Source organism: Zea mays, chromosome 6, assembly GCF_902167145.1.
Source record: "Zea mays cultivar B73 chromosome 6, Zm-B73-REFERENCE-NAM-5.0, whole genome shotgun sequence".
Taxonomy (NCBI): domain Eukaryota; kingdom Viridiplantae; phylum Streptophyta; class Magnoliopsida; order Poales; family Poaceae; genus Zea; species Zea mays.
This window is the reverse complement of record NC_050101.1, coordinates 32,704,706-32,776,794: the sequence shown is the minus strand read 5'-3', so window position 1 is coordinate 32,776,794 and position 72,089 is coordinate 32,704,706. Positions and strand designations below refer to the sequence as shown.

Genomic DNA, 72,089 nt, shown 5'->3' with positions numbered 1-72,089 from the left:
CCTACAGTCAACATTTCCTCTGATACCACTTCTGTCACACCCGGCTTTAAGGAACAAAGCCAGGTGCATCTCATACATGCGCCAAGAAGACAACATATATAATAACAGAGTGTATAGAGATAAATGTCATAAAACATCAGAGTATTTATTACATAGCGGAAGACTTATTACAAAATAAAAGAATAAACATATAACGAACTAAGGATCGTCGGCGCCAATGTCAACTGAGAAACGCCACCTAGATCAGATCATACTCCTCGCCTTGTGGCTCCTCCTGAACCACCTGCTCTTCTCCTGTGGGGGGGGTGTGAGACAGCAAGAGTGAGCTCACATACGTTCATCGCTCAACAAGTCGTGGGGAATAATGTGACATGAACTCACCAAAGGTGGGAGCTCATGGAGTGTAAGGCTTATCAAAGAGAATGGTTAAATCTGAGCATTGCTTTTAATGTTGGTCAAACTTTTATTAGCAATTACTAAGTATAAGTAAATACCAAACCATAAGTAAAGTAATAGAACAAAATTAATAATAAACCCATGCAATGCAAATGACAAAATTGAATTTAAGTTCCATAATTTAAATATCAGAGAGTCCTGAGCTGCTCATGACCGTGAGCTCGGCTAGTATACCAGTTTTACACTCTGCAGAGGTTGTACCCTTTACCCACAAGTCATGCTACCCATCTGCCAAGGGGTCGCGAATCCCATACACCTCTACCTAGGAAGCGCGGCAGGGCAACACTACGAGGCCTTTACAAAGTTCCACTAGCTTCCGAAAACCCGCTACAGTTTATAGGAAGTTCCAATGCAAGGTTCCTGGCTGACCGCCATCGCAGCAAAAATCAACCAGGGACCTCCCTACACTGACCACCCCCCTACTGCCCTTGCCCCTTTCGGGTAAGGTAGTCTTCCACTAGCTTTCCTAATTAGTCAGCCAAGGGCGTCCCATTAAACCCTTGTGGTGGCACGTGGTTCTCAAGTTAAGCTCTATGTTCCAATTAACATTAATGATCTCAACATGAACATAAATAGAATAACAAAAAGAATTGGAACATAGAGGTAATAAATGATTATCCCAAAACCATGTAAAGCAATAGCAAACTACCCAGTGATTCAGGGGTAAACAAGGTAATGAGATAAACAAATCTAGGGTGACCTATTGGGTCCCATCAAAATTAACCTATGCATGGATAAATGATATTAAAGAACATTATTGGGTAAAATGTGGTCAAGGGCACAACTTGCCTGGCACTTGAGATTCCAGGTACCAACTTGCTTTTCAGATGACACGTATCCTTGCGCTAGTCGTAGCAATACAAACAAACATGGTATGGATAAAATTAACATCACACCAAGCATGTAAACAAAATACACAGTAATAATCTACATATTAAAATAAAATCCTAGGAACAGAAATCATAATTTTTGGAGTTATAGAATTTAAGTTATACCTTTTCAAAGGTTTTATGTGTTTTAAATAAGATTAAGTGTGAGATTAATTTTCTTACTGTTGTCATGATAAAACAGAGGCTCTAAGTGATAGACAACAAAATTACAAAATTTTAGGAACTGGAATGGGTTAATTTGGAGTTAGTATGAATTTTCTATGAATTATTGAAGTTCTAGCAATTATTTTTCTATTAAAAATCCTTTTATAAATTAATTTCTCTGATTTTATTATGTTCTGGACTGCGCCTCATTTACCGAAAAGTACAGGGGGCTCGGGGTAAAAATCCAGAGACACGGTGCACAGTAACTAATGGACGGCGGGTTCTATTTCAAAGGAACCTAGGGTCTCTTATGCTAAAAAGCCAGAGCGAAAGGGTATCTTGCGATCACAGCCATCCGATCAAGGGTGGACGCGTGAGATTAGATCCCCGAACCGGTACGCTCCGACGACGCTCGGATCCGGATCCAACGGTCTAGCACGTCAGTAGCCTAGAGTTCAGATGTGACCGCCCGATCGAAATCCTAGGGCGCGGGTTCATCCGATCAAGGGGTACGCACAGACCTATTCCTAGCCGTCCATCAAAGATCGAACGGCCACCAGCTTTCTCCCTCACCCAGCACAGGTCACGGCGGCGAGCCATCCGAACCGCGGTGGGAGCTCGCCGGCGCGCACGATTCTCCGCCCAAGCGCCCCCAATACTAAAATTGATCGCAACTACGCGACGAGGAGGGCGAGGCGAGTTGATTGAATGGGTTTCTTACCGACGGAACGAGGCGCAGGAGCGTGGCCACGGCGATGGGCGGAAGTTCGACGGTGGCGGCAAATTGGGCGCACACCGGTCACCCTCTGAGCCCACAATTGCCACCCAACCGGTCCAGGGGCTTGGGCGAAGCTCACTGTCCGCGCGCGAGGCCACAATTTGGCTTCGAGCACGACCGACGACGAGGGAGCAATCTCACAGCGGAAACGGCGATGGTTTGCAACGTCCAGAGCACTAGGGTTTTGGTGAATGGACGAGATTCAAGGCGGTCTAGGAGGGCTCCAATTTGTAGCTGCCGAGACCCAGGGCTCCTCAACCGATTCCATGATTTGCGTCAGGGACCCTTGGTCAAGCTTGTCCGAGCGGCGCGGCGAAGAAAGGGGAGGGATAGAGCTGACGTGCGGGACCCACGTGGAAGCAAGACTGCGTTGGCGTGCTGTGCGCGGTGAGTGGCTGACCCGCCGGGTCCACAGTCAGGGAGAAACCCGCGTAGCGTGCGCGTGGGAGGGATGCGCTGACACGCGGGCCCCACCCGTCGGTGGCGGGGTGAAAGAGATGGGCTGCGCGGTATGGAATTAGAAGTGGGCCGAAAACAGGTTTGTTGGCCCAGGTAAGCTCTTTTCCCCCTTTTCTATTTATTTTTCTTTTGTTTTTACTATTTCCTTGTTTTCTTTTCTTTTTCAAATCCAAACTTCATTCCAAATTCAAACTTTGTGGCACTTTATATACTGGCCAATCCTAACAACTGTGATGAAGTAATTTTAAATGCTAATTTTATTTGTATTGAATAATATTCCTTTCCCTTCTCTATTTTCAAGAATTTCTTTTAGGATTTAATTTTTCCCTTTTGGTCTTTATTATTTTCTTGTTACAAAATGCACACAAAAATAAAATATTCAGCATGATGCAAGGATTTAGTAGCATATCTTCTTATTAATTGTTTTTTTGGGCATGGTGTTCACATATGATGATGCACAAAGATCAAATTCACATAAAGAGAAAATGTTTTCTCTATTGGTATTTATATTTTTTTTCTCTAGCTATTTACAAGTAGGTGTTACAAATCCTACCCCCCTTAAAAATAATCTCGTCCTCGAGATTTTAAGAAGATCTAGGGAAAAGGTGGGGAAAATCTATACGAAGCTCTTCTTCTCTTTCCCAAGTTGCTTCATCTTCACCATGGTGACTCCATTGGACTTTGCACATCTTTATAACCTTATTCCTTGTAACTCGAGTCAAAGTGTCCAGAATCTTGATCGGGTACTCCGTGTAAGACAAATCACCTTGAACACTTAGCTCATCCATGGGTAACTGCTCCTCAGGAACACGGAGACACTTCTTAAGTTGAGACACGTGGAACACATTATGCACATCTGATAGACTAGCAGGTAACTCAAGTTGGTATGCCATCTCTCCAATTCTCCTAAAGATCAAGAATGGTCCAATGTAGCGAGGGGACAATTTGCCCTTAACTTTAAATCTCCTCATTCCACGCAGTGGTGACACCTTGAGATACACATAGTCTCCTTCTTCAAATTCCAGTGGCCTCCTTCTATTATCAGCATAGCTCTTTTGCCTGGTTTGAGCCACTCTCAAATTCTCTCGAATTATACAGACTTGTTCTTCTGCTTCTTGAATCAATTCAGGCCCAAAGAACTGTCTCTCTCCAGTCTGATCCCAATATAGAGGAGTCCTGCACTTCCTCCCGTATAAAGCATCAAAAGGTGACATTTTCAGACTGGCCTGGTAATTATTATACGAGAACTCAGCATAAGGCAGACTCTTATCCCAACTTCCTCCATGCTGAAGGGCACATGCTCTCAACATATCTTCCAACACTTGATTAGTCCTTTCAGTCTGTCCATCAGTCTGAGGGTGATAAGCTGTACTGAAATTCAACTTTGTACTCATATTCTCATGAAAGCTTCTCCAAAACCTTGAGGTGAACTGTGAACCTCGATCAGACACGATCTTCTTTGGTACTCCATGTAAACACACAATCCGAGCCATATATAACTCTGCTAGCTGAGAACCTTTATAAGTAGTCTTCACAGGAATAAAGTGAGCCACTTTAGTCAATCTATCCACAATCACCCATATAGCATCATATCCTTTCTGGGTGCGAGGCAATCCAGTAATAAAATCCATACCAATCTCTTCCCATTTCCACTCGGGTATCTTCAGTGGATGCAGTAGTCCAGCTGGCCTCTGGTGTTTAGCCTTAACTCTTTGACATACATCGCACATAGCCACATGTGCAGCTACATCTCTTTTCAATCCATACCACCAATACTTCCACTTCAAATCCTGATACATCTTGGTACTACCAGGATGAATAGAATAATCCGAGTCGTGGGCCTCTTTCAATATAGTCTCTCGAAGGCTTTCAATATCAGGAACACACATCCTGTCCTTGAACCATATAGTGCCTTGCTCATCTTCCGTGAATTCTGGACCTCGACCTTCAGTAATCAGATCCTTGATCTCTTTTATTTTAGCATCATCAAGTTGACCTCTGCGGATTTCTTGCTCCAAAGTAGGTTCCACATCAATAGTAACTCCTTCAGTATGAGCAACTATCCCCAGGTTAAGTCTCCTGAAATCCTCAACAATCTCATCGGGTAGCTAGGCAACAATAGCTGAATGAACATGCTCCTTGTGACTCAAGGCATCTGCAACCAAATTTGCCTTGCCCGGGTGATAGTGAATATCCAAATCATAATCCTTAATAAGCTCCAACCAACCACATTGCCTAAGGTTGAGATCCTTCTGAGTGAATATATATACTTCAAACTCTTATGATCCGTGTATACTTGACACTTGGTCCCCATGATATAATGTCTCCAAATCTTAAGCGCATGCACAACGGCTGCCAATTCCAAGTCATGAGTGGGGTAGTTCAATTCATGTTTGCGTAACTGACGAGAAGCATAGGCAATCACATGTCCTTCCTGCATGAGCACACATCCCAAGCCTTGGCCACATGCATCACAATAAATATCAAATCCTTTCTGTAGGTCTCGCATAACCAATACTGGTGGCGACATTAATCTCTTCTTCAATTGATCAAAGCTGTCTTGGCACTTCTCGTCCCACTTAAACTCTCTTCCCTTCTCCAGAAGTGAGGTCATAGGCTTAGCAACCTTAGAAAATCCTTTAATAAATCTCCGATAATATCCTGCAAGCCCTAAGAAACTCCGAACTTCGTAACTGTAGTGGGTACTCTCCTCTCCATTATCTCCTTGACTTTAGCAGGATCCACTGATATCCCTTCATTAGAAATGATATGTCCAAGGAATGACACCTCGTCAATCCAAAACTTGCATTTACTGTACTTGGTGTAGAGTTGATTATCTCGTAGCTTCTGTAGCACCCATCTCAGGTGTTCCTCATGATCACTATCACTCTTGGAATAGATAAGAATATCATCGATGAATATTACGACGAATCTGTCCAAATACTCCATAAACACCTTATTCTTCAGATCCATAAAGTAGCTGGTGCATTAGTTAGTCTAAATGACATAACGATGAACTCATATAAACCATATCGGGTCGAGAAATTCGTCTTGGGAATATCCGATGGCCTAATCTTCATTTGATGGTAACCGATCGGAGATCAATCTTCGAGAATACCCTAGCACCTCTCATCTAATCAAATAAATCCTTAATGCGGGGTAATGGATACTTGTTCTTCACGGTGACATCGTTAAGGGACCTATAATCCACGCACATCCTTTGTGATCCATCTTTCTTCTGTACAAACAAAACTGACGCTCTCTAAGGTGAAGAACTTGGACGAATGTACCCATCCTCTTGTAATTCCATTAATTGCTTCTTAAGTTCCTTTAGCTCTTCTATGGACATCATGTATGGCCGTTTAGAATTAGGAGCAGTCCCAGGTAAGAGATCCATGACAAACTCAACTTCCCTATTTGGTGGCATCTCTAGTAACTCCTCTGGAAAGACATCCGAAAAAAAAACTCTAACCGCACGGATGTTGACACCAACAAACTTCCCATCTACTAAGAATGTCGATAGTCTGATGACGGTAGTTACTGCAATTCCAACTTCAAATCCTTCTCCTTTGGAACTGGTGAATTCTACGGTTCCCTTAGCACAGTGTATATACTACCTTTGCCTTTCTTAACCATGACATACCAAGGATCAAGTCTATACTGCTCTCTTCTAACAGTATAGGGGTATCCAATCTGGGTTGGGAACACAGGGTAAGAAAGAAAGGATTATAGACAAGGCGAGTAATTACGAGGGATGTTACTGTGGGAGATTTATTAGCTAAGTAGATTAGTGTGTCACCTACTAACGCTAATACATTAGCTTATGGTGGTACATGCTAAGATGTCCATATATAATATATCAATCAATCAAAGAAGCAAATCAGACATTTAACATCAGAACAATCAAACAACATTTTTAAAGAAAATAGTTTTAAATTTTGTCTTGGGTTCCCTATCTCTTAAAAAGATCATAGTGGTAGGATTCCAAGGTGTGAAATCCATCTTGTCTTAGAGTAGAAAAGATAAGATTAATCAGAGTAGAGTAGCAAAAGGTGAGACAAGATCAAGATGAGATGAGTATAGAATGAATCAGAATAAGGTAAGTAGATAAGGGTTTTGTCCATTTCTATCTAGGTTTCGTCCTACAGTCAACATTTCCTCTGATACCACTTCTGTCACACCCGGCTTTAAGGAACAAAGCCAGGTGCATCTCATACATGCGCCAAGAAGACAACATATATAATAACAGAGTGTATAGAGATAAATGTCATAAAACATCAGAGTATTTATTACATAGCGGAAGACTTATTACAAAATAAAAGAATAAACATATAACGAACTAAGGATCGTCGGCGCCAATGTCAACTGAGAAACGCCACCTAGATCAGATCATACTCCTCGCCTTGTGGCTCCTCCTGAACCACCTGCTCTTCTCCTGTGGGGGGGGTGTGAGACAGCAAGAGTGAGCTCACATACGTTCATCGCTCAACAAGTCGTGGGGAATAATGTGACATGAACTCACCAAAGGTGGGAGCTCATGGAGTGTAAGGCTTATCAAAGAGAATGGTTAAAGCTGAGCATTGCTTTTAATGTTGGTCAAACTTTTATTAGCAATTACTAAGTATAAGTAAATACCAAACCATAAGTAAAGTAATAGAACAAAATTAATAATAAACCCATGCAATGCAAATGACAAAATTGAATTTAAGTTCCATAATTTAAACATCAGAGAGTCCTGAGCTGCTCATGACCGTGAGCTCGGCTAGTATACCAGTTTTACACTCTGCAGAGGTTGTACCCTTTACCCACAAGTCATGCTACCCATCTGCCAAGGGGTCGCGAATCCCATACACCTCTACCTAGGAAGCGCGGCAGGGCAACACTACGAGGCCTTTACAAAGTTCCACTAGCTTCCGAAAACCCGCTACAGTTTATAGGAAGTTCCAATGCAGGGTTCCTGGCTGACCGCCATCGCAGCAAAAATCAACCAGGGACCTCCCTACACTGACCACCCCCCTACTGCCCTTGCCCCTTTCGGGTAAGGTAGTCTTCCACTAGCTTTCCTAATTAGTCAGCCAAGGGCGTCCCATTAAACCCTTGTGGTGGCACGTGGTTCTCAAGTTAAGCTCTATGTTCCAATTAACATTAATGATCTCAACATGAACATAAATAGAATAACAAAAAGAATTGGAACATAGAGGTAATAAATGATTATCCCAAAACCATGTAAAGCAATAGCAAACTACCCAGTGATTCAGGGGTAAACAAGGTAATGAGATAAACAAATCTAGGGTGACCTATTGGGTCCCATCTGTTGGGGACTTGTTCTCAAATGCTTCGAATTAAGAACAAGGCAACACGGAAAATGTTAAGTATTAAGGTCCTTCGTCCTTCATAACGATATATCCCTTCGGGATATATAGCATCTCGGACGAAGGTTACAAAGAACATACCTTCGTAAGCACAACAACGAAGAATAAAGCATTCACATAAATCATGAAATAAACATGTAAATATTATCATAGAATTATCTCTACTTGTATTAATGAATATAAATGACTTTGAAGTACAAATGTACCTTCGGTCTTGCGGAAGGCAAAAAGTACGAATGTGATGCGAAGGCCAAAAGCAAGTTCGCGTGAACAGTACAGAGGTACTGTTCATCTATTTATAGACACAGGTCGCAGCCTGTGACAAATTACAATTATGCCCCTTGCGGAAGTTTACAACATTGACTCGGACATACATGTATAAAAAGGTCATTCTGCCTCTATGTCGGTTTAAAACGCCGAAGCTCCATGAAAAGGGACCTTCGGCCATCTCTTAGAAACGACTTTGGCCGAAGCTGCTTCTTCGTGTGAGACCTTCGGCATACCGAAGCACGACCCCAACAGTAGCCCCTTTCGCGGTGCTAGATCGTTCTTCGTAACGAGCTTGGCCCGTGAAAAAAAACCTCTTCAGCTTCGGGAAGCCGAAGGTCCAAAAAACACCTTCCCTGAGCTCGTTGCGGAGAAACGATCCGACTTCCGAGCGCGTGCCAAGCCCACTTTGTAGAGTTACTGTTTGGTCTTTGCGGTCCACTGCACAGCGGGTATGAGTTACTGCGCGCCTGGTGTAACAGTTCCACCGCTTCGCCTTCCTACCTGCAGCACTATATAAACAAACAGGTGGGTGTGAAGTTACCACAGCATTCATTGCTATTTGCACTGTTTCGCTGCCAAAATTTTTCACCATAGCCGAAGCTTAAGTCTCAGAATCGAACGAAGGTGCTTCTCAACGTCCGCTTCGTCAGAAAGAAGAGCTTCGGAGAAAAGAAAAAAGGAAAAAGTTTTTGACTTCCCAAACTTAGAATCAAATGGCGAGAATACGATCTACTGCCAAAGTTGTACGTGAGGGAGACGAAGCCGAAGGTTCAGACACTGTGCCCATCTCCGAAGCAATGCAGCGTTCCGGTCTACTGACTACAGAAGAAATGCCTGCTGCTGAAGCAGGCCCAACAACTGCCGAAGGAAAAGAAAACATTGAAGGGACTGACTCTGAAGATGACTATCACCTTGCTATGCCCAGCAAGCCCAGTCACCTGGATTTTGGGAAATCAACTGTTTCAAAAGCTGACCTTTCGAAGATGGTGAAAGCAGGTTATTTCAATGAGGACCAGAAGAAGCTACTCCGCTTCGGGGAAGAAGAAACCACCCCGAAGCCAAGGAAGGATGAGATTGTTATTTTCAAGAGTTTTTTAAAAGCCGGGCTTAGATTCCCTCTCCACGGTATTGTTGCGGAGATACTAAGGAGGTTTGGTATCTACTTTCATCAATTGACTCCTAACGCCATCGTTAGGCTCAATGTTTATATCTGGGCCCTCCGAAGCCAAGCTGTGGAACCATTTGCTGACAGCTTCTGCCGAGCTCACGAATTACATTACCAAACAAAGGCCAGAAAAGATGGGCTACATGATAATTTCGGTTGCTATAATTTTGCCTACCGGAAGACAACAAAGTGCCCTGTCATCAGCTACCGAAGCAAATGGCCAGCAGGTTGGAAATCTGAGTGGTTTTATGTAAAAGTCGATGAAGACAAAGAAAAATTGGTACAAAGCCCTCTGGAGTTAATCTTCGGAGAGACAAGGCCACAATGCCGCATTGGCGACCTAAAAGGTCCCACCTGGGCTGCTCTGGGTGAATTTGAAATTATCTCAGAACATATTGGCACCAGGGATCTAGTTCAAGAGTTCTTGGCATTCAGAGTTTTCCCTACTCTAAAAGAGTGGGAGATGCCGAAGCTGGAGGGAGAGAAGAAGAAGGGGGAGCTTGTCCGGCTTCCCTATTACTTCAAGTTCAAGAAGTTCTTCAAAAAACCCTGCAAAGAATGGTTAGACACTGTTGAGGTGATGTGCAACGAAATCCTGGGGAATTACTCCAAAAAAGAGGATCAACTAATGACAGCAGCCTTCGGTGCCCGACCGAAACGAAGGCTGAACCGAGTGCTTGACGCCCTAGGCTTCGAATACCCAGACTACGAACAATTGAACAAGGGCGCCGAGGGCCTCAAAAGAAAAAGAGTAGCCGAAGCTCTGATCAGGGATGAAGAAATACCAGCAAAGGAGAAGAAAGTTCTCAAGAAAAGAAAAATATCTGCTCCGAAGCGCAAATCACCCGAAGAAGAGGAGACCCCCACACCGCCTTCTACCAGCGACGTGGAGGAAATTTTAAAGGTAATGACTGAACCCATGCCTACGAAGCTAAGTCCACTAGGGCTCCAACTGACGAAGCTTTTTGAAAAGGTGGACGAGCCGGATCAACCGAAGATAAACAAATCCAAACGGCAAAGAATTATTGCGGTGACTGAGGTTATCGACAAAACTCCACCTAGGTTGTCAATTCAGAAAACGGCAGCTGCTGAAGGTAGAGCTTCGGAAGTCGCGGCTACCGAAGCTGCCACACCCGAAGATGTAAATTTAGAAACTACTCTTGAAAATATTGACAAAATTTTGACGGAAAACTTTGAAGAAGCTGCCACCGTTACTGAAGAAATCCTGGCCACAGTGCCAGGGAAAGGGAAAGAAATAGTCGAAGAAACTCCGGACGACGAAGCCTATTCTTTCCAGAATCTAATTGGGCAGAAACTGACGAAGGACGAAATAGAAGAACTCAAAGACTATGCCAAATCTTGCGGCTACAAGCCAGGAGCCCTTCTATTTGGGGGTGTAGATGATGAAAAACTAGGCTGTATTCGAGACCATACTGGAGCTAAGGTAATCTGTACTCTATCGAAGAGTATCGGTTTTCCGAAGTTAGAGACAGACATCAGCCGCTACCGACGACAACATATCGTCGGCAGCTTGTTTTATTCTAACTTCAAGGTAAACAACCTTTTTCTCTGGTTTTTATTGCCGTTAACAATGAAAATATTACTTAACATAAGTTGTTTCTGTTCAGAGCATGCTACTGAGCAAAGCTCTGAAGATGCAACAAGACTTGGAGGACAAAAAGCACGAAGCTATAATTGAAAACTTGGAAAGCAAAATAAAAGAGCAATCTGCCATCATTGAAAAGAAAGACTTCGAGCTCCAATCGACCGAAGGCTTGCTGGCTGAAACTGAGGCTAAAATATTAGAGTTAAATTCGAAGCTTATCAATCAATCAAAACAATTTGAACAGGAGAAGCTAGAACTGAATTCGAAGCTTAAAGCCGAAGTCCAGACCAGCTCAGAATTGAAGAAAGCATTAACAAGCCTTCAAGACAAATGCTTGAACTTTGGCAATAATTGTATTGGACGATTAAAGAAGATATTTTACTCTGTTGGAGCCAGCAGTGGGAAATTTAACCCTTCGGCGGAAAATTTACCCCAGGCCTTCGATCATATTGAAGCTGAAATCGAAGAGCTTGACGAAGTTATAGCCGGGCACGGCGACTTCTGTGCCTGGGTAGCTTCTCGGGGTACCGCTGCTGCATTTCTGAAGGCCGGCTGCGAACATGGAAAGGTTGTCAACAGGCCCAACTTCACCTTATCTTCATCAATCCTGGATGATATGCCCGACCTCGCCCGAAGTATCTCCAATAGATTTATAAAAATGGTATGGACAAAGGGCGGGCGAGAGAAAGCTGGAGACGAAGCCCGAAGTCATCTTGAACCAGTAAGAAATGACATTTCGTGCTTACCTTTTCCATTGGGCTTGATTCTTATGATTCCTTGACTCATGTAGGATGACGAAGGTGAAGATGATGCCTAGGATATGTCGCCGAAGTTGTCGTCGAAGCTGAAGCTTAATGAAGACTAGCAGAAGTGTGCTTTAGAAAAACTCAGGATAATTTTGTAACAACTCTTGTAAATAGAATTAAACTGTTCTTCAAGGAACTTTGTACATACCTTGTAATATATTCTTACCCTTCGATTGAGGTGCTTTGATGTGGACGAAATCAGTTTTTTGAGCCGAAGGCGAAAAAACACCTTCCCTTCTTTTCGTACACAACGAAGCATAAAAGGCCGCTTCCTCTTTTTGCCGAAGCCTTTCCTTACATAACAAAACATAAAAGACTGCTACTCTTATCTGCCGAAGCTTTTCCTTACATAACAAAACATAAAAGACTGCTACTCTTATACACAACGATTCATAAAAAACCACTTCTTCGAAACTTTTCTTTTACATAACGAATCATAACAAACCATTTATCCGAAACTTTTCTCTGTGCCGAAGCAACCATTTAGGAACACAAATGCTATGAATGAATGCTTATGCATGCAAATGCCATGATGTAATGTGCAAATAAATGTCCGAAGCGTATGTCCGAAGCCACACTCATCCATCATTTTCTTAGGAGCAAACACACGTCAGCTCTGCATTCCCTTAGGAACGACTTTGGAGCATCTTTGCCTTTTACTTAGGCAGTATCAGCGTTGACTTTTCGCTGTAAGCTCTGCATCCCCCTAGGGACGTCTTTGGAGCTTCTTCGTCTTTTACTTAGACGGTATAAGCTCTGCATTCCCTTAGGAACGACTTTGGAGCTTCTTCGCCTTTTACTTTCGGCGGAATCAGCGTTGACTTTTCGCTGTGAGCTCTGCATCCCCTTAGGGACGTCTTTGGAGCTTCTTCTCTTTTTTAGTTTCGGCACTCGATGGTGCGCTCTCAGCTTTTACATTTACATTCTTTGGGGGATTTTGCTCTTATAAAACTAAAAAGGAAATTACATATGATGGCCCCATTAAAAACCTTTCTCCCCCTTTAGAAAGGAAAAGGGTGCCATGAAAAAGAAAAGAAAAGTCAAAATTACATCGAGTTATACATAAAACCGCCGAAGCTCATCCGCATTCCAAGATCTTGGAATTTCATTGCCATCCATGTCCTTCAGTCTGTACGAACCAGGCCTTGACGAAGATGCTACTAAGAAAGGCCCTTCCCATTTCAGTTGCAATTTGCCCACTGTATCCGGATTGGCCACTCTCCGAAGCACCAAGTGTCCTGGCTCAATATTTTTTAGCCGGACCTTTCTATCTCGCCATTTAACTGTTTCAGCCTGGTACTTATTGATATTCTCCACGGCCTGAAGCCTGATCCCTTCTAAGGCATCTTTTTCCACGAGACAAGTATCTTCGGGACCTGATTCTGCCGAAGCTACCACTCTTATTGATCCAGCTTTGGCTTCTTCCGGGGTTATTGCTTCGTCACCAAATAACAACTTAAATGGGGTAAAGCCTGTAGATCTTGATGTTGTTGTGTTATGGCTCCATACCACTTTGGTAAGCTGATCTGGCCACTTTCCCCTTGGTTGATTAAAGATTAGCTTCATTATTCCTGTCATTATGATGCCGTTGGCCCTTTCAACAAGCCCATTCGACTCCGGGTGCCTGACTGACGCAAAGTGGATCTTCGTGCCAATTTGATCACAAAAATTTCTGAATTCTTCGGAGTCGAATTGTGTTCCATTATCTACAGTTATAGCCTTCGGCACTCCGAAGCGACAGACAATATTCTGCCAGAAAAATTTTTGGACAGTGGCCGAAGTTATTGTAGCTAATGGCTTCGCCTCAATCCACTTGGAAAAATATTCCACAGCAACTACAACATATTTCAGATTGCCTTGAGCCGGTGGTAATGGGCCCAGCAAATCGAGGCCCCACCTTTGCAATGGCCAGATGGGTTGTATTAGCTGTGTCAAAGACGAAGGTTGTTTTTGATCTCTTGCACATTTCTGACAACCTTCGCACTTTTGAACTAACTCAGCTGCATCCGAAGCTGCCTTCGGCCAATAAAATCCTTGACGGAACACTTTTCCAAGTAACGGCCTGGATCCGATGTGGGATCCACAAAGGCCTGCATGTATCTCCTTCATCAACTCTATACCTTCGGCTCTAGACAAGCACTTGAGCAGCGGGGCACAAACTCCATGCTTGTATAACTCCCCTTCTATAATGATATACGGACGAGCTCTTGCCTCTATTCTTTTATTATAAGCTTCGTCATCTGATAGAAAGTTGCCCTGAAGGTAAGAAATTATTTCAGTTCTCCAATCTTCACTGTACACAGGAGAAATAGTAAGAACTGCTCTTTCAAGTAACTCCACTGAAGGTGCCTTTATTGTTTCAAAGAATACATCCGAAGGTAGCGGCAGCCCCTGTGCTGCAGACCTGGCTAACAAATCAGCATGTTCATTTTGCCCTCGAGGGATATTCTTAACAGAAAATCCTTCGAAGGAAGCTTCGATCCTTCGGACTGTGTCTAGGTATTTTTCAAGCTTCGGGTCTTTAGCCTTGCAACTTTTGTCAATATGACCCGAAACAATCTGAGAATCAGTTTTAAGGATCGCCCTCCTGATCCCCATCGCCTTTAGTTTCCGAAGACCCAGGAGCAAGGCTTCGTACTCAGCAATATTATTTGTGCAGCTGAAGTCCAGTCTTGCTGCATAGCAAGTTTTAACCTTGGACGGTGAAACCAAAACAGCAGCTGCTCCTGCTCCGAAGGTTCCCCAGGAGCCATCACAAAACACTGTCCATGCTTCGGCATCTTTATTCGCTTCTTCGCCCTGAGCCCCTGGCGTCCAGTCGGCAATAAAATCTGCCAATGCTTGAGACTGGATCGAGGATCTGTGCACATAATCAATGTAAAATTCATTAAGCTCCGCAGCCCATTTTCCAATTCGGCCAGTAGCTTCTTTATTTCTCATGATATCTTTCAGCGGCTGCGAAGAAGGAACAATAATATTATATGCCTGAAAATAATGCCGAAGCTTCCTGGATGCCATTAGAACGGCATACAACACCTTCTCCAGTTCTGTATAATTTTTCTTTGAGACACTAAGGACCTCAGATACAAAATATACTGGGACCTGCTTCTTGATTTGTCCATCAAACTTCTCCTGCACAAGTGCCGCACTTACTGCTGAGTGCGAAGCTGCCACATACAACAACAGAGGAGCCCCTGGCATTGGTGGAGTTAATGTTGTTAGATCTATCAGGTATTGCTTGAGTTCTTCGAAAGCTTTTTGTTGAGCTGGGCCCCATTGAAAGACTTCAGCTGATTTTAGCACCTCGAAGAAGGGTAGATTTCTTTCCGCTGATCTGGATATAAATCTGTTAAGAGAAGCCAGTCTTCCTGTCAATCTTTGGGCCCCCTTTCTTGTGGTTGGTGGCTCCATTCGAAGTATAGCTTCGATTTTATTTGGGTTAGCTTCAATTCCCTTTGTTGAAACCAAGCATCCAAGGAACTTACCCTTCTTTACTCCGAAGACACATTTTTCTGGATTCAGCTTCAGACCAGCTTGTCTGAAGCTGGCGAAGGTCTCCTGCAGATCAGCAATATGGTCTTCTTGCTTCGTGCTTTTTACAATAATGTCATCAACATAGGTCAACACATTTCTGCCTATCTGAGATTGGAGAACCTTCGCAGTCATCCTGCTGAAACTCCCTCCAGCATTCTTAAGCCCCTCAGGCATCCGAAGATAGCAATATGTACCACTTGGGGTTATGAAACTAGTCTTCGGCTCATCCTCCTTTTTCATCCAGATTTGATGATAACCTGAGTAACAATCCAGGAGACTCATGAGTTCCGAAGAAGCTGCTGCATCAACTAAAGAGTCTATCCTTGGCAGCGGGAACTCATCCTTCGGACAAGCCTTGTTGAGATCTGTGAAATCAATACACATTCTCCACTTTCCATTGGCCTTCTTCACCATAACAGTGTTAGCTAGCCATTCTGGATACTTCACTTCTCTGATAACTCCTGCACTTAGGAGTCTTTTTACTTCGTTGCGAGCCCCTTCGGCCTTGTCATCAGACATTTTCCGAAGCCTCTGCTTGCGGGGTCTGAAGGATGGGTCAACATTGAGCGAATGTTCAATAACATCCCGATTCACTCCACAAAGATCATTGGCTGACCATGCAAAAACATCTTTATTGTTGAATAAAAACCTTATCAAGGTTTTCTCTTGATCTTCAGATAATTGCGAGCCCAATAGCACCTTCTGCTCTGCTATATCCTCACACAGCAGCATGGGCTTCGGCTGATCAGCCGAAGCTGCTTTTTCCCTCCTGAACTTGTACTGTTCACAAGCTTCAACTCCATCTATATTATGGATTGCCTTGGAATCAGTCCAGCTTCCTTCGGCCCTTCTGGCAGCTTCCTGACTCCCATGAATAGCAATAGGCCCTTGGTCCGAAGGTATCTTCATGCAGAGATAAGCTGGGTGAAGAATTGCTTCAAAAGCATTTAGGGTACCACGACCAATGATGGCGTTGTAGGGGTATTCCATGTCAACAATATCAAACACAATTTGCTCAGTCCTTGTGTTATTAACAAATCCGAAGGTTACCGGCATGGTAATCTTCCCGAGTGCCACAATCTGCCGCCCTCCGAAGCCACAAAGAGGGTGCGTAGCATCATGAATCTTGTCTTCAGGCTCTTGCATCTGTCTGAAGGCTTTGGCAAATATAATGTCAGCTGCACTGCCTGTGTCGACTAGGACATTGTGAACCAGAAACCCTTTGATCACACAAGAAATGACCATAGCATCATTGTGAGGATAGTCCTTGAGCTGAAGATCTTCCTGAGAGAAGGTAATTGGAATGTGAGACCATTTTGACTTAATGAAGGGTCCCTGCACTCCAACATGCTGCACCCTTCTCTGAGCCTCCTTCTTCTGCTTTTTGTTAGCTGGCTCTGAGCAAGAACCGCCTGTTATCGGGAGCACCAGCTTCGAAGCCGAAGCAGCTCCAGCTTGAGTGTTGAACGAAGCCATCAGCTCAGAAAGGTGGAAGTGAGTTGACCGATGGTGGGCGCCAATGTTGGGGACTTGTTCTCAAATGCTTCGAATTAAGAACAAGGCAACACGGAAAATGTTAAGTATTAAGGTCCTTCGTCCTTCATAACGATATATCCCTTCGGGATATATAGCATCTCGGACGAAGGTTACAAAGAACATACCTTCGTAAGCACAACAACGAAGAATAAAGCATTCACATAAATCATGAAATAAACATGTAAATATTATCATAGAATTATCTCTACTTGTATTAATGAATATAAATGACTTTGAAGTACAAATGTACCTTCGGTCTTGCGGAAGGCAAAAAGTACGAATGTGATGCGAAGGCCAAAAGCAAGTTCGCGTGAACAGTACAGAGGTACTGTTCATCTATTTATAGACACAGGTCGCAGCCTGTGACAAATTACAATTATGCCCCTTGCGGAAGTTTACAACATTGACTCGGACATACATGTATAAAAAGGTCATTCTGCCTCTATGTCGGTTTAAAACGCCGAAGCTCCATGAAAAGGGACCTTCGGCCATCTCTTAGAAACGACTTTGGCCGAAGCTGCTTCTTCGTGTGAGACCTTCGGCATACCGAAGCACGACCCCAACACCATCAAAATTAACCTATGCATGGATAAATGATATTAAAGAACATTATTGGGTAAAATGTGGTCAAGGGCACAACTTGCCTGGCACTTGAGATTCTAGGTACCAACTTGCTTTTCAGATGACACGTATCCTTGCGCTAGTCGTAGCAATACAAACAAACATGGTATGGATAAAATTAACATCACACCAAGCATGTAAACAAAATACACAGTAATAATCTACATATTAAAATAAAATCCTAGGAACAGAAATCATAATTTTTGGAGTTATAGAATTTAAGTTATGCCTTTTCAAAGGTTTTATGTGTTTTAAATAAGATTAAGTGTGAGATTAATTTTCTTACTGTTGTCATGATAAAACAGAGGCTCTAAGTGATAGACAACAAAATTACAAAATTTTAGGAACTGGAATGGATTAATTTGGAGTTAGTATGAATTTTCTATGAATTATTGAAGTTCTAGCAATTATTTTTCTATTAAAAATCCTTTTATAAATTAATTTCTCTGATTTTATTATGTTCTGGACTGCGCCTCATTTACCGAAAAGTACAGGGGGCTCGGGGTAAAAATCCAGAGACACGGTGCACAGTAACTAATGGACGGCGGGTTCTATTTCAAAGGAACCTAGGGTCTCTTATGCTAAAAAGCCAGAGCGAAAGGGTATCTTGCGATCACAGCCATCCGATCAAGGGTGGACGCGTGAGATTAGATCCCCGAACCGGTACGCTCCGACGACGCTCGGATCCGGATCCGACGGTCTAGCACGTCAGTAGCCTAGAGTTCAGATGTGACCGCCCGATCGAAATCCTAGGGCGCGGGTTCATCCGATCAAGGGGTACGCACAGACCTATTCCTAGCCGTCCATCAAAGATCGAACGGCCACCAGCTTTCTCCCTCACCCAGCACAGGTCACGGCGGCGAGCCATCCGAACCGCGGTGGGAGCTCGCCGGCGCGCACGATTCTCCGCCCAAGCGCCCCCAATACTAAAATTGATCGCAACTACGCGACGAGGAGGGCGAGGCGAGTTGATTGAATGGGTTTCTTACCGACGGAACGAGGCGTAGGAGCGTGGCCACGGCGATGGGCGGAAGTTCGACGGTGGCGGCAAATTGGGCGCACACCGGTCACCCTCTGAGCCCACAATTGCCACCCAACCGGTCCAGGGGCTTGGGCGAAGCTCACTGTCCGCGCGCGAGGCCACAATTTGGCTTCGAGCACGACCGACGACGAGGGAGCAATCTCACAGCGGAAACGGCGATGGTTTGCAACGTCCAGAGCACTAGGGTTTTGGTGAATGGACGAGATTCAAGGCGGTCTAGGAGGGCTCCAATTTGTAGCTGCCGAGACCCAGGGCTCCTCAACCGATTCCATGATTTGTGTCAGGGACCCTTGGTCAAGCTTGTCCGAGCGGCGCGGCGAAGAAAGGGGAGGGATAGAGCTGACGTGCGGGACCCACGTGGAAGCAAGACTGCGTTGGCGTGCTGTGCGCGGTGAGTGGCTGACCCGCCGGGTCCACAGTCAGGGAGAAACCCGCGTAGCGTGCGCGTGGGAGGGATGCGCTGACACGCGGGCCCCACCCGTCGGTGGCGGGGTGAAAGAGCTGGGCTGCGCGGTATGGAATTAGAAGTGGGCCGAAAACAGGTTTGTTGGCCCAGGTAAGCTCTTTTCCCCCTTTTCTATTTATTTTTCTTTTGTTTTTACTATTTCCTTGTTTTCTTTTCTTTTTCAAATCCAAACTTCATTCCAAATTCAAACTTTGTGGCACTTTATATACTGGCCAATCCTAACAACTGTGATGAAGTAATTTTAAATGCTAATTTTATTTGTATTGAATAATATTCCTTTCCCTTCTCTATTTTCAAGAATTTCTTTTAGGATTTAATTTTTCCCTTTTGGTCTTTATTATTTTCTTGTTACAAAATGCACACAAAAATAAAATATTCAGCATGATGCAAGGATTTAGTAGCATATCTTCTTATTAATTGTTTTTTTGGGCATGGTGTTCACATATGATGATGCACAAAGATCAAATTCACATAAAGAGAAACTGTTTTCTCTATTGGTATTTATATTTTTTTTTTCTCTAGCTATTTACAAGTAGGTGTTACAGGCCAGAAGGGAGCGCACGACGCAACACGTTCGGTCGCGATTGTCGCGAGGTGGGTGAGGAGACGGAACTGACGGGAGTGGTCCACCCGACAGTGAGAGTGTAGGAGTCGTGCGGTGCGTGGATGACGAGTGGGGTCCTGGGTACAATGAGCGTACGACGGCTGGCGTGCGGACTCTGTCTGGGTGAATGACCGGTGGGGCCCATTAGTCAGGATTGAGAGCGATCTGGCGTGCGCGGGGCAATCACAGGTAGGTGGGTCCGGCACATCAGTCAATGGTTGCGCACGGCGAGCGACTGACCGGGGCGGTCCACCAGTCAGCGCCACCCATCCGATGGGCTGCGCGCATGGTGACGCGTCCCTGGGTCGAAATGACACCCGCGGCCCAAACCAACTATTTTCCCTTTTCTCTTTTTCTTTTACCATTTCTAGTTTCTTTTCCTTGATTTCAAATTTAAATTTAGATTTTGTCATGTGCCTCACATTTGAGTTAAGTATCCAAATTCAAACTCTAGTGTAAGAAGAATATATACTTATTTATATATTTATTTTCAGTATATAATATTTCCTTTCCTTTCCTCTTTCTAGATTATTTCTCATTTCCAAGTATTCAAGTCAGTCATTAACTTTCAAATTTGAAGATTAATTTATTTCTATTAATGTGACTACTATTATTGTTAAATGTACATACAAATAAAAGCCAACATGATGCACAATTTAGTGATGTGATATTTATTAATTATTTACTTTCAAATGGGGTGTTCACATGTGTTTATATGTAGAGGTAATTCATATATAGGAAATAATTTCATTTCTTATTCTTTACGACCTGGGTATTACAGCTTCGTGCCCGTCTCCTGCTCCTCCATCTTCCTGTCTCCGTCCTGTTCTCCACAATGCGCATGCGCGTACTCGTCTGAGACGGATGATTGACAAACCGAACCGTCATTCCAGACCACAATCTGCTCTCCGTCGACAAAATGCCATCTCCAAGCGTCCTTGTAGGAGACCACAATCTGCTCTCCGTCATTCCAGACCACAATCTACTTCAGGGGCCGTGATAAATACGTCGCCTTTGAATACCAAATAACCATCCATCGCCTTTCTGCGAACTACCGTCCTCCGTCATCGTCCCTCATGGCAGCGGCCAATGGTGAATTTCATTTCACCTCTTTGTTGGAATTGGAAGATCCTCTCAGCCTGCGCACGTGGTCAAGGGAGAAAAGCTTCCACTGGAGTTGTGGAATGCGTACAGGGCAGGCGACCACAGGACCTTCAACCTTGAGATGCTGATCCCTAAAGCCCCGCAGAGGCCACGATTTAATGCATAAAGGGTTAGTGATGGATGAGCTGTAATGGGTGTCAGCTATTAACGGACGTCACTGATGACGTCAATTTCTGACTGGCTGTAACGGTAGCTCTAATGGGGACCGTTACTGTCCGTTGGCCTCCCTCTGCGCGTGTATATATACAGAGGATGTGAGGCTGCTTCGGGTGACGAGAGAACACACGTACAATTCTCAGACGCGTTGCGTACAACCAGGGCCGTGCCGGGAAAAAGTGAGGCCCTGTACAAAAATATCGAATAGAGGCCCTTTTTTATAAAATCATTAAAAACTAACAGTATAATAATATAAATATTATAATACAACATAGAAATGAATTTTATGAAAAGCATACCTATTAAACTCTTGGTTACATAAATTTTATTTGAACAGCTTCATTCTCCTTGTGTTCCTTGAAATAAATTCCTCAACAATATGATCATATTCAATCTTATCCAACAATTCACTCTCAAGTGCTACTGTGGCTAAATCAGTAAGTCTTTGTTGTGTCATTGTACAACGTAAGTAGGACTTCAATAGTTTCAGTTTAGAAAAACTTCGTTCTGCTGAAGCAACAGTCACAGGAATGGTCAATAGAACTCTGTAAGCAATACTTGCATTAGGAAGAGAATCATGTAGCTTTAAAAAATTTAGAATTTCCAAAGGCCCCATCTTTTCTTTTGGAATGAAATTCTGAAGAAACTTCAACTCCGCATACAATTCTTTAGCATCAATATCAGATTGTCCCTCTTTGTTTAGGGCAGTCTTCAGATTATCACAAGAAGAATGTATGCTCTCATTATCTAATGATTGCAATACTTCAGAATTAAATAAGAATCCAGAAATTTTCTGATAGCCTTGATACTGTTCAAATCACCTTGTAAGTGAGGAAACTGCTTGATCAACAATAGGTAGAAAATAGGTGATTCTAAATGATTCTTCTGCAGACTGTGTAGCAATATTTGCCTCATCAGGGTTTTCATCAAAATGTCTCTTTCTTTTAATCTCCCGTCTTTTACGAAAAGATGTGTCAATATCCATCTCATGTGCAATGTCTTTGGCTGTCTGTAATGCTTCTAAGAAACCAATTTCCCTATAATTTTTGAAGAAAGAAATCAACCCTTGCACTTTATCAATAGCATCATCAATGAGCATATCTTTGGCTTGCAAGTGCTTGCTTACTATATTGACAACAAATAGTACCTCATACCAAATGACTATTGCAACTATAAATTCATACTCTCCAAGTTCGTTATTAGCCAAACCTTTAGCCTCGCTGCTCGTTTTCGCATCATTGTCAGCATCTGCCACCTAGTATAAAAAAAGTATGTGTTATAATTGGACAAACATGAAAGTATTAAACAAATATAAAAGTATAAAGCACCTGAAGTAGAGCCTCCTGAAAATCTGCACATTGAAATCTGATAGCTTTAACACTTTCAATGCGACTCTCCCAACGTGTAGCTGATACTGACTTGGGAGTCAATCCTGTTATGTTATCTTTTAGAATCTGCCATTTCTTAGTGGAATTAGCAAATATTGTATATATGTGTTGGATAATTCCAAAGAAATCCTTAGCTTTTTCGCATGTGTTGGCCATATCACAAAGTGTTAAATTAAGGCTATGACAACTACAAGCAGAATAGAAAGCTCTAGGATTTAAATCCAAAAGTTTCTTTTGAACTCTGTTTTTGCATCCTTTCATGTTTGCCCCATTATCGTAGCCTTGTCATCTCACATTATCTATGTCAAGATCAAGAATCTTTAGTTCATTTTGTAGCACATCAAAAAGACCTTGTCCAGTTGTATCATTGACATCTAAAAATCCTAGAAAAGACTCTTCAATGTTGGCATGATTTGAAGATAAATCCACATATCTTATTATTAAGGACATTTGTTCTTGATGGCTTGCATCAGGGGTACAATCAAGTATTACAGAAAAATATTTTGCCCTCTTTATTTTCTTAATAATTTCAGACTTAATAGCAGAAGCAAGCAAGTGTATCAACTCATTCTGAATCTTATTATCAAGATAATGAGCTTGAGTTTCTTCATTTGTAATACGGCGAACATGCTCTTGAATAACTGGGTCGAATTCAGCCAACATCTCTACTAAGCCCAAGAAATTCCCATTGCTATCATCATACAACTTACTGTTAGAACCACGAAAGGATAGATTTTGCTTGGCAAGAAACTTTACAATGCAAACAATTCTAAATAAAACCTTTCTCCAATGGTCCTTTTCTTTCTCAAGTTGTCGCTGGGCAGTTTTATCAATAGTGTCATCCTTTGCCAATCTATTGCGCAATTCATACCAAGTGACCGTACTCAAATTATGATCAGGACTTGTCTCATGCTCTTTAAGCCTAGCGCCAAGATGTATCCAATCATTATACCCGTCATTTGCCAACTGACCTTTTCGATGACCTTTCGGAAACAATTTACAACCAAAGCAAAAGACTCTGTCAAGTTCCTTAGAATAAACAAGCCAATCTCTATCACAAAGTTCTCCATTTGGTAGAATTCTATTATAGAATAATGCAGAAAACCTTCTAGAATATTTATCTCTCGGACCTTTCTGAATTGATAAGTCCCTTCTAGGACCCTTTTGCGCTAAAATATCAATCTATTTAGAATCAAGATAATCCCAATATCTTGGATCAAATATATCAGGATGAAAAGAATCATCGGCATCAATAATAATATCCTCAATCTCAACATTATTCTCTGCCTCTGTCTGATCATTTATAGTATCATTAATAACATCGTTATTACCAATTGCAGGGTCTCGATCAAGTGAATGATTATCAGAGGATACTTGCGATTGTTTTATAATAAATCTATCCATAGCTCCCTTCTAGTTTGAGTTAAATCCTCTATTCTTTGTTTTCTCTTACGCTTTTGATAACCAGAATCATATTTTCTAGATCGATTGGCAGAAAGACATAACGCCAATAATTGGGTCTTGAATTATTAATATTTAATATGCATGCATACGAGATGAATAAAATAATCAATATCTTATTTTATTAACAAAGTTAGACAATTAAATATACAATGCATATGTAGGATGTTACCTTATGATTTGATGGCTTTATTTTAGAGGAAGACACGGAGCGATCGGACGAAACACAGACAGATCAAGATCCACGGATACGCAACCGCTGGAGCACAACACTGGCACCTGGCAGCGCAGCCGCCAGCGAGCAACGTGCAGCAGGCCAGCAGGGCCAGCAGCAGAAGCCAGCAAGTCGCCTGTAGAACAGTAGAAGGCAGAAGCCAGCAGCGAGGACGGTAGAACCGTAGAAGGCAGAAGCCAGCAGCTTGCCGTCGCCTGGCAGAGATAAAAGCAGTCGAGCAGCCGCTGGAATCTCTAAAATTAATAAATAGCAAATGCTAATGACTAAACCTAATTAGTATTACTAATGGGCTAGATATTTGGGGCCCCAAAAAAGTGGAGGCCCTGTTCCGGCGCACAGGGTGCACATGCATGTGCACGGCCTTGCGTACAACCCATCCTCGTCCCACCTTCTACGAGCACAGAGAGTGTGGGAGAATAGGCTTCCGAAATCGCCATCCGAAGAGAGACACTTGCACGGGTGTATGGACGATCAGGTTTTTGGGGATCATACTTGCGACTGCTCGCTTCGTCCGCTCGACTAGCACTGATCAATTTCCTCGTCGACGGCGCCATTCGATGGACTGCACTGCGTACATCTACCTGCGTCGACTGCGTACGACTATATCGAACACTACACATGAGATGTCTCGTGTGAATGGAGCCACTGATACCTTAAGCATCGGTCCCTCCGCAGGGTACACTTTGTTCTTAGTATTTGTGCATATTTTACTGTTGTTTATTGCTTTTGTGAGTAGTAATACACATATGCACATACATATCATCACATACATCATTGTAATTTTCTGGATTAAATTAAAACTGAAAATGTTTATTTATCCAACATGATTGGCTCTGTGGAGGGCGCAAATATCATATTTGTGATTGTCTACAAATATGCTCACCACTATGGTGATGTCCACATGGTCCATCAACCTCAAGTCGGGGAGGATAAAGAAGGTGTTTGAGGGCTGTAGTTATGTCTTTCCCTACGCTAGCTTCTGCATTCCGGGTATACAACCTTATTGCTTTTGATTGTGTGGTGTGCTTATATTATGCATCTGTCTACTCTGCATGCGTTGTTAATATATAAACTGTAAATACATAACTTGTTACATATTAGCAATGATTTGAACATTAACGACGATTGTATGTATGGTGATCAAACAAGAGGTGTTACCTTAACAAAGGATAACTTGGCTAGGAGGCATTGGAATGGTAATAAGATATGTTGTTTTTGTAGCAAACCGGAAACAATAAAGCACCTGTTTTTCAGTTGTTTGTATGCGTCATTCATTTGGCGGTTGATTCAAATAAGCATGGGGTTGAGACCTTCTCGGGATGTTAATGATTTGTTTGGGGTTTGGGCGAGTGGGTTGCTGCCTAGAGCTTGCAACTTACTATTAACCGTTGCATCGTCAATTTGTTGGGCTATTTGGTTAAGTAGGAATGATGTGGTTTTCAATAAATCATCTCCTAAATCATGTGTGCAGGTAACCTTCAGGGCGACATATTGGTGCCACTTCTGGTCTCAGCTTCAGCCTAGAAGGGAGGACCAAGAGTTAATAAAGTCTTCATGTCGTGATGTGGAGAGGGTGCTACTACAGTTCTTCAGCAATTTTGGATGGGGGTCTGCGTTGCGTTTAACTATGTAGTAGTTGTGGTTCGGTAGCTGGTGTTCTTTGGTGTGGGTAATTGGTATTCTTTGGTGTGGTCATAGGAGGAGTTTTGGCACTATGTTGCCGTCAGTTGTAATAATTGGTCGTAACCTCATCTGAGGCCAAGATCGGATGATATTTCCATTATCTAAAAAAATCAAACTAGAAGTTGTTGTCCTTTGAAGAACATCATGCCAATCTAACCAGCAGAATGAACCTATAATGCAATGTATTGGTTTATGTTGCTATCATGTTTTTCCCATTTTAGCGGCAACTTGTTGATTCTCATGGTTGTTCCTCCTGATCTGATGCTATATCATTTGTTTTGTCATTTCTGCAGTGATTGATGAGGCTTATACATGTGAGGAACCAAGGGAAGGTGTTCCAAATGCATGACAAACACTAGTTGCTAGTGCAAGGGCTTCTGAATTATGTGTGAGGTATGTCTTGTGTTTGCTGATCAGCAGATGGCATGCTATGGGTTCTATCATCGACAACTCTCTGGGATCAATGGCTTGGTTTTGTGGTGGGGGTTTGGACAAAATCTTTAGGATTAACAAAACTTTGTTGTGATATTATGTTTTGTTTCGTTGGATAGATTCATTTTTTTAAACGAACCAGGCAGGAGAGCTCTCGATTATATTTATAAAGAAGAAGTGGTCCGGACCGGACTAAACAACAAACAACAGGCAGTTGGATTGGGACATCAACACGCCGACACCATATAGCTCAACTCGTCGTTTGGATTGGGACATCAACATGACACCACTCTCACCGCCGACACAAAGTGCCCAGAAAACACAGGCATCGACAACCCCACACGAGAGCACACAAAACTGCTAAGGGTCATCGTAGTCAAGCAAGAATGCAGAGCATCCAGCAACTCCGACTTCCCAAAGTAGCCAACAGGTGAACTAAACGAAAAGCAGAAAGACAGCCCGATGCGAAAGGTCTAACATGCCATCGTTGCCAGGCTCAAGGCACAGACAAGCTCCGACTTCCAATCTTGACCCACTGCCCTGCCTTCGATTTTAGCCCGACCTTCAAAACATTCTGAACCACGAAGAAGGGAGGTTCGCCTCATGTCATCGTTGCCGAGCCACATGCCCTGACGTAGCAGCTCTGACTTCACGTTGCAAAACCCCACCTTCACTCGCAAACCAGGCGCCAAGAAGCGAAGCAACAGCCGAAGGCAAAGTCGTGGTTGAGACGAACTTCAGAAGTGACGCCTTCAGGAAGGGAGTGACGTCACCGTGATGCCACTGTCGCCTGTCTGCGATGGACCGGGCTTTCACCCAAGGAAGATAGCGTTGGGGATGCGACACCCTCAACAGCGGAAGCGACACCCATGGGCGTCACCATCGCCAAGACTTTCGCCGAAGAGCCCCCAACATAATGTATGGCCGAAACCTCGAGACACAGCAAGTTGCCTTCGCCGTCGCCACTGCCCCGTCGTCCCGCACAATGATGAAGATTTTGGGGCCTGCCACCACCAATCATCACCCTACGCTAGCCCAAGCCATTAGCCTAAGCTGCCGCAGACAAGAGGAGGTCCCACCACCGCCATTCTGGCCGACTGCATAGGCCTGCCAGCATACCAACACCAAACTCCACCCCGGCTCATGCACTGGCCCGGGACCAGCCTGTCGGCACCTCCGACGCTGGCATGTGGAGGCCGCCAACCTTGCACGCGCCAGATCCAGCCCTCAGAGCATCAGCTGCACAAGCACGCACACCAAGCACACCTCCAACCCCCTGAGCATCAGTGATGAGCAGTGGCGGCCGCCGCCGGGCCAGTAACGCATGCGCACATCCAGCCGCAGGCCAGCTGACTTAGTGGGCAGACGCCGCCGCCGCGGGCCAGTCAGGGGCACGATGGCGCCGCCGCCGCTGCCGCCTTCACCGCTAGCCACGTGGGCAACCCGTCAGCTAGCTCCGGCGCCGAGCCACGCCAGCCACGCTCAGCAGCCCCAAGCCAACAGCGAACGTCGGATGGGTCCCGTGCGGGGACGACTGGATCCATGGCAGGGACCACAGATCCAAAGGCGAGCTCCCCGGATCTGGCCGGAGACACGCTGGAGCCCCACCCGACACCGACGAAGGGGAGGGAGAGAGGAGAGCAGGGTGGCGAGGGGATAGAGAGAGAAGAGGAGGCACGAGTGGGACGTCGCGGGAAGCCGACTTGGGCCGATAGCCACCGCTGCCGGTAGCGACAGCAGCGGCCGTCAAGGGCAAGTGTGGAGGGGACTGGCGATGGCACAGCCTAGTCGCCCCGAGACGCCCCAATAGTTTGAATTAAACCCTGCAAAATTGTGACTTTTGTCTTAGTGGTGTCACTAAGCATTTGGTAGTGACCAGAAGATGGTGTGCTGCTCTATTTGTGCCTTCTTTACTGAATTTTGCTTGGAAACCACTGTATAATAAATAAACATGCAAGACATGCTATGGTAGACAAAGTCATGTTGTGAATTCTGATCGCTCCTTTTCTTGTTAGCATGAATTCATGTAGTTTGACATGTTTGTTTGGTTTTCCATATATGGTCAGGTCCTCAAGGGATGTTGTATGGATGAATGATGCAGTAGGCTAGTAGTTTGTAGTACAGGATCAGGTTGGCAGGCCAAATTTGAGATTTGCGTCTTGTAGTACGGATCAGATGGCCCTTGCACTGATGCCACGTTAATTCAAGAGATTACGTTCTCTTTCCTGAAAATGAGCTGCGGTCAAGTTCTGAGAATGAATCGTGTGGGTTGGGTTTCAGTCTGTCTTGAAAACTTGCAATAGGTACTTTGGTCACTGAAATTGATCGAAAGTGTTGAGCATAACCAGAGGACTGTTTTTTTTACCTACTAGTTTAAGACATTCTTCAGGGGAGGCAGGTACTTTGGACTGAAGATATGACGAATATATGATTTCTTTCCTGAAAATGGAACACTCTGGTCAATTCCAGGTTTAACCTGGCGTAATATGTTCGTTTCAAGTTCTTGAACATCGGAGTTATTAAAACCTGACGTGGTTTGGGCGCCTCCTCGCACTCCACGGTTCTTTTAACCATACCGTGTCTTACACGTGTCAGCGTGTATGGATGTAAGGCCCCAAAATCGGTATAAAAAATTATTATTAATAATAAAATAAAGATATGAAGAAATAAAATAGCAAATTTAGATATCTCAAATTATTCATGAGTATTGAAAATTGAGAACTGAATTTTGAAAACCAGGAATTATTTTAGAACAGTAATAGAAAAGTTTTCTATTCGGCCGAATGATTATGCACGTCATCAAATGATGCACCATAAGCATTTATATCTAATTTTGAAGTAACTTTTGGTTTTATTCCACCTTCAAAATACTATTTTTCTAAAAAGAGAGAAAACAATTTGAGTGTGTTTCATACTTCAAACATTTACCAAACAAATAAAATAATTAAAATAGATGTGTATCTAGTGCATCATGTTGGAGTGTAATTGTGGGTGCATAAATTAGTGATAAAGAAATCTATAGAAAGACATCAATGTTCAAATTTGGAATTTAGTTCTAAATTTGGAATTCTAGAATTAGAGTTTATAGAAGAGAGGAAAATGCTATACAAAATAAAGAAATATGTATAAAAATAATTGGACCCTCCAAATTATTAGGCTCAAATTGTACATCTAAAGTGAATATAAATTCACATTTAAATTGGATTCAAATTTGAATTCTAGAAATTAAAACGGAAGGAAAAGCAAGAGGATAAATAATTAATTAATTATTAAATAAAGTATTTTTTGTACTCATGTTGTAGTACTTTTGATTGCACATATTTGAAGTTGAAACCTCAATTTTGATTTCAATTTGAAACTTGCAAATTAAAATGGAAAACTGAAAACAAAACAAATAGAAAATAGGAAACATATATATATATATATATATATATATAAAGTAACACCCATACCTGCGTTTGGGCCGAAACCGTCTTCTCGGCCCACTTACTTCTCTCAGCGCGCGCCAGTCGTCTTGCATCCGTGCCGACATGAGGGGCCTCCCTGTCAGCGATTCTTCTCCCTCAGTTATCCACGCGCTCACTGTGACCTCTGTGAATTGGGGCCCGTGGATCAGCTCTGTTCCCTTTTCCTATACAACAGACTCGCCCGTTGACATGTGGGACCACCTCGTCAGTTGTTTCCCTCCCAACTGAAGCACCGCGCATGGCGGGTGTGCGCCGGGGTCCGTCTGACTCGGTAAGTCCGCGCTGGAGGGATTGACCGAGGGCGCGGAATCTTCCGCGCGCATAAAGGACGAAACCATCCCCTCTAATCGGGACCCCATCCTCTTCCCCGTAACCCACGTTGTCGTGAAAACCGAGCGGAAAGCTAAAAGGAATCGTCGTCGCCGCCGCGGTACCTCCTCTGCATCGTCGCCCAGTGCGCCGGCATTGGTTGTGACGTTCGCCAAGTCCTTGCGTGTGCGTTCAGCAACTTGCCAGGGGCGATTCGTGCGCCAGTACCTTGGAATTGCTCGTCGTCGTCATCGCGCCGCCGCACTTCTGCCTATCACCGCGGCCAGAAAACCCCCTGCAACAAGCCTCGGTATGCAACCCTCACTAGTATTCGTACTGCTCTAGTCGACGTATTGCACGTCCGAATTCGGGGATCACGCTCGGCTGGGGTGCTCGATGGAGAGGTCGCCGCTGTTGTGCGGTAAGTGTCGCCGTGGTTCACTGAAGGTAGATGACGGATCGGTGACCATTAGATCCATGGGGAAGGGCAGTGATTAGAGAGCACACTCTGGACCGTTGATCGGAGAATAGAAGGTTAAGATTGATGGTGCGTGTCGATTCGCCCGTGCACATCTAGGACCGTTGGATTAATCGCGGGTGGCGCAGATGGGATCTGAGGACACCACCCCTTCAATGATAGAACCCGAGCCATTGATGTCTCTGTGGGTCGATTGGATTTGTGGATGACATGGTTGTGTGGGAGCCGTGGATTTGGGATCAAATGGGTCTAATAGCATACCGGTTCATTAAAGACTTCGATCTATTTGCAACCATCTGATGGTGATCCAACGGCCGTGACTTGCTCATACCCCTTCGGCCGAGCGAATAGGCAAATAAGTCCCTGGATTTTGGGGAAATCAACCCGCAGACCACACAGTAGCGCTCCGAGTCTTAAAATTTTTTTGCACCGAGACCCCTGCGTTTTCCAGTAATTGGCGCGCAGTCCAGAAGCATAGGAAAATCCAGAAATTCAAATTAGAAAATGATTTTTAATATATAAATAATTCTAGAAACTCATTTCATTCATAGAAAATCTATACTAACTCCTTTTTAGACCATTCCAGTTCCCATAATTTTGTATTAATATTGCTTACTACTTGGTAACACTGTTTTAACATGAAATCTATACTAGAATTGATTACTCAATAATTTTGTAGCAAGCACATACGAACTTTGAAAATTCATAACTCCTTCGTTTTATATCCGAAATGACTCGTTCCAGTTGCATTAGTCTCGTACAAGTATTTGCTACGTAGTAACAACATTTATTATACCATGTCTCATTATTTTATAATTAGAGCTGTATTTAACTGATGTTGGTTAGTCTGGTTAAACTACTTATCATTATAAACTACTAGAATATGATCTATGGTCAATTTATAACTTAGATTAAAGTTGAGATAATTATTTATAGAATAACCTCTTATGATTTTATATTAACCAATTTATAATATAGTTTAATATTCTAATCACATAGATTTTCTATAAAATCATAGCTCCTTCATCATAACCCCGACCTTAGTAGTTCTCAATCCCGCGATCTCGTAGCAACGCGTAGATCATTATTATTCGGTTTGTACTTATGTTTGGTGTGATGTTAATTTTATCTATACCATGTTTGTTTGTATTGCTACGACTAGCAGTGAGGTCACGAGGATTTGAAGAATCACCCTGGTAACTGGAATCTCAAGTGCCAGGCAAGTTGTACCCTTGATCCACTTTTGTTACTGAATAATGTTCTTTATTATCACTATTCAATGCATAGGTTTAATTTGATGGGACCCAATAGGTCACCCTAGTCTGTTTATCATTTTTACCTTGTTATCCTTGAATCACATGGGTAATTTTTGCTATTTCTTTATATGGTTTTGGGATTAATACTACATTATGTCCATGTTCCAATTATTATGTTATTTTCTTTATGTTCATGTTAAGATCATTATATTATTGTTAATTGGAACATGGAGCTTAACTTGAGAAACACGTGCCACCACAATGGAGGAATGGGACCCCTTGTCTAACTAATTAGGAAAGCTAGTGCAAGACTACCTTACCTGAAAGGGGCAAGGGCAGTAGGGGAGTTGCATGCAAGGAGGTTCTCGGGTTGATTTTGCTCCGATGGCGGTCAGATGGGAGATTCTTGCAAGTGCTTGTGGCGGAACTGCCCGAATTATTCCAACTTAAGTGCCTAAGCCCCGCCTTAGAGGCTAGACCACACTTAAATGGGAATAACCCGTCAATCCCTCTGATCTAGTCCGACACGGCCACTGACAGGATCAAGTACCACAATCTCACTCGATGGTGAGTCACAGAGCAAATACAATAAAGCATAAAACCATGCATGAAAGGGGTAGTAAGTTATTACATCATCATAGAAGTTTTGCAAAAGTAACCATCATTGTTCGAAGTGCAGCGGAAATAAACTAACGGTAAATAAATAGAGAGATGGGGAAGCCTGTCCCATCACTCCTCATGCTCCTCCTCAGCCGAGGTAGGGTCCCACTCGACAGTCCAACCCGGTGGCAAGATGGACGGCCAAGTCACTCCAGCAACCATGTCCTCCTGAGAACCTGTAAAAATTATGCCACAAGCAAGGCTGAGTATACTAATACTCAGCTAGACTTACCCGGTGTGAGGAGTCTACTCCTCTACCTCTAGACATGCAGCTGTTTGGCTGTGGGGTTTGGTTGCCAAAAGCACTAGCTGAGTTTCTAAGTCAAGTTTTAACTTTGTCGATTTAAGTGTGACTCTCTTAAGGCTAAAAGTGTACTATCTACTCATACATAGTAGCAAACATTATTAGCAATCAACATCTTATATCAACTCATCATATTTCCACTTGTTACTCAATGCAGTACAATGGATCAAGCAGTCTCATTAGCTGCGAGAAGCAGACGATTCGAATCGAGTTTTTATCCTTGCAAGGTAAACCTAAACACACGACATGTAGGGGCACTCCATCCCCACACACATCAACCGTCCCCATTGATTCCCCGTCAGCAGATCAGGGCTCACCGCCTTGGCGTACAATGCCTCACTGACCCCGACTGCCGTCGTGCAGTGACCGCACTTGTACCCACCATAACCGGAATGGGAGACCACGTCTCAGGTCGCGTGAGGGGATATGTCCACTGCCAGGTTCACTCAGGTACTAGGCTTACCGATTTACCATATTTCTCGGTATGTGCTTAGTACGTTCAAACGCTTGACACAGGTATCCGCACGTTAATCCTTATTCCATTTTCCCATCTCGTAGACAACCAATCCCCATGGATTGTTGTATACCACTAGTATCATGGTAGTATGAAAGTGGGTACAATCAATTTCCTGATCTCGCGCGAGTGCTAGAAAAATCACTCGTCTTCTACCGAGATCCTAATTAATAAAGCAGCTACTCGTCCTAGCATACTAGTATCCATCTCAATAGGATTCCTGAGATCATGCAACTAGGGTTTCAACACAACTCCTACACCTAAGTGCACATTCAATCCTACAATCATTAGGTATAGTAAAATAGCATAAGTAACAGATTATGCATAAACCGGGGCTTGCCTTCCAAAGCAGTGGCAGGCAGGTCCTTTGGTGCAGGCTCGGGTGCTGGATCTGGGGCTACCTCCTGAGAAGCTCCTTGCTCCGGCACGAGGATGTACTCTCCGTCAGCAAGGTTACAGTCTATCGAATGCAATGAACATGTATGTCATGATTATGCAGGATTTAATAACATTATGCTAAAAAGAAACTAAGTCAAGAAGTAACTTAGGGTTTCTTGGTTATGTGGGGCTTCTAGTGGGTTAGACTTATCACCTTTAGGCTTAGGTTTTTGTTGAGGATAAACATAGGGAATTTGTATTGCTCTTGTATCCTTCAATGGATAAGATATAAAGGATTTTAGGTTGGCACCATTCTTCTATTACCCACTTTTCCCTTTCTTTTATTTTCTACTTATGGTTTCTAGGGTAGGTTTGAACTATGACAGGGGTTTAATATTTTCCCAAAATTCTGTAAAAAGTACAGTGGGTTGCCATTTGCCATTCTAGCCTGTTTTAAGAATTTGAGGCTTAAAGTACAAAGGCTAGGCTTTAAACAAAAATAACAAGAGTTATGCAAAATGGGCCACTTTACACTACATCTCTTAGTTAGGGGTGGGTTCTGTCCTAAAGGTTATTTTTGCTGGCATCCAATAGTAATAATAGGCTTCTGTGCTAAAAATCACAGAAAACTAAGGGGTGGTTATTTAGTTATGATTTTCTTAAGTTTAATGTCAAAAAGGCACTTTCTACTACATTATTATTTGAAAAATGTCAAACAGCAGATTTCATATTTTTCCTAAGTTCTCATTAATAAAACATTAGTTATCCCAAGGGTGGGGGTGTTTTTACCTTGGGGTTATTTTTGTAGGGTTTTTCTAAGTTATCCTTATTTTATTAAAATAAAAGGTATCCTACTTATTTTATACTAAACCAGGGTATGATAGATTTTTCCAGTGAACTATATTGAATAAGTATCCCAACAAAAATAGAGGTGCTCTCTGGTTCATTATTTATACCCCCTTTTCTATTTTTCTTAATCCTAAGCATATTGCAAAATAAGGGGTAAAGACTAACTTATTGGGGTGGACAGAGAGGTTTAACATTTTTAAACAGGTCAGGAGGTAGATATAAACTTCTCCAAATTTTTCTAACCCTAGTCAAATAGCACAACTATTTTTCTTTCTATTATTGAGCTTTTGGCTAAAACTATCATTAAATCAGAACTTTAAAGTTTTCTATAGTACCAAGGGGTTTTATATTTTTCTTAAGTAGGTTACATTAATTAAAGTCTGGCAAAATTGGTTTGACCAAATTTGGATGAACTAAACTGAAGTTATGAGTTTTTAAAGTTTCTGTTCAAATTAAAAACAGACTTAATAAATTTTTTTCTGGAAAAACAGTTTACACCGAGGTCCCTGGGTTTAAACTAAATCAACCTTCGCAATTCTACCCTTGCACCACTATTCCCCTGTGTCTCTGACATTTCACAAAACCCCCTGACCTTCTCTCCCTCTCACCCGCAGTCCTTCCCCCAATGTAAACAGTAACCGCGGGAAAGAAAAGGGTGGCGCGGCTTATCAGCGGCGAGGGAGGTCCCACGAAGGGCAGGGTTGGCTCGGGGAGACTCTGGCGGTCACGACGAGGTACGGCTTGACGTCGGGGATGGCCGGAATTGCTCGGTCCACGCGCGCAGGCGGGTGTTGTCGTCGGCGGCGAGCGTACCGGCCAAACCACGGCGAACTGGTTCAATCCAAGGGCACGGTGAGCTTCACGGGGTAACGTAGTGACCGTGTGCACAAGGAATCGAAGGATGGTTGAGTGGATTACCCGGTCCACGTACTCCGGTGGGGTTGAGAGCTCCGGCGAGCGTGGACTGGCCTCTCCGGCGAAGCAAACTCTGATTCCTCGCTCGGGGAGCTTCACGGAGGTGTGCACAGTCTTCTCCGAGGGCTGGACGGGGTTGGGAATGGCTCTATTGGCCGGTCTACGGTGGCAGAGGGATTGGGCGGCCGCGGACACGCTGCGCACGGGCAAACGGCGGCGAGCTAAACTCCGGTGAGGTTTGAGGGTGCGCGGAAGAGTGCAGTCGAAGCCTGGGAGGGCTTTATAGGCTCGGGCGCGGGCCATGGCGCTGGCTTGGCTCGGGCGCGGCGCTGGGCATGCGGGGGCGCGCGCGGGCGTGCTCTGGCGCGGCAGAAAGCGTCGAACACGTGGAGGTGTGTTTCTTCCATTGTTCAAACGTCTGCAGAGATCGCAAACGTGCGAATCTTGCCATGAATCCGGCGCAGCTCTCTTCCTGGCACCTAGGGCTATCTCTCATGTGTGAGTTCCAATGGAGGATACGCCCTAGATCAGGACATAGACGGGCGCCAAATCTGGCTTGTCTCACTGCCCATATCGCGACAAAACTGATGCCAATACCTGTCAAACGTCAAGGTCTCGGTTTCCACTTTTTCCAGGGGGTGCCTTAGGTGGTATGCCACACTTTTGGTATAGAACCTAAGTGGTTTTGGTGCCATCTTCGAGGTGAACACGGTTGGTCTTTGGATTAGGGTTAGAATTTGACTTAGAGAGAAAATAGAGAGCTCTAGCTCTCTCTCCACTTGGAGATTTGAATAGGGGTTTCTCCAGGGGTCTTTTTGCAATATTTCCCTCCCCTAATTGCTGGTTATAAGGTTACTTAAGGTTTGGGTAAATGTTACTCATGCTTTGCACACTTGTTCATTCTCTTTTCTCTCTCATCAAGGGTTTTGGGTGATAGGGTTTAAGAGAGGTCTAGGGTTCTTCTCCCCTCTTATCCAAGGTAGTAAGTGTGCAAGGATTAGAGTAATGCTTTTGGTCACTCACAATCCTTGGCTAAAATTTAGCTTTCCAAGGCTCTCATGCTTTTGCTCCTTAAGTTCTTCCACATGTGATCATAGCCTTTAGTATCAAGGTGTGCTCTAGCCATGGTAACACCTGGGGTGTTATAGTGCTCTTCCCATAAATTGTAGCGGGTTTTCGGAAGCTAGTGGAACTTTGTAAAGGCCTCGTAGTGGATCCCTAGCCACTTACCTCGGTAGTGTCTAAGGGCCTTGCAAATCCTGGCGACATGGGAAACACGACTTGTGGGTAAAGGGTACAACCTCTGCGGAGTGTAAAACTGGTATACTAGCCGAGCTCACGGTCAAGAGCAGCTCATGACTCTCGCGTGATTAAATATGGAACTTAAATTCAATTTGTCATTTGCATTTGCATGGGTTTATTATTAATTTTGTTCTATTATTGGTATTATGGTTTAGTATTTACTTACATCTAGTAATTGCTAATAAAATTTTGACTAACTTTAAAAGCAATGCTCAGCTTTAACCATTCTCTTTGGTAAGCCTTACACTTCACATGATATCCCACCTTTGGTGAGTTCATGCCACATTATTCCCCACAACTTGTTGAGCGGTGAACATGTGTGAGCTCACCCTTGCTGTCTCACACCCCCCACAGGAGAAGAACAGGTGGTTCAGGAGGAGCCACGCATCGAGGAGTTCGATTCGATCTAGGTGGTGTCTCCCAGTTGACTTTCTGGCGCCAAGGATGGAATTTTGATCCTGTTATATTTATCCTTTATTTTGTAAGACTTCCGCTATGTAATAAATACTCTGATTATTTTGTGACATTTATCTCTATACACTCTGTTATTATATATGTTGTCTTCTTTGGCGCATGTATGAGATGCACCCGACTTTGTCCCTTAAAGCCGGGGTGTTACAGAAGTGGTATCAGAGGAATGTTGACTGTAGGACGAAACCTAGATAGAACTGGACAACTATTACCTACTTACCTTACTCTGATTCTTTCTATACTTTTCTTGATCCAGTCTCATCTTCTACTGTTCTACTCTGATTAACCTTACCTTTGCTACTCTGATTCTTTTCTAAACTTATCTTAATCTTTCCTCATCTATTTCCACGTTACTCTGATTATTCTTACCTTTTCCTTCTAAAGACAAATGCTTATTTCACACTTTGAAATCATGTGCCTAAAGTGACCTTTAGGAATAGGAGACCTACTCTTAAGAACAAAAACAAAACTATTTTTATAGTTATCTATACGCTTGAGTGTTTGTTCTTATGATATTTGTCTGATTTGGATCTTTGATTGAGTGTGATGAGTCGTGGAGTAATGTCCACAATTACATCTACATATACTTATAGGCATAAATATAAATAAATAAAATTCATAAGATAAAAAAACCTAGATTATCCTTCATTAAAGTGTATCTATTTTAAATAGATCATTCTTATCTTAAAAGCCTATCTCTTACTTTAATGGATCTCTCTTACCTTAAAAGATTCTCCCTTTTCTTAACAGATCCATCCTATCCTATACGATTCTCTCTTATCATACTAGATCCATCTCATCTTAAAAGATTTTTCTTACCTTAATAGATTCATCTTATCTTGAAAAGATTTTATCTTATCCTAATAGATCTAACTAATCTCAAAAGACTCTATCTTCTTCTTCGAGGCTCATCTTGTCTTAATAAGCATACTTATCCCAACCACTTTGCTTATCTCATAAAAGTGTAACAGACATGATCTATTCCAAAATAAAATTAAGAAGACCTTATCTAGTCTAATCTGAGTACACCAACTTAATTCTGACCCCATTTAATCTGATCATATAATCTAACGGACAAACATGTTAGATAACACTGTTAAAATAAGATTGGATCCTACCCTCACAAATATGTTTTAATCCAAGTTGGACTAAAATTCCAATTTAGACTAGACCACATACAACAACCTGTCCATATGCAACCACCTTAGCCACCCTATAGTTGCATAACCCCTCTGTTTCAACCGACAGAGATTCTGACCTACCTACGCTATATAATTCATCCTATCTCAAAGGATTCTAACACATATTAATAATACATATTCTACCCTGGTAGACCTATCTAACTTAAACTAAGTTTAATCCAGTTATATCCAATCTAATCTGGACCCTACCTAATATGGTCTAATCTATGTTACAAGTATTAACTAAACCATATTCCGAAAAAAGAGTTTTAAATCTAAATTGGTGTCTTAGACCAACTTGCCCGAGAAACCATGACCTAGCCTATGTGATAGGTTGCCCAAATCATTCATCCCAAAAGTAAAGCAAAACCTTGTTTAATCTACATACCCCATATACCGCAATCGTAAGCTCGATTATGCCATAGTACACTTATTCTATGTCAACACTCACATATTAGCTAAAACATGATGTACCCTTGTTTCTATACCACACCTACTAATGGCATAAAAAGAATTTCAGGTGTATAAAAGAAATATATGTACTGGAATTTCATAAAGATAAAGTCAGCTGGATAAGCTCAACTAAATGGTATTCTTAAATAGAATCATAGAATTTAATGAGAGTCATTTAACAAGTGAGCACTAGTGAAATAAACTAGATCCTACTCCTATAAACCTTGTTCTCCTCTCATGCACTTAAAACCTAAATTAGTGCATTAAATCAACTCAACCATGAGCTAACCCAACCCATAGAGTTATGATAAATGGTATAATCTATCTATCTTCACTTAACATCAAACAAACTTTTAACTTACATCATGTGGACTATCTCATCTTGACAAAATTCTATCCTACCTTTGGATATTCACCTTATATGACTAGTTATACCAATCTGGACATAAAACAAAGATTAAGCCCTGCTAGAGAAATCTTCAGATCAAAACCAGCTACTAGCCTATTGTAATACCCAAATTGTAAGGAAGAATGGAAGTAGAAATTGCTCTCGTGTATATATGTGTGTATCCCTATTTATCATCACATGTGCCTGGGCATGTTTAAAAATGAGTAAAACTCCACTAAGACACAAAAAAAGCCATTGCATAATACTGGATTTTTGTTTGTGCATTTAAAACAATAATAATATGAATAAAAATAAAATAATAATGAGAAGAGGATTTGAGGAAAAAGGAGAAGAAAGGAAAGGATATGAAAATATAAATAATATATGTATAATTATATTCCTAAAATTGGTACTTATAATCTCACAATATAATTTGAGGATAATTTGGCACCAGATTTGAATTTAAACCTGAATTTAAAATGGAATTGGGAATTAAAAGAAAAAGGAAAGAAAACAGAAAAGAAAAGAAAAAGGAAAGGAAAATCAGAAATGGCGCATGGGCCCAAACCTACTAGAACTCGGCCCAGTACGTCTTCCTCCGCTACGGCCCAGCGCCCGCGCGCGTGCTGACATGGGCGCCCCACAGGTCAAACACGTCTGGGTGGTCGACTCAGTTGGGCCTCTGCGCATGGAGTCTCTTGCTCGTGGGCCCGCTCAACATGATTTTTCCCCTCGACGTTGAGACTGCTCGGTGGGCCCAGCAAGTCGGAATCGTCCCCTCCGTCGGAATCGCGGGCGCGCAATGGAACCCGAGCTTCTTGGCATGGTCAATCCCATGGAGATCGACTTCACTCTACATATAATCGGTCCATGGCCATCACACCCCGATAGTTTAGTTGTCATCTTGCTCCCATCATGGCCGCAGCAACCACCGAACCACCGTGCGCTATAACCACCATGGACCAGGCCGCCGCGGCTACGTTCCGGTCTCATTGCCGCCGGTGCTCGTGGAAGGTGCTGGGTAGGACCCCCATCCCGCGTGGATCATGCGCGGGCTGCTAATTGGACTCAGAAGGCCAGTGTGGACGGCAATTCCTCGCCATGGTGCTAGTGCCACCGTCTGACCGCCAAGTGCTGAGGTCGGCAACCTTTGTGTACACGAACTCTGGTAAAACATCTCCTTAGCGCTTACCTGAACTTTAATTCCATTTCGCGCTCAGAAGGATCGACCCATCTCACCGTTTGGGGGGGATTGATTTCACCGGCGGCGATGTCCGCCGCACGAACTTAGCTAGTATTGTTGCCGGTCGCCCGGGTAGAAGACAAGTCTCAGTCGTAGATATGTAAAACAACGATCCAGATTAGAAGTTGGGGTACCCATTCGTGTTTCAAGATCCGTGCCGTCGATCGCAGATCTGGCGGCTGTAAGCAACCGCTAGTTAATAATCACGCTAGTTAAGTCCTGGTCATGGATCTCTGATCCAACGGTTGCAGGGGTCGTGACCTGGGGTGATCTAATCAGTGCCATCTGACGGAGATCCAACGACCGAAAAGCACATGTACCCTTTCGGCGCAACTGTTTTGCATAGAAGATCCTCTGTTTTCGCGAAACTAACCCGCAGTTCACTCGGGAGTCTCCCTGTGTCTCGGTCTCTTTTACCCCGAGGCCCCTGCATTTACCAGAATTTGAGGCCCAGTCCTGAGGATAATAAAAATCGAGAAATAATTATGGAAATGGGTTTTTTGTACAAAATAAATTCTAGGAACTTGGAAAATTCATATCTAATTCATTTTTAATCCAAATTGATTCATTCCAGTTCCTAAATTTTTGTAATATTATTGTCTAGCCATTAGTGCCTCTGTTTAGGCATGAAAGACACATTAAAATTTATCTATTACTTAATCTTGTATTAAATACATAAAACCTTGGAAAATTCATAACTTAAAATCTATAACTCCAAAATTAATAATTTCAGTTCCTATGATCTTATTTTAATGTCTAGATTATTATTGTGTATTTTATTTACATGTTTGGTGTGATGTTAATTTTTGCTATACTATGTATGTATTGTATTGATGCGAGTAGACGAGCAAGCTACTGAGGATCTTGGGGTTCAGCTGGTAGAGACTGCTGAGCAGGAGCTCGTTGAAGGCAAGTTGTGCCCTTAATCACTTCTTTTACCCATTCATGTTCTTATTAATCATAATGATCTGCATAGGTTAATTTTGATGGGGACCCAATTGGTTACCTTAGACTTTGACTATCTTTATACCTTGTTTCACCACTAGTTTTACTACTAAATTTTTGGGTAGTACATGCTATTACTTTATGTGGTTTTGGGTATAGAGATATTTATTACTCATGATTACACTTTTTGTTATCTGTTCATTATTTATTGTTCATGATAAGATCATTATGTTAATGGGAACATGGAGAACCACCCGGGAAAATAGTGCTACCATAAGGGTTTAATGGGACGCCCTTAGCTGATTAACTAGGAAAGCTAGTGGATGACTACGTTACCCGAAAGGGGCAAGGGCAGTAGGGGAGTGGTCAGTGTAGGGAGGTCTTTGGGTTGATTTTGCTGCGATGGCGGTCAGGCGAGAGATGCCTGCACTGGAGCTTCCTATAAACTGTAACGGGTTTTCTGAAGCTAGTGGAACTTTGTAAAGGCCTCGTAGTGGTACCCTGCCTCGCTTCCTTGGTAGAGGTGTATGGGGTCTGATCAACTCCGTGGCAAATGGGTAACACGACTTGTGGGTAAAGATGTGCAACCTTTGCAGAGCGTAAAACTGGTATACTAGCCGTGCTCACGGTCATGAGCAGCTCGGACACTCACATGATTAATTTATGGAACTTAAATTCAATTTGTCATTTCATTGCATCTGAGATTATTTTACTATTACTTTTATTTATTATTACTATGGTTTGGTATTTACTTACACTTAGTAACTGCTAATAAAATTTTGACCAACTTATAAAAGCAATGCTCAGCTTCAACCTTTATTTCATTTATCAGCCTTACACTTCATGAACTCCCACCTTTGGTGAGTTCATGCCATATTATTCCCCATGACTTGTTGAGCTATGAACGTACGTGAGCTCACTCTTGCTGTCTCACACCCCCGCCTCACAGGAGAAGAACAGGTGGTCAAAGAGGAGCCGCCTAACACTGAGGCTTTTGACTTGATCTAGGTGGCGTCTCCCAGTCAGCTTTGTGGCGCCAGGGAATAATATTTAGTTCATTTTATTTTATCATTTATTTTTTCTAAGACTTCTGCTATGTAATAAGTACCTTTATGATATTTATGACATTTATCTCTATGCACTCTGTTATTATGTGTGTTGTTCTTCCTTGGCGCACATATGAGATGCACCCGGCTTTGTTCCTTAAAGCCTGGGTGTGACAGAAGTGGTATCAGAGGAAATGTTGACTGTAGGACGAAACCTAGATAGAAATGGACAAAACCCTTACCTACTTATCTCACTCTGATTCTTTCTATACTTATCTTGATCCTGTCTCACCTTCTACTATTCTACTCTGATCCTTCTTACCTTTTCTACTCTGAGACAAGATGGATTTCATACCTTGGAATCCTACACTTATGATCCTTCTAAGAGATAGGGAACCAAAGACAAAATCAAAACTATTTTATCTATTTAAAAATGTTGTTTGATTGTTCTGATGATAAATGTCTGATTTGCTTCTTTGATTGATTGAAATATTATATATGGACATCTTAGCATGTACCACCATAAGGTAATGAATTAGCTATGGTAGGTAAAACATTAATCTGCTTAGCTAATAAATCCCCCAAAGTAACACGATTCGTAATTACCTGCCTTGTCTACTATTCTCTCTTACCATATGTATCTAACTCAGATGGTCAATACCAGGAGGGGTGGTGGAATTGATTTACCTCCCAGACGACACACTCGGAGGATATTTAGACAATCCCAGCCACAACCAGCAGAGATGAATCCTCCTAATCCTCCACCAGGCGGAGTTGACCCACTATGGCAGATATGCGTGCTCAGATGCAGCAAGAATGCTAGGAGATGCGCCAGGAACAAGAAGAGATACGCCGGGAGTTGCGCCAGGAGCGAGAAGAGATACGCAGGAGAGAAGGGCGCAACAACAGCTGCAACAACAATTTCAACAACAACAGCAACAGCAGCAGCAGCAACAGCAACAAGTACCACTGCCTCCACCACCACCACCACCAGTTCCACCTCGTGATAAGCACCGGGAGTTTATGAGCCATAAGCCACCGACCTTCGCTAGCTCGCCAGACCCACTAGATGCAGATGATTGGTTGAAGTCAATTGAGAAGATGCTCAGCATCGTCCAATGTTTTGACCGGGAGAAAGTTCTTTATGCCTCTGGTCGTTTGACAGGACCTGCTGCTGACTGGTGGGATTCTTATGTTGTTGCCCATGATGTTGCTAACACTATTACTTGGGCGGAGTTCAGTACACAGTTCAGAAACTACCACATTCCGACTGGATTGATGAAGATCAAAAAGAAGGAGTTTCTATCATTAAAGCAAGGCAACATGTCTGTCAGCGAGTACCGCGATAAGTTCATTCAGCTCTCTAGATATGCTCTGGATGAAGTTGCTGAGGATGAGAGAAAGCAGGAACACTTTATTGAAGGACTTAATGGACCCCTACAATATGCATTGGTTGCACACACATTTCCGTCATTTCAGAGGCTGCATTCCGGACGGCCATGACGAAGGACTTCGCCATGACTGCGGTATTGTCCCCGTACGAAGATATAGTTGCTTCGTAACTCATCAGAAACTGCTTTGGATCTGAGTGCCCATCATACATGGGAAGCTGGGGTGGCTTGTATGATGGGGGCCATGGAGTAGCCTGCAGTTCTGCTGCCAAAGGAGAAGCATCATCAAAAATAAAGGTATCATGACTAAAATCATCATACCATCCATCTTCGTTGAATAAGCCCTCTTGACGAAGCTCCCTGTGTTGGGGCCTTCGATCTTGTTCATCTTGAGCAAGATTATGCACTTCTTCAGTAGCTTCATCGATCTTCCTTTGAAGATAGGCCAGCCTAGCCATCTTCTCCTTCTTCCTTTGTACTTGTTGATGGATGATTTCCATATCCCTGATCTCTTGGTCCAACTTCTCCTCCCGGAGTGTTGGGCTGGTGGCCTTCCTCTTCTAGCTTCAAGCCTCTCGGACAGAGAGAGTTTCCTGGTTTGGGTCCAGTGGCTGCAATGCAGCAGCCCCTGGCGCTGAAGCTTTCTTCGGCGGCATGACAAAGGTCAGGTCTTGCTGAAGGTGGTCGGATGAGTTCACCGACGGTGGGCGCCAATGTTGGGGACTTGTTCTCAAATGCTTCAAATTAAGAACAAGGCAACAGAAAATAGGTTAATTGTTAATGTCCTTCGTCCTTCGAAACATTATTTCCTCAAGGATATAATGATCTTCGGACGAAGGTTATGAAGGTCATACCTTCATCATCACAGTATGTATTAATGGCAAATGAAGCATACAAAACATAAGAGAGAACATGAACAATTATATGATATAATCACATACATTTCTTATCATAAGATTATAAATGAATAAGAACAATATTGAATTACATTCGTACCTTCGGCTTGACAGGAAATGAAAGTACAAGCGTGACACAAGAGCGAGTACAAGTCAACGTGAACAGTATGGGGGAACTTTTCATCTATTTATAGGCACATGACGCAGCCTGTGTAAAATTACACTCATGCCCTGTACATTTACTATTGACTTTAGGATAATCCATTGAGGTCCATATAGCCTTTTCCCCTTTAAGTCGGTTCCTTTTTCTGCCGTTATGCCAAAGCTCCCATGCGTGTGGCTTCGGCGCTGCGTCATCCTTCGTATTGTTCGTGCTTCTCACATTGTATATGGTTTCGATCCGAGTCCGAAGGTACCTTTTCATATATTACACTTGGGAAATATTGTCAAATCATGTTTTTGAGGACCTTTAGAAGACGAAGGCCCCCAACACTTCTGCTATATAATAAATACTCTGATTATTTTGTGACATTTATCTCTATACACTCTGTTATTATATATGTTGTCTTCTTTGGCGCATGTATGAGATGCACCTGGCTTTGTCCCTTAAAGCCTGGGTGTTATAATGGACCACTCGGACCCGAAATTTTCATTCTTCTTAGAGTAGCGGACCGAGCGTTGCGTCCGCCTTCTTCCCTATGCCGACGCATGGCCCCTGGCTCCAGCAACACTCACCGCTGCAGCAACCTTCCAGACCCCGCCCCCTCTCCCGCCGCACGGCCACCAACCATGGCCTTCACCGCTAAACCCTACTGCTCCACCACCGCCAAACCTTCCACACCCACCGCCCATCGCTCACCATCCCCCTCCATCTCCATCTGCGTCGTCGGCAAGTTGTCCCCCAATGTCGTTAGCCTCCACGCGCTAGACCAACGCATCCGGGAGCAGCGGTAGCCTCCGCGGCGGCGGTCCGAGTACGTGCTGAACCGCATCGACGACCCCAACTACATGCGCTTCTTCGGCACCATGTTGTGCAACGGGAAGTAGTCGTCGGGCGCCACTATGAGTCTATGACGAGCGCCAGCTAGCCCGCCTCGGCGTCGATGTCATCGAGGTCGGGTTCTCGGCCTCCTCCCCCGATGAACTTGATGTCGTGCGCTCCATCTCAATCGAGGTCGGCAACCCACCAGGGGCAACAGCACCCACGTGCCCGTCATCTGCGGCCTCTCGCGGTGCAACAGGAGGGACAACGAAGGCACATGGGAGGCTGGAAGGCCAGACGCGCTCCAATGAGGTGTGGGCATCTCCGGCGGCCCAACTTGTACGAGGCGATGGCGTATCGGGGCTGAGGACACGAAAGGCCAAGCGCACAGGACATACGACAGTAAGCCCGCCTGCACCGCACCAGACCGCCACCCGCGACGCGCCCATGTCATGGCGCCATGGGTGGCGGCACGCTGACCCATCAACGTCACCCTCTTCCCCGCTTCCACTCGACAGCCTCCAGTTTCCTGGTCAGTCTTCGTGCCGCCTCTCTGCCACACACCGTCTCTCAGGTATGTACTGTATTGAGCAAATACATTTGTACTATAATAGGTTACTGGGACCTTATAGTTTCAGAGAAGGAAGCTGGTGATGAGCTGATCAAATTTGTCTAGAGAAGCAATAAAACAAATGGTTCCAGTGATAGTGGGGAGCTTGAAGTATTCCATATGTCTGCTCTTAAATTGGGAATTACATCTTCTAGGGCAGCACTCACTGATTGAAGAGCCTTTAAGAAGCTAATTCAGAAGGCCCATTTTAAGATAAAAGATGTAGGTGAAATTGTAGCACTTGTTAGAAACTGGGGTTTAAGATAAAATTGCAGTTAGATATGATTGTAGTAAGTGCTTTGAGGAAATCAGGGAGGGCTAATTACAGTTACTTACAAGTACATCCTACCTAGAGTTTTAAAAATTGTGTTTCATCGCCCATTGATCAATATTATCCATTGGGTTATCAACATCATCCGAGCATGTCCAGTCAGGTTCACAGTGTGGCTGAGTCATATGAAAAAATATAGCTCAAAAGATAACCCCAGTTTCTTGCAATATTACCTTCCTGTGTATGTTCCAAGTATAATACCTGACTTTGGTAATACATAGTTATTCTGTTTTAACTAAAATAGTTTGTCGATTTTTGCGTGGGAACAAATACATGATGGTACCCCTTCCATCCAAAAAATGAAGACATCTATTTGACAAACAGTCGAACTCTTAGTAGAGGCAGTCCAGAGGTTGTTGGTGGATAGTCAAGAAGAGATTCACAGTTGATGTCGAACAAATAAAGGAATCCAATGAACTTACTGTAATATTGAGAAGGGAACATCCTACATCAGCTACATGTATAATCGAATTATTTGTAGAAACAAGATAGGTACAGGCTAAGCAATTCGGTAGAGAGAAGGGAGGTTGAATGCTTGCAGCCTCATTAGATTACTCAGCTACTATTTTAGGCTGTCTTATTGCACCTTCATAGTTGGAAGTAGTATATATTTTAATCTTCTCTATCTGAGTTTAATATACTTTTATTTAGCTTCTTGCAAGCTTGAATTTCCTGGTGCTCAAATGCCACCTGCTACTTTTGTAGTCTCTGCTCGGAACTGTGTTTTCTTACTCTAATTATACATATACGTCCATATAGAGATGGAAGGATCATGATTGATTACATATAATATAGCTATAGTTTGTGGGACAAATTTGTTCAAGGCTACGAAACCTTAATTCACCAAAACCTCTTTCTAAACTATGCTTTGTCTGTTAATCTACCGATCATGCCTTTACTTACAAAACGTGCAGCTACAAACAATTTTAGGTGCAAAGTGTGCATACATTTTTAGTCCCTCATATTTAATTTTCTGAATAACTTGCCCTGTTAATTGGTTCTTGCAAATGATAACATGTGTTAGGTTAGTTCTTTATTAGTTCCTCGGGTTGCTAGGTGTTGCACTCGTTCCTCATGATGCATTCCTACTTACAGGTACATGAATTAGATGTCTTATGGTCCTAGGATACTGCGAGAAAATGCTTCTGTTCATATTTCACAATGTTCTTATATTTTTGCTAGCATCACATTCTAGCTCAGTGTGATCAGGTCGCTTGCACTCTTTGTTGTATCTTCAATTGCCATTGTCATTTGCAACAAAGCTCTCATTAGCACGCTTGGTTTTCCATTCGGTTAGTATAACATACTTTGTTTTTCCCATGCATCAATGCACCTTGAATAACAAAGCATCAAGTATAGCAGTCAACAGCGAGCTAGAATAATTGTTGCTTAATACTGAAATCCCTTCCCAATTCACCACAAAACGCATGGCTACATGAATCATGTCATGGAATACATTACCAAACACGTAGATAAATTATTATGTATTCTGTAGATATAAACAAAGTAGAGAATCACATTAGAGGAATAGATTGGAATGGAATAATTTTTTAACTTATGCACTTTTACCATGTGATTTCACTTTTTCAAAGTTTATTATAATTCCACATGTAACATTTTCATAAATGGAAAAAGTTGGCTGCAAGAAAGGCGGTAAATGTTCCAGGTTGCAAGAAAGGCAGAAAAATGTTTTAGAGAGAGGACCATATCATGGACATCCTTCTTCAAACTCCTGTGCTGCTATAAGAGATCATAATAATCCTTCGAGTTCTCTGCTTCCTTAATGACCATGGAATTTCTCTCTAATTCCAGTTCCTTGATTTGCTTCAGCACAAAATTCAAATAGAGTGCTATTGTAAGTTTCAAGAAATGTTTTAGGTTTCTTCAGTGGGATTTCTGTGTTTTTTACAGAAGTCCCTATGATGACCAAATGGCAATAATATAGGTACCAACACAAATTACTATACTGGCTTGTAATGGTCCAAAATAGATCTTACTGCCTGAGCGCATCTCTGAAACACCAATTGTTTTGTTGCTCTGTATGTCTCGCACTAACAGTTTTGTGGGAGATTCAACCTTTGAAGCACCAATTGTGCTAAATAATTTATGAAATCCTTGGCTGAATTTGAATATGACATAGATAATTGTTCACTCTGGTTTCCCCTCGTGTTAGATAGGGCGCCCGAAGGGGCGCCGCCTGATGTAGGGATATGTTTGTTGATGGAGAAAGGATCAAAGGAGACGAAGGAAGTCACCATAGGGCTTTGCTTAGGCGACCTAGGGAGTGTTCCTTTGGTATTGCTCCTCACAGTCTTTCCCAATCTGAAAGTGATTCTGTTTTAAAAAATTCCATCTGATGATTCCAACCAAAAATCATAGTAGATGCTAATGTCACTATTTCAGTAGGTTGTTATATTCAATGTTGAGGAGAAAAGCCCAACTTGCTTATGTAAAATTGACATGGTGCAGCTAGGGACGTTGTGGCGACCTTGAATGCGGAGGAAGGTGACAAGCTCGCGAAGACGTTGTGGCTCGGCTCGCTCTTTAGTGTTTGGTACCTACTCAACATCTATAATAAGTAGGTTAGTGGAACATATGTCCTGTCACCATTAGATTGGGCGACCGAACCATGGTACAACAGTCACCTTCTTTAATGATTTTTTGTTCTACTTACTAATATGCTGCTTTACTCTTCCCTGGTGTTTGTACTGACCTTTCTAGGAAATCTTGCAATGTAAAAATTCATTGTTTTATTGAGAATGCAGAACTGATATTCAATGTAAAATATTCAGTGTGATAGAAAAAAGAAGGTTAATCGAGTATGATCTTTATTTCAACCTGCCAATGCTCTTGGTAATTCCAGTTTGCCTAATAGTCAACTTGTTTTTTTTTGTAATGTTCAAGCATTCGCTGAAATTGCTGATCATATTCAAAATTGTTGCTAAATTGACGATTAACCCTTGTTTCCATGGATAGCGAGATGTGTGACGTTGTATGTTTATAGCTATTGTGCAGTATACACCTTGCTTACAGGTTGCCACAACTCCACCGGTTGGATCCACTAAACTTCCAATGTGTCCTGTTTGCATTGGTGTGCTTACAGTTTTGTATTTTTTTTCTTAGGGCCTCTGCAATACAATTTATAATCATGTGTACACGTATAGGTGTATATTTTGGCTGGGCCTGATGGGCCGGCCCAAAGCACGAAAAAAAGCACGGCCCAGGCACGGCACGACCCAAAATATTTTAGTGTCGGGCCGGGTGTGGCAGAACCGCCTGAATTATTCCAGCTTAAGTGCCTAAGTTATGCCTCAGGGGCCGCAATGCACTTAAATCAGAATAACCCGTCAGTTCCTCAGATCTAGTCTGATAGAGCAACTTAACCAGAATCAAATACCACAAACTCACTCGAAGGTGAGTCACAGAAGAAGTACAATAAAACAGGAAACCTCAAATTAAAGTACTAGAGTTATTACATAAATCAGAGTTTTTCAAGTAGCTGACATAAGTTCACAAAATAAATTGCATCGGATAATCGATATCGTCGAAAGCAAGGAATAGGGCAAGGCCTAGCCCACTACTCCTCCTGCTCCTCTCCTGCCAGAGCAGCATCCCACTCGACCGTCCAACCCGGTGGCAGGGTGGTAGGCCAAGTCACACCATCAACCATATCCTGAAGCATACTTGCAAAAATTATGCCATAAGCAAGGCTGAGTATACTAATACTCAGCTAGACTTACCCGGTGTGAGGAATCTACTCCTCTACCTCTAGACTATGCAGCTGTTTGGCTGAGGGGTTTGGTTTGCCAAAAGCACTAGCTGAGTCTAAGTCCATTTTTAGCTTTTTCCAATTCTAGCATAATTAATTTAGCTAAGTTTGCTCCTCCTATGCATACATGGTAGCAAGCATTTAGTACAATCAACAAGTTAACTCATGTAAAACCTCATTTCACTTCTTACTCAATGTAGTACAAGGGGTCAAGCATTCTCATTAGCTGCGAGAAGCAGACGATTCGAATCGAGTTTTAAACCTTGCAAGGTAAACCTAAACACACGACATGTAGGGGCACTCCAACCCCACACACATCAACCGTCCCCATCGATCCCCCGTTCGCGGCCAGGGCTCACCGCCTTGGCATACAATGCTCCACTGACCCCTGTTGCTGCCGTGCAGTGACCGCACTTGTACCCACCATAGCTAGCATGGGAGACCCAGTCTCAGGTCGCGTGAGGGATAAAGTCCGCGCCCGGCTTCACTCAGGTACTAGGTTTACCGGTTACCATATTTCCCGACATGTGTTTAGTACGTTCAAACGCTTGACTCAGGTATCCACACATTAATTCTTAATTCCTTTTCCCGTCTCATGGACAAGGCATCCTCCCTGGATCCAAGTCCATAGACCATCATAGATCCCGTTATCAAGATGAATACAATCTATTCCTGACCTCGCGCGAGTGCTAGAAAAATCACTCGACTTCTACTGAGATCCTAATTAGCATAGCAGCTATTCGACATAGCATACTAGTATCCATCTCAAAAAGGAATCCTGAATTCATGGAACTAAGGTTTCAAGCAACTCCTACACTTAAGTGCACATTACAACCCTACAAACATTAAGTGTAGTAAAGTAGCATATATAAATGGTTATGCATAAAACCGGGGATAGCCTTCAATTGCTGGGGCTGCAGGGAGATCCTCGATGGCAGTCTCGGAAGCTTGCTCCTGATCTTCCTCTTGGACAACTCCTTTCTCAGGGATGAGCACGTACTCTACGTCAGCGAGATTGCAATCTAATGAATGCAATGAGTAAGATACATGCATGTCATGATATGCAATTTAGTAACAAAAATTGGATGGGGAATGATCAATTTAATATGGAGCTTACTCTTATTATTGAAGATTTTTGTGATACATTTAGCAAATTAGGGTCAAGTTTGATTAAGCTAATTGGTAAGTTCATTTTGATGTTCCACTGATTTCGGTTCAATGTCTTAGTGAGAGTTTTATTAAAATTCCTAGCTGAATTTATTTGGGGTGAGTTTCATTATTTTCTCTACTTCATCTCTATTTCTCTTCTGCTTTTAAGGTGAGTTTGAAATACAAGGTAGCTTAATAAATTTCCAAAAATTCTGCAAAAATTACATTGGTTTCTTACTGGTGTATAACTCTATCTCAAAATTTGAGGCTTAAAATGTGAGTAGTCTTCTCTGTATGAAATTATCAAATATTAGGGCAGAGAGGGTGTTTTGAACTACAACTCCCTTTTTACAGTGGGTTGTTCTTTAAGACTTAATTTTTTTGGCATTTAGATGCTATAGCATGACTTTGTACAAATTTTCAGCCACTAATACTTGTTAGTTATTTTGCTATGATTTTCTAAAGTTTCTAGTCAAAGGGGTGCTTTCTACTACCACTATATTTGAAAACTATCAAACAACAAATTTCTAGTTTTTCCTATCTTCTTCTTTGTGCAAGAGGAATCATTCTAAATTTTGGTAACTTTTTGCTTAAGGGAGAGGTTGGTAGGGATTTCTTGATTTTAATGGCCTTTTTCATAAAGTATTGGCAATGGGTATTGCTTGTAGGTTTGAATAGGTTTTATATTTTTCTCTGGTGGTTTATTCCCTTACTAATCTGATAAAAATTTACTTGTCCACTGTTGCACACTTCTTGGCTTACTTATGATTTAATTGAAATATGGTTCAATATCAAGTTCTATTTGTTCAACCTACATAAAATGATGTGCTGGGGTGCTTACCATTTTTACAGTGGTGTCCTAATGGTTACAAGTCTACTGATTTTTTCTTACCAATTTTGGAATTGTTCTTATATTTTTAATAATGGCATTTCTGGTTTTATTAGTGCCTAATAAAATATTTCACCTTGAATTTGTTCTGGACTAGGGTTTCCTTTATTTTTCCTAGGTTCTTTATTACTTAAGTGGACTAGGAAAAATATTTGCATCCACTGTTCATTATTTTCTAATGCCTTTCTCATTTTCCTAAGTTTTGGGCAAATAGGGCTTTTAATAAATAACCTTGTCTAAATCTTCAATACTGGGGTGCTCAATATTTTTAAACAGTGTCTAAGTGAGGTTTATAATTCTACAAATTTTCTCAAGTTCAGCACAGAAGCATAACTAAATTTCTTCCTTTAAATAAGGTTTGGGTAGTTTCCTTATTTAATTCTAAACTCTAAAAATCAATACAGAAACCATGAGGTTTAGCATTTTTATTTGATAGTCGATAATATTTAGAATCCATCAAAATTGGTTTGGCTCAATTTGGTGGAATATTTCTCAAGATATGAATTTTCTAAGTTCTCTGCTGAATTTAAAAAGAATAAACAGAAATGGTTTAAGGGAAAATAGTTTTGCGTCTAGGTCCATAGCGAAAAGGTTTTAAGTGTATTACAGACAGGTCCTCGGTTCACTATTCATTTGAGTCTATGGCTCTACAGAAAACCCCTTAGGGTTTCTCGAAATTGAACCCGCGATCCTTCCTTAATGGAACAGTGGTCGCGGAGGAAGAAAGGGGCGGAGGGGCTTACTAGCGGCGAGACTGCTCCAGTGAGGTGGTCAAGAATGTAGGGGAGGTCCTGAGGGTCACGGCGATGTGCGGGTCGCCGTCGGGAAGGGTCGAAGTCGGGCGATCCACGTGCGCAGGCGGAGATGCTCGTCAGCGGTGAGGAATCCGGCCTAACCAGGACGCGATAGATCAATTAAATGGGTCAGGGAGCTTCACCAGAGATCAAGTAAGGTGTGAGCGCGAGGAATTTGAGAATGGCTCACCGGATTACTCGGTCTACGCGCGGCCGCGAGCGACCGAAGTCCGGCGAGGACGATCTTGGGTTTCCGGTGAAGTTCTGCCGGGTCCGAGAGCTTGGAAAGCTTCACGGGCCACATGCGTAGCTAACCGAGGGACAGGCGCAGCTTGGACGTGGCTGAAGCGAACTGGCTACGGTGGCCGAGGCTTGGGCAGTGATGGCAGGCGGAGGAGAGCTCGCCGGAGCTAAGGGAGGGGTGTCTGGCCAGCGAGGGTGAGCGTGGGGTGAGGTGAGGCGCGCCCGGGGGAGGTTTTAAAGGCGCGAGAGAGCGCGGCCAAGGGGGGCTCTGACAAGCGCTGGGGGCGTGCGCGGGTGAGCACCAGTGCGCGCTCTGGCGTCTGGCACAGCGTTGAGCACGAGGTAGCGCAGAGAGAGGTCGTGTTCAAGAGCGGATTGGCTCCAAATCTTTGAGATTATGGCCATGATCCTGTTGAGAGATCTCTTCCCTTGACATTCCTTTGTCGTTTGTGTGTGGAGGCTTGCAGGTTTTGCTGACTGGATCAAGAGATATGGAGGGGTGAAGTTGGGTTTGTCTCTCTACCGAGCACAGAGGGAAGGTCTCGGGTTTGACGTGTCCAGAGCACGCGTCCCAATGTCATCTTCTGGTATGAGGGTAGAGGGGTTAGTTAGACACATTTTTGTCAATGGGAGCTTAGAGTTTTGAGATAGAGATCAAGGTGAACGCGGTCGGTTTTGGTTCAAAGGCTGAAAATGCAGAAATATGAATTTCAGATTTCCCCATTAAACCTCCACTTGAATGGCTTGTTTGGAGTTTTTAACAAACTATTTTGGCCAAACTTTTAGAATCTTTATTGTAGCTTAGTTAGTGTATTTCAATTTATATAATTGGCCTAAGCCATGATTTCATGTTTTCCATGGTCTTTTATCCCTTTTCTCCCTTTCTACTTAAGTGGCTTGTTTAAGGTTGGTATTAGGGTTTCAACATTTCCCCCTTTTTTTGAAAACCTCATTGGTTTTAGACATGATTCTTTAGATATAAACTTAGTGGGTCTTTTATTCTAAAGTTGATTTGGTGCTTCTTGCTCAATTTGGCTTACATGAAATGATGCCACTAGAGTTAGTATTGAGGAGAACCCTAGGTGACACTGGGGTGTCACAGCCTTCCCCCCTTAAAGGAATCTCGTCCCAAGATTCGGGTCGGAGTCCTCTCAGGGTGAAGTAAGGTTAAAGCTTTCTTGATGTGGGTGATTTATTCATTAAGTTTCTTCTTGGTAAACTGCTCTTCGAATGTCATCCTCTTTGCAACTTCAGAAGGAAGTCCTTTTAATTTTAATCTTATCATTAACTCATTCTGTTTTAAGATCATTTTTTCTTATGTTTTGATTCAAAGGACAGGGGAGGGGTTGGGCATGATTACGTACCAATTCCCTTAGGTGACAATCGGGGAAGTTGGAATGCAGAAATTCCTCAGTCTCCCAAGTAGCCTCTTCCTCTGAGTGATTACTCCATTGGATCTTATACATCTTGATCGATTTAGCCCGAGTTGATCTTTCTTTGCAATCTAGAACCTTGGAAGGGTACTCTTGGTACGATAGATCAGGTTCTATCTCCAATTCTCGTCCTGCTATGATCTCGGTCGACAATCGAACACATTTCTTCAGCTGGGATACATGGAACACATTGTGGATGGTAGACATTTTTGGAGGTAACTTCAACTTGTATGCCACGGGTCCACATGCTTCTATGATCTCATAAGGTCCAATGTAACGAGGGGCTAACTTTCCTTTGATTCCAAACCTCTGCACTCCTTTGGTGGGTGATACCTTCAGATAAACGAAATCTCCCACCTCGAACTGGAGAGGTTTCCTTCTTCTATCATGGTAACTCTTCTGCCTGACCTGAGAAGCTTCTAGATTCTTCCTGATTAGTTTGACTTTCCTTTCGGCTTCAGTCACTAAGTTAGGTCCAAAAATTTCTCTTTCTCCAGGCTGAGACCAATTGAGGGGTGTTCGACACCTTCTTCCATAAAGAGCTTCGAAAGGTGCCATCTTTAGGCTAGATTGATAGCTGTTGTTATAAGCAAACTCTGCCAAAGAGAGGTGCTTATCCCAGTTCTTGCCACAATCGATCGCACAAGCTCTCAGCATATCTTCCAGAATTTGATTTACCCTGTCGGTCTGACCATTAGTCTGCGGGTGGTAAGCTGAACTTCTGATTAGCTTGGCTCCCAAAGACTCTTGCAGTTGTTCCCAAAATCTGGCAACAAATTGGGCTCCTCGGTCAGAAACAATGGTCTTGGGCAATCCGTGCAAACACACGATTCAGTCAATGTATAGCTCTGCATACTTCTGAGCCTTATCGGTGGTGTGCACAGGAAGAAAATGTGCCACTTTTGTCAATCGGTCCACGATAACCCAAATTGAATCATGATGACAAGAAGTGTTAGGCAGACCCACAATAAAATCCATGCTGATGTCATCCCATTTCCACGAAGGTATAGATAGGGGTTGCAAAGCTCCAACTGATTTCAAGTGGCTTGCCTTTACCCTCTGACATGTGTCACATTTTGATACATATTGGGCTATCTCCCTCTTCATTCTGGTCCACCAATACAAGGGCTTCAGGTCATGATACATTTTGGTGCTCCCTGGATGCATGGAGAATTTGGAGAGATGGGCCTCATCCAAGATTTTCCTTTTGAGGTCTTTATTTTTAGGAACCACCAATCTGCTTTCAAACCATAATATACCCTTTCCATCTTGGTAGAAACATTTATACTTCTCTGTCTTCTGATGGAGGTTCTCCTTGATGATTTTTACTCCCTTGTCAGAGTTGGGCCATAATGATCTGGTCTTGCAAAGTTGGCTCAATGGAAATGTGAGACAAAGCACCAGAAGGAATCACTTCAATCTTCATTTTGCTCAACTCATCACATAGGGTGTTAATGCGAGAATCCATCATAATACAGTTGCATTGCAATTTACAACTCAAGGCATCTGCAACCACATTGGCCTTCCCTAGGTGATAATGTACCTCCAGGTCATAGTCTTTGATCAGCTCTAGCCATCTTCTCTGCCTCATGTTGAGATCAGCCTGAGTAAAGATGTACTTAAGGCTCTTATGATTAGTGAAGATGTTGCAGTGGGTTCCCATCAAATAGTGTCTCCACATTTTCAAAGCATGGACCACGGCTGCTAACTCCAGGTCATGAGTGGGATAATTTTGCTCATGAGGCCTGAGTGCTCTTGATGCGTAAGCAATGACTCGGTTGTCTTGCATCAAGACACAACCCAGTCTAGTGCCAGAGGCATCACAGTACACATCAAATGGCTTGCTGTTGTCGGGTTGCGCTAACACTGGTGATGTAGTCAGATGTTGCCTTAATGTATGAAAGGCATCTTCGCACTTCTGACCCCAAACAAACTTGGTCTCTTTCTTCAACAATTCAGTTATGGGTTTCACAATACAAGAGAAATCCGGAGTGAATCTTCGATAATAACTAGCCAGTCCCAGAAAACTTCGAATCTAACGGACAGTCGTTGGCGGTTTCCAGTTCATCACCTCTTGCACCTTATCAGGATCAACAGCTATGCCTGCCTGAGAGATAGTGTGACCCAAGAATTTGATTTCTTTTAGCCAAAAATCACATTTTGACAATTTGGCATAAAGACGGTGCTCTCGCAGACGTTGAAGTACGACATGCAAATGACCGGCACGTTCTTCTTCGTTCTTTGAGTACACCATGATATCATCGATGAAAACCACTATGAACTTGTCCAGTTCAGGCATGAAAACAGAATTCATCAGATACATGAAGTATGTTGGTGCATTAGTCAGCCCGAAAGACATCACCGAAAATTCATATAGCCCATATCTGGTCGAGAAGGCAGTCTTCAGAATATCACTTGCTCGTATCTTGATTTGATGGTAGCCGGAGCGAAGGTCTATCTTGGAAAACACTTTGGCTCCGACCAACTAATCGAAAAGAACATCAATACGAGGCAAAGGATACTTGTTCTTGATAGTCACCGCATTAAGGGGGCGGTAATCTATGCATAGCCTCAAGCTTTCATCCTTCTTCTTCACAAACAATGTTGGACATCCCCAAGGCGAAGTACTTGGGCGGATGAAACCCTTGTCCAGCAATTCTTGCAGTTGCTTCTTCATTTCTGCCAACTCAGCGGGTGGCATCCGGTAAGGCCTCTTGGAAATGGGCGCTGTTCCCGGTTGCAACTCGATGGCGAATTCAATATCCCGGTCTGGTGGCATTCCTGGTAATTCATCAGGGAAAACATCTGTGTACTCACAGACCACTGGAATCTTCTTCAGGGGTAACTCCGTCATAGCAAAAGCACATGACCGAGTAGAATCTTGGTTGGGCAGAAACAAGGTGAAACTCCCACAAATTGAAGAATTGATTTCAACGACGTGGCTGGCTACATCAAGCACTACTTGGTGTTGAGTCATCCAGTCGGCTCTGAGAATGATGTCCACATTTTCCAAACCCAAAACAAGGAGGGTTGTTTTGATAATGTGGCTTCCCAGTTGAATAGGCACACTTTGGTTTAATTGGTTGGTCGCAATTTTACCTCTAGGTGTGGCTATCATAAATGACCCTTTTGCATGGTAGAAAGGCAGTTGACATTTAACACTGAGCTTCTGGCTAATGAAACTATGAGATGCACCAGAATCAAATAGAATTAATGCAGGTTGATTAAAAACTGAAAAGATACCAGTCATGTCAGGGGCTCCCTCAGGTAACTCTTCCAGAGTAGTGAAGTTGAGCTTCCCTTGCTTGACTTGTACCTTCTGCTTTCTTCCCTTGTCTTGATTTGGTGCTGGCATCTGCTTCTGCTGATTTCTTGGGCAATTCTTGGCATAGTGGCCCACAGTGCCACAAGTGAAGCACTGGTTCCCATTTCCCTGGCGGAACTGCTGCTGCGGAGGCTGATTATTCCTTGGAGCGAGGGCTGGAAACGAGTGGGTGCTGGCTACTGCTGCTGAGGTGGCCTGATCACCCATCTGCCTACCTGTTGCCGAAATCCCCTGCTCTGATTATGTGAAACAATCCTGAACCTCTGGGTCTGAGCGAAAGGTGCTGCCATCGGTGCCTTCCTCTTCTTCTCTGCCCGATGAGCTACAATGCAATCCTCCTGGGAGATGGCCAGGTTGACCAACTCATTGAAGCTATCAGACCGGACAGTGTTGAGATGCTCACGCAACTTGGTATTGAGACCCTTGCAGAAGCGGTCTCTCTTCTTCTCGTTAGAATCAACATGATAACCTGCATACTGGCATAGGTCGTTGAAGGCTTGAGCATACTGCAATACCGTGCGGTTCCTTGATTGAGTGCCAGAAATTCATTCAACTTGCGGTCAAGAATTCCAGCTAGGATGTGGTGTCCTCTGAAAGAAATCTTGAATTCCTCCCAAGAAACTTCATGACCAGCAGGTAGCATAGCACAGAAATGGTCCCACCAAGTTCGAGCAGGTCCGTGAAGCTGCTACGCGGTGAAGCGAGCCTTGGTGCCATTAGGGAAATCTCCCGTGAGGAGGGGAAACTTGGACTCCACGACGCGTAACCATACGTTGGCATCCAACGGATCCTCTGCCTTGGTGAACAAGGGCGGCTGCGTACTCAGGAACCCCTGGTAAGTTGCTGTTGCCGGAGGTCGCTGCGGCTGGCCTCCACCATACTGCTGAGGGTGGGGCAGGCGCTACAAAAGCTGTCGCAGAATCTCGTTCTACTGGGCCATCAGCTCCTGCACTGTGGGAGGTGGAGGAGGTGGCGGGGAACTTGCTTGTTATGCCCGCGACGCTGCCTAGCTGCCATCTGAAAATAGAGATTGTTGCCATTGTTATCCCAATTCACAATTTTCGAACAACATGCTATTATCTCATATGGAAGGAAATTGCCATAATTATAACATTAAGTTCGAGTGAAGATAACATGGTTACAAACATCTCATAGATCTCAAAAGTTCTCAAGGGTTACATCAGCTAGGGGAAGGTACCCGTAAGCCTAGTCCAAAATCTGTCATTACTAAGCTCGCGTGGGTTTCTATCCTCCTAAAACATCGAAACGACTTGTCAATCCTGAGTAGTGGAAGTGACACTGGATGCGGGTGAAGGGGGCATCGTGGAGGCAGTCATACCGGCACCAGGGGCTGGTCCTAACTCCTTAGAAGCCTCTTCTCCCATGCTTCCGGCCTCATTGGCCTCCATCTCCAAGTGATGCATGTCCAGGTGGTCATTAGCTTCTTCAAGTTCCTGCTGCACATCATGGAGCTGGTTCTCCAAGACATCGATGGTGTTGTCTCGGATCTCCACCTGGTGCTCCACGGTGGCGATGCGCTGGCTTAGCCTCTCCACCTATAGGTCCTTCTCTACCAACTCGGAGGACAAGTCGACCACAAAGTCTTCTCGGCTATCGAGGGTGAGCTTGGTGGTTTGAGCCAGGTTAGCAAGGTGTGCCATAGCGTCGCTCTGCAGGGCCTGAAGGCGGTACAACGCACTCATGCACTGAATAGTGACCCTCCCAACCAAGTCAGGATACATTGCCCATACGTCCTTCACATGGCTCACACGGTTGCACCACATGGGGTCATCCTTCTTTTCAGCAGGGAAGAGTCCCAGTGGGTGCATCACCATTTCTAGGGGATGGTAGCCACAAAAAGTCATCAGGGTCTTCATCGCTGCCGCTTCAGTGGTGTCGTCCGTCCTGAATCCAATCATCTCGGAGTCAAGAGAACGCCAACCCGGCTGAAGGGGATGAGCCTCTAGAGTCAGCCAGACTCGGCAACGTGGCACCTGATGCTCCTCATACAGTTGCACTGTGTACAAGGGGGGCGTAGGGTAACCAGCGGAGCTAAGCACTTCCCACAAGATGGAAGGAAAACCATCGTGAGAAAGGAAATCAGAGCTGAAACGAGTGTCTCCTCCACTGGTGGGGGTAGGCGAGGTCATCTACGGAAGGGTATCAGATGTAAAGATTATGGTGGAAGAAGGAAATGAAGGAACCTGAGTGTTTTAAAAGGAAACAGGTTAGCTCAAATTTTTACTCCTTTAGCTTTTAATCTCTTTAGTTCTTATAATGCATGCATGCTGGAATAACGTCACCTCTCCGAATAAAAGGGTGCTCTTAGGGCATCCTTTGAAAATCTAAAGACTGGCCCACAGGGCCTACTTAATTAGCCACATATTTCTCCCACTATTCGTAAGGCCTTTCGTCCTAGGTCTAGCGGTCTAGTCCTGACGATTCATACTAGTTTCTAAGCAAGTTTTAGATTTTTGAAATTTGGTATTCATGGTTTATTGTTCCTTTCTGTTGTGGTATTTGCTCCGATACCAGCTGTGGCAGAACCGTCCGAATTATTCCAGCTTAAGTGCCTAAGTTACGCCTCAGGGGTCGCAATACACTTAAATCGGAATGACCCTTCAGTTCCTCAGATCTAGTCTGATAGAGCCACTTAACCAGGATCAAGTACCACAAAGTCACTCGAAGGTGAGTCACAGAAGAAGTACAATAAAACAGGAAACCTCAAATTAAAGTACTAGAGTTATTACATAAATTAGAGTTTTTCAAGTAGCTGACATAAGTTCACAAAATAAATTGCAGCAGATAATCGATATCATCGAAAGCGAGGAATAGGGCAAGGCCTAGCCCACTACTCCTCCTGCTCCTCTCCTGCCGGAGCAGCATCCCACTCGACCGTCCAACCCGGTGGCAGGGTGGTAGGCCAAGTCACACCATCAACCATATCCTGAAGCATACCTGCAAAAATTATGCCACAAGCAAGGCTAAGTATACTAATACTCAGCTAGACTTACCCGGTGTGAGGAATTGACTCCTCTACCTCTAGACTATGCAGCTGTTTGGCTGAGAGGTTTGGTTTGCCAAAAGCACTAGCTGAGTCTAAGTCCATTTTTAGCTTTTTCCAATTCTAGCATAATTAATTTAACTAAGTTTGCTCCTTCTAAGCATACATGGTAGCAAGCATTTAGTACAATCAACAAGTTAACTCATGTAAAACCTCATTTCACTTCTTACTCAATGTAGTACAAGGGGTCAAGCAATCTCATTAGCTGTGAGAAGCAAACGATTCGAATCGAGTTTTAAACCTTTCAAGGTAAACCTAAACACACGACATGGAGGGGCACTCCGTCCCCACACACGTCAACCGTCCCCATCGATCCCTCGTTTGCGGCCAGGGCTCACCGCCTTGGCATACAATGCTCCACTGACCCTGGCTGCCGTCGTGTAGTGACCGCTCTTGTACCCACCATAGCTAGCATGGGAGACCCAGTCTCAGGTCACGTGAGGGATAAAGTCCGCACCCGGCTTCACTCAGGTACTAGGTTTACCGGTTACCATATTTCCCGACATGTGTTTTGTACGTTCAAACGCTTGACTCAAGTATCCACACATTAATCCTGAATTCCTTTTCCCGTCTCATGGACAAGGCATCCTCCCTGGGTCCAACTCGATAGACCATCATAGATCCTGTTATCAAGATGAATACAATCAATTCTTGACCTCGCGCGAGTGCTAGAAAAATCACTTGCATTCTACCGAGATCCTAATTAGCATAGCAGCTATTCGACCTAGCATACTAGTATCCATCTCAAAAAGGAATCCTGAATTCATGCAACTAAGGTTTCAAGCAACTCCTACACTTAAGTGCACATTACAACCCTACAAACATTAAGTGTAGTAAAGTAGCATATATAAACGGTTATGCATAAAACCGGGGCTTGCCTTTAATTGCTGGGGCTGCAGGGAGATCCTCGATGGCAGTCTCGGAAGCTTGCTCCTGATCTTCCTCTTGGACAACTCCTTGCTCAGGGATGAGCACGTACTCTCCCTCAGCAAGATTGCAATCTAATGAATGCAATGAGTAAGATACATGCATGGCATGATATGCATTTTACTAACAAAAATTGGATGGGGAATGATCAATTTAATATCGAGCTTACTCTTATTATTGAAGATTTTTGTGATACATTTAGCAAATTAGGGTCAAGTTTGATTAAGCTAATTGGTAAGTTCATTTTGATGTTCCATTAATTTTTGTTCAATGTCTTAGTGAGAGTTTTATTAAATTCCTAACTGAATTTATTTGGGGTGAGTTTCATTATTTTCTCTACTTCATCTCTATTTCTCTTCTACTTTTAAGGTGAGTTTGAACTACAACGTAGGTTAATAAATTTCCAAAAATTCTACAAAAATTATAGTGGCTTCTTACTGGTGTGTAACTCTCTGTCTCAAAATTTGAGGCTTAAAAAGTGAGTAGTCTTCTCTGTATGAAATTATCAAATATTAGGGCAGAGAGGGTGTTTTGAACTACAACTCCCTTTTTATAGTGGGTTGTTCTCTGTATTTTGAACTACAAAATTTGAGGGTATTTTTGCTGGTATCAAATAATTTTTCCTATCTTTTTCTTTGTGCAAGAGCAATCATTCTAAATTTTGGTAACTTTTTGCTTAAGGGAGAGGGTGGTAGGGATTTCTTGAGTTTAATGGCCTTTTTCATAAAGTATTGGCAATGGGTATTACTTGTAGGTTTGAATAGGTTTTACATTTTTCTCTAGTGGTTTATTCCCTTACTAATCTGACAAAAATTTACTTGCCCACTGTTGCACACTTCTTGGCTTACTTATGATTTAATTGAAATATGGCTCAATATCAAGTTATATTTGTTCAACCTACTTAAAATGATGGGCTGGGGTGTTTACCGTTTTTATAGTGGTGTCCTAGTGGTTACAAGTCTACTGAAATTTTCTTACCAATTTTGGAATTGTTCTTATATTTTTAATAATGGCCTTTCTGGTTTTATTAGTGCCTAATAAAATATTTCACCTTGAATTTGTTCTGGACTAGGGTTCCCTTTATTTTTCCTAGGTTCTTTATTACTTAAGTGGACTAGGAAAAATATTTGCATCCACTGTTCATTATTTTCCAATGCCTTTCTCATTTTCCTAAGTTTTAGGCAAATAGGGCTTTTAATAAATAACCTTGTCAAAGTCTTCAATAGTGGGGTGCTCAATATTTTTAAACAGTGTCTAAGTGGGGTTTATAATTCTACAAATTTTCTCAAGTTCAACACAGAAGCATAACTAATTTTCTTCCTTTTAATAAGGTTTGGGTAGTTTCCTTATTTAATTCTAAACTCTAAAAATCAATATAGAAACCATGGGGTTTAGCATTTTTATTTGATAGTCCATAATATTTTGAATCCATCAAAATTGGTTTGGCTCAATTTGGTGGAATATTTCTCAAGATATGAATTTTCTAAGTTCTCTACTCAATTTAAAAAGAATAATCAGAAATGGTTTAAGGGAAAATAGTTTTGTGTCTGGGTCCCTAGCGAAAAGGTTTTAAGTGTATTACATATAGGTCCTCGGTTCACTATTCATTTGAGTCTATGGCCCTGCAGAAAACCCCTAGGGTTTCTCGAAATTGAACCCACAATCCTTCCCTAATGGAACAGTGGCCGCGGAGTAAGAAAGGGGTGGAGGGGCTTATCGGTGGCGAGACTGCTCCGGTGAGGTGGTCGAGTGTAACACCCGGATTTTAGGGGTCCAAAACCCGGGGTTAACATAAACACCAGGTATGCTGGGACCAAGTCTCATACATATGATGTATAGTGGCACAGGATCGAATGTCACATCTTTATATATAACAGGAGTTCTATACAAAATAAATAATTACATTATAAGGAGACAACGGTCCAGCAACCCAAAGTTGACTGGGAGACGACGACCTAGACCTCTCACGAACACATCGCAGCATCCTCCATGAGCATCATCCTGCAGTACCTGGTCTTGACCTGTGGTGTATGTGAGACAGCAAGAGTGAGCTCACATACGTTCATCGCTCAACAAGTTGTGGGGAATAATGTGCATGAACTCGCCAAAGGTGGGAGCTCACGTGAAGTGTAAGGCTTACCAAAGAAGATGGTTAGAGCTGAGCATTGCTTTTAAAGTTGGTCAAAATTTTATTAGCAGTTACTAAGTATAAGTAAATACCAAACCCAATTAAGTAATAGAACAAAAGTAACAACTTCACCCGCGATGCAATGCATATGACAAATTGAATTTAGTTCCATAATTTAATCATGTGAGGGTCCGAGCTCCTCATGACCGTGAGCACGGCTAGTATACCAGTTTTACACTCTGCAGAGGTTGCACATCTTTACCCACAAGTCGTGTATCCCATGTCGCCAGGGTTTGCAAGGCCCTTAGACACTTCCGAGGTGAATGGCTAGGGATCCACTACGAGGCCTTTACAAAGTTCCACTAGCTTCCGAAAACCCGCTACAGTTTATAGGAAGATCCAGTACAGGAATCCCTTGCAGGACCGCCATCGCAGCAAAATCCTCCCGAGGGCCTCCCCGCACTGACCTCTCCCCTACTGCCCTTGCCCCTTTCGGGTAAGGTAGTCTTCCACTAGCTTTCCTAATTAATCAGCCAAGGGGTCCCATTCCTCCCTTGTGGTAGCACTGTTTTCCCGGGTGGTCGCTCCATGTTCCAATTAACATAATGATCTCAACATGAACCATAAATAACAACTGATAACCAAAGTATAATCATGAATAGTAATGTGTATCTCTATACCCAAAGCCACATATAGCACTAGCAAGTACTACCCAAAGATTCAGTGGTGAACAAGGTATAAAGATAGTCAAACTAGGGTAACCTATTGGGTCCCATCAAATTAACCTATGCAGATCATTATGATTAATCAGAACATGGCTGGGTAAAAAGAAGTGATCAAGGGCACAACTTGCCTGGGCCTTGAGAATCCAGGTACCAGGATGATCTTCAGATGGCACGTGACCTCACTGCTAGTCGTAGCAATTCAAACAAACATGGTATAGGCAAAATTAACATTACACCAAACATAAGAACAAAATACACATTAATAATATACATATTAAAATAAGATCACAGGAAAAAGAATTATTAATTTTTGAGTTATAGAATTCAAGTTATGAATTTCCTAAGATTTAAGGTGATTATAATAGGATTACATGATAAATTTATTTTCTAACAGAGTTCATGTCAAAACAGTGATTCTAAATGATAGAGAATATTATTACAAAATTTTAGGAATTGGAATGACTCAATTTGGAGCTAAAATGAATTTTCTATGCATTTTACAAGTTTCTAGATTTGTTTTTGTATTAAAAATGAATTTCTAATATTAATTTCTCTGTTTTTAATACTCTCGGGACTGGGCGTCAAATTCCAGAAAACTCAGGGGCCACGGAGTAAGTTTTCCGTGACACAGTGAATAGTAATAGGTGGACGGCGGGTTTATTTCCCGGAAACCCGAGGACTCTTTAACAAAATGACCCGCGAAGGGGTATCGGCGTTCCAGAGCCGTCCGATTAGAAACAGACGCGCCAGATCAGATCTTATCTATTATGAAGCGTTACGCGATGACGTCCCTTGGATCAGAGACCGACGATCCCGATTTTACGAGATCCCGAACCACCGTTGGTCGTCGATCTACCATCCGACGGTCACGACCCAACGCGGCGAAGGGGTATGCTACTTCTAATCTCAGCCGTCGCTGGTGGATCTAACGGTGCACAGCGTTTCCCCCAAACTCCAGCTCGGAACGGCGGCGCCGCCCAAGACTCACGGCGAACCATCGCCGGAGAGAACCCAATCTGACGTTCCGGTGCCCTAGAGCTCAATCAAAGGCTACTACTCTATGCTTAGGGGATGGCGAACGTGGTAGAAGGGTTATTACCGACAATCTCGGCGCGCAGAAGGTCCGGCGACGACGATGGCGGATCCGCGGCGGCGAGTCGAAGTTCGGCGAGGAATTGCGCCACGTCCAGTGGCCGACTTCGCCCGCGAACGACTCGACACCCTTCGAATAGACTTGGAGACGCTCCAAGGCCAGTCACCGGGGACCCGACGTCGACGACCACGCGTTTTGGTCACGGCGGCGAACTTGGCCCGAGGAAATCGCGACGGTGTGGCTGGCGAGAGGTTGCGAATACCGGTGAGGATGGGAAGGGGTCGCGGAGCTTCGGCTTTATACCCAAGGAACGGCCCGCGGCCGTTGCACGGAGGCCGAGAATCCACGGAGAGCTTTGCGGAGTCCGCGCGGCGCGATCGGCAAAGCTGTTGAAGGCGGGCCTGACGCGCGGGCCCCGCGGACCAGAGAGAGGGAGGGCAGGCGAGCGCGGGGCGAGAGACCGCCCAGTGGGCCCCGAGTGTAAGCGTCAGCGGCGAGCACGCGAGACCAGCGCGCGAAGGGATGCCCCGGCTGACGGATGGGCCCGACTGTCATAGACGAAGGCGCGCGCGCGGTGTGTAAGCAGCTGACAAGTGGGCCCAGGTTGTCGGCGCCAGGGATCGGAGTGAGTGGGCCGCGCGGGTGAGGAAATGCTTAGGTGGGCCGAAATGGATCTGGCCGGCCCATGAAGGCATAGTGTTCCTTTTTCTTTTTATTTCCTATTTTCTTTTCTCCATTTTCAAAATCCAATTTGAGTTCAAGTTTAAATTCAAACTTTTGTGAATAACTTGTCCTCAGTTTGAATAATATAAGTGTGAAGGATGTTTATTCTGATTTTATTTTATTTTATGTAGTATTTTTCTTAGTTCTTCCCTTCTCTTTTATTTTTCTCTATTTTCTATTCCAAATTCAAATTTATACTTCTATTTTAGTTTTCAGATTTTTCAAATGTATCCATTGAATCCCAAGGGTGAATATAAACCATACTATTTTAATATTACTAATTTAAGTTTTTATTCTCCTTGTTATTTATTTCATGGGATGTATAAATGGTTTCCTTTAAAAGATAAATCCCTTTTCTCATCATTTTTTTTATTTTCCTAATTTCCAAAGTATTATGATACTTTGTTTATATTTTTTTTTCTCTACTAATTTTGGGCCTTACAAATCCTACCCCCCTTAAAAATAATCTCGTCCCCGAGATTAGTAAGAGGATGTAGAAGAAATTGTTTGTAGTCTATGGGTTAGTTTCTAATTGATTTTAATACCAAAACTCTTCTCTCTTTTTTTTATATCACAAATTATCAGGTGATTAGAAAAGCATGGGTATATATGGGTATAGCCACTTTATTATGCAGGATAAATGATATCTTTAAAGCATATATAGTTTTGGGTAAGGAGTGGGGTAAGAAAAGACTCCATCCAAGATTTGTGGATCTTGACTCCGTTGGCGATTCAACTTGATCTTTGAAGTCTTGAGTTAATGCTTATCCTTCTTTGATGTGGTTGGTCTCCTTTGGCCTTTCTTCTTGGAGTTGCCATCCGAGTTAAGGACATATGGTTAAGATATATGTGAGTAGGATGGATTATGTGTAGGTTAAAAGTTTGTTTGTTATTAGGTGAGAATAGAAAAGTTATACCATTCATCATGGCCCTATTGGTTAGATCAGATCTCATGCATGTGGGTGAGTGGGTTTAAGGCACTAGTTGAGGGGTATGGACTTATCTCTTATACTAGTATTAAGTAACTTACTCTAGATTAGATCATAATAGATTAGATGGAATCTAGATTAGATTGGTATGACTAGTTTGACTAGTTTAGGTTAGATAGATCTACTAGGGTAGGATACATGTTTAGAATCTTTTGGGATAGGATGGATCATTAGGTTAAAAGCTCTATTAGGTTAACACCGAGGGATCATGCATCTATTGGATGGGTAAGGTAGTTGCATATGTATATGGTCAAGTTAATCTAGGGCATCAATTTTAGGTTAGATTGGTATAACCAGATTAGACTAGATAGAATCTCATTAATTTTAATTAGGTCATGGTTGTTATTCTAGAGGGGAATAAATATTCAATTTAGGGCAAGATGAATCCATAAGATAAGATAGAGTCTTTCGAGGTCAGTTAGATTTATTAGGATAGGATAGAATCTTTTCAAGATAAGATGAGTATCTTTTAAGATGAGATAGATCTATGAGTGTAGGATAGAATTTTTTTTAAGATGAGATGAATCTATTAAGATAGGGGAGAATCTTTTAAGATAAGATGAATTGGTTAGAATGAGATCTTTTAGGATAAGATAAATCTCTTAAGCTAGATAGGTTCCAAATGGGATAATTTAGGTTGCCTAGTTATTTTATAAATATATTTTTATACCTATGTGTATATGCAGATGTAATTGTGGACATTACTCCACAACCCATCACACTCAATCAAAGATCCAAATCAGACAGATATCATAAGAACAAACATTCAAGTGCATAGATAAAAATAGTTTTGTTTTTGTTCCTAAGATTAGGTCTCCTATTCCTAAAGGTCACTTTAGGCACTGGATTTCAAAGTGTGAAATCCACATTTGTCCTTAGAAAGAAAAGATAAGAATAATCAGAGTAAGCGGAAATAGATGAGAAAAGATTAAGAAAAGTTTAGAAAAGAATCAGAGCAGCAAAGGTAAGTAAATAATGGTTGTCCAGTTCTATCTAGGTTTCGTCCTACAGTCAACATTCCTCTGATACCACTTCTGTAACACCCGGATTTTAGGGGTCCAAAACCCGGGGTTAACATAAACACCAGGTATGCTGGGACCAAGTCTCATACATATGATGTATAGTGGCACAGGATCGAATGTCACATCTTTATATATAACAGGAGTTCTATACAAAATAAATAATTACATTATAAGGAGACAACGGTCCAGCAACCCAAAGTTGACTGGGAGACGACGACCTAGACCTCTCACGAACACATCGCAGCATCCTCCATGAGCATCATCCTGCAGTACCTGGTCTTGACCTGTGGTGTATGTGAGACAGCAAGAGTGAGCTCACATACGTTCATCGCTCAACAAGTTGTGGGGAATAATGTGCATGAACTCGCCAAAGGTGGGAGCTCACGTGAAGTGTAAGGCTTACCAAAGAAGATGGTTAGAGCTGAGCATTGCTTTTAAAGTTGGTCAAAATTTTATTAGCAGTTACTAAGTATAAGTAAATACCAAACCCAATTAAGTAATAGAACAAAAGTAACAACTTCACCCGCGATGCAATGCATATGACAAATTGAATTTAGTTCCATAATTTAATCATGTGAGGGTCCGAGCTGCTCATGACCGTGAGCACGGCTAGTATACCAGTTTTACACTCTGCAGAGGTTGCGCATCTTTACCCACAAGTCGTGTATCCCATGTCGCCAGGGTTTGCAAGGCCCTTAGACACTTCCGAGGTGAATGGCTAGGGATCCACTACGAGGCCTTTACAAAGTTCCACTAGCTTCCGAAAACCCGCTACAGTTTATAGGAAGATCCAGTACAGGAATCCCTTGCAGGACCGCCATCGCAGCAAAATCCTCCCGAGGGCCTCCCCGCACTGACCTCTCCCCTACTGCCCTTGCCCCTTTCGGGTAAGGTAGTCTTCCACTAGCTTTCCTAATTAATCAGCCAAGGGGTCCCATTCCTCCCTTGTGGTAGCACTGTTTTCCCGGGTGGTCGCTCCATGTTCCAATTAACATAATGATCTCAACATGAACCATAAATAACAACTGATAACCAAAGTATAATCATGAATAGTAATGTGTATCTCTATACCCAAAGCCACATATAGCACTAGCAAGTACTACCCAAAGATTCAGTGGTGAACAAGGTATAAAGATAGTCAAACTAGAGTAACCTATTGGGTCCCATCAAATTAACCTATGCAGATCATTATGATTAATCAGAACATGGCTGGGTAAAAAGAAGTGATCAAGGGCACAACTTGCCTGGGCCTTGAGAATCCAGGTACCAGGATGATCTTCAGATGGCACGTGACCTCACTGCTAGTCGTAGCAATTCAAACAAACATGGTATAGGCAAAATTAACATTACACCAAACATAAGAACAAAATACACATTAATAATATACATATTAAAATAAGATCACAGGAAAAAGAATTATTAATTTTTGAGTTATAGAATTCAAGTTATGAATTTCCTAAGATTTAAGGTGATTATAATAGGATTACATGATAAATTTATTTTCTAACAGAGTTCATGTCAAAACAGTGATTCTAAATGATAGAGAATATTATTACAAAATTTTAGGAATTGGAATGACTCAATTTGGAGCTAAAATGAATTTTCTATGCATTTTACAAGTTTCTAGATTTGTTTTTGTATTAAAAATGAATTTCTAATATTAATTTCTCTGTTTTTAATACTCTCGGGACTGGGCGTCAAATTCCAGAAAACTCAGGGGCCACGGAGTAAGTTTTCCGTGACACAGTGAATAGTAATAGGTGGACGGCGGGTTTATTTCCCGGAAACCCGAGGACTCTTTAACAAAATGACCCGCGAAGGGGTATCGGCGTTCCAGAGCCGTCCGATTAGAAACGGACGCGCCAGATCAGATCTTATCTATTATGAAGCGTTACGCGATGACGTCCCTTGGATCAGAGACCGACGATCCCGATTTTACGAGATCCCGAACCACCGTTGGTCGTCGATCTACCATCCGACGGTCACGACCCAACGCGGCGAAGGGGTATGCTACTTCTAATCTCAGCCGTCGCTGGTGGATCTAACGGTGCACAGCGTTTCCCCCAAACTCCAGCTCGGAACGGCGGCGCCGCCCAAGACTCACGGCGAACCATCGCCGGAGAGAACCCAATCTGACGTTCCGGTGCCCTAGAGCTCAATCAAAGGCTACTACTCTATGCTTAGGGGATGGCGAACGTGGTAGAAGGGTTATTACCGACAATCTCGGCGCGCAGAAGGTCCGGCGACGACGATGGCGGATCCGCGGCGGCGAGTCGAAGTTCGGCGAGGAATTGCGCCACGTCCAGTGGCCGACTTCGCCCGCGAACGACTCGACACCCTTCGAATAGACTTGGAGACGCTCCAAGGCCAGTCACCGGGGACCCGACGTCGACGACCACGCGTTTTGGTCACGGCGGCGAACTTGGCCCGAGGAAATCGCGACGGTGTGGCTGGCGAGAGGTTGCGAATACCGGTGAGGATGGGAAGGGGTCGCGGAGCTTCGGCTTTATACCCAAGGAACGGCCCGCGGCCGTTGCACGGAGGCCGAGAATCCACGGAGAGCTTTGCGGAGTCCGCGCGGCGCGATCGGCAAAGCTGTTGAAGGCGGGCCTGACGCGCGGGCCCCGCGGACCAGAGAGAGGGAGGGCAGGCGAGCGCGGGGCGAGAGACCGCCCAGTGGGCCCCGAGTGTAAGCGTCAGCGGCGAGCACGCGAGACCAGCGCGCGAAGGGATGCCCCGGCTGACGGATGGGCCCGACTGTCATAGACGAAGGCGCGCGCGCGGTGTGTAAGCAGCTGACAAGTGGGCCCAGGTTGTCGGCGCCAGGGATCGGAGTGAGTGGGCCGCGCGGGTGAGGAAATGCTTAGGTGGGCCGAAATGGATCTGGCCGGCCCATGAAGGCATAGTGTTCCTTTTTCTTTTTATTTCCTATTTTCTTTTCTCCATTTTCAAAATCCAATTTGAGTTCAAGTTTAAATTCAAACTTTTGTGAATAACTTGTCCTCAGTTTGAATAATATAAGTGTGAAGGATGTTTATTCTGATTTTATTTTATTTTATGTAGTATTTTTCTTAGTTCTTCCCTTCTCTTTTATTTTTCTCTATTTTCTATTCCAAATTCAAATTTATACTTCTATTTTAGTTTTCAGATTTTTCAAATGTATCCATTGAATCCCAAGG

General features: G+C 43.2%; 1 pseudogene; it reads right to left on the bottom strand.

Moving 5' to 3' along the window:
• Positions 1-21,394: 21,394 nt before the first annotated feature.
• On the bottom strand, positions 21,395-43,946 carry LOC109940377 (zinc finger MYM-type protein 1-like; annotated as a pseudogene).
• Positions 43,947-72,089: the final 28,143 nt, after the last annotated feature.